Raw genomic sequence first — 72,089 nt, forward strand, 5'->3', positions numbered from 1 at the left:
CCCAGAAAGAGATAAAAGAGACTTAGAAAAGGTCAATATCTAAAATAAAGTCTCAGAATTTTCCAGAATTGAGGAAATATGCATTCACAGACACAGGAATGTGCCTGTGCCAAACAACACAGAACGACATGTGCCAAAAAATAAATAAATAAAAAGAAATTCCTATCTGAATACATTTTAGTGAAACTACAGAACACCAAAGACAAAGGGAAAACCTTAAAAGCAACAGGAAAAAATGATCCACAAATTACAGGTAGATTCTCCAGCACAATGAGGAAAGCCAGAAAACAGTGAAATAATATTTTCAAAGTGCTGACAAAAATAACTGCCAACTTATGTCCTCAGAACAATTGTCTTTCAAGCATAAAGGCAAAACAAAGACATTTTTGGCAAACAAAAGTTGAAATCAACATTTTAAATCAACTATATTCCCTGAAACTAACACAACATTTTAAATCAACTATACCCCTATAAAACTAAAATATTTTTAAAAATAATAAAAATAAACCTACTTATATCCTGAAACTTGCCCCCCCCAAAAAATTGAAATCATCAGTAAAAGATCTTTACTAAAGGAATATCCAAAGGTGATTATCAGGAAGATGGAAAATGATCCCAAGAAAGAAAATATGAGAGACACAAGACGAAAAGTAAAACTATTTGTATAAAATAGTAATAATTCAAATTTGATGTCTTAAAAGAAGACAGAAACACTAAAGATGAGTGAGAGAGTGATTAGAATTAAAATATATTAAGGATAGATGTATTCTTCAAGAGAGAGACTAAGGCACTGATTACTGACTTCTTTAAGCTTATTTCCAAATTTCAAGGGTGATCACTAAAACAACAAAATTACAATGAAAAACTTTCAAATAAATAGAGGAAAGAAAATGGAATGAAAAAACAAAATATTCCATCAACCCCCAAAAGGCAGGAAGATAATTGGAGGAAGCAAAGAAAATGTGAATCAAATAGAAGGAACAAAGTATGATGGTTAAAAAAAAAAAAAAAAGCCCAAATATATCAGTAATCACAGTAAGCATAATTGTATTACACTTGCCAGTTAAAAATAAAAGTATCAGACTGGATGAAAGGTAAAATCCAACTATATATTGTTTATAAGTAGTATACCAAAAACATACCTAAGGACATGAAATAGTGGAAAATAAAAGGACAGGAAAAACTAGCCATGCAAATACTAATCAAAATAGAGTTGGGTTAGCTATAATAATACAGATGAGATAGACTTTGAGACAAAAAACCATTCCTATGGATAGAGAATGCCCCAATATAACAACAAAAGTTTCAACTCCCCAGGAAGATATAACAATTCTAAAATTGCATATAATGAAAAAATAGTTTCAAATGATATAAGTCAAAAGTTGATAGAAGCATAGAGAGAAATGGACAAGTCCTTTCTCACAGTGGGAGATTTCAACACACCTCCTTCAATTATGAATAGGTCAAAGAGATTAAGAAAACAAAACACTAGTAGAAATATAGTGGCATTTTATTGTGCAATAATTTTATTTTTAAAAACCAGAAATATAAATAACTTCTACTCTGAAGATAAGGACTCAATCTAATCCCAGTAAAAAAGCAAAGGAGCCTTATGCTTTATTTAAGCTGAGAAGCCTCATGATTGTTGTATGTATAATTTCCAGTAGGCATTGTGAAAATTTTAAATTGTTTAGAGATCTTCTACATTACTAACTCAATTTCATCCACTAATCTAGTGAAACCCACACACTTTCAATGTATTAACATAGAAGATTTGAACAGCATAATTCATAAATTCAATTTAATTAACATATAGACAAATCTGTACCCAACAATTTAAGATTACACATTCTTCTGAAGAACTCATGGAATATTTATGAAAATTGACCAAGAGTAGGCCATAGAGCAATTCTCAGGAAATATCTAACAAATGGTATCTGACCACAACATAATTAAGTTTAAAATAATATTATATAAAAGTCAATTACATGTTTATGTAGGAAAATGTAATTACAAAAAAAAGGAACCTAGGAATACTAGCAGCAAATACTTATATGTTTTTATTATTTCCCAGACCTGTTCCTATATGTTTTGCATATTAATTCATTTACTATTTATAATAGCCCTTTGAAGTGAGCATAATTATATCCCCATTTTAAAGATGAAGAAACTAAGGCACACTGAGTTTACATAAGTTTGCATTACACAGCTGGCAAATGACAGAATTCAAATCCAGGCAGTCTGGTGCCAGATTCTAAACTCTACGGCTCTATTCTTCACTGCTTCTCAAAAGACATGCAAGATCTTTCTGGGTAAATCCATAAAGTTTTATTGAAAGATATTCAGACCTAATAAGTCAAAGTATATACCACATTTCTGATTAGAAAGACCCCCAATCATTAAGATATCAATTCGTCCTCAAAATTGTTCCCTAAATTCAATGCAATTTCAATCAAAATCTCAACAAGTTGTTTCTAGGAATTCAAAAAAGTGATGCTAAAATTCATGTGAAAAGAACCAAGAGTCAATAATGCTAAGACATTCCTAGAGAAGAAGAGTAAGATGAGATGACTTGCCCCACCAGATATAAAGACTTTCTGTATACTTTATTAATTAGGGTGGTATGGAGCTGGCATAGAAATAGATAAATTTGACCAAAGTGAACTTAATTTCTGCTAAAACTTGCTTCTACCACCTGGCTATAAAGAGCTTTCAACCTGTGGAACAATTGCTCCCTCAAATTAAGGAATGAATTTGGTAAATCACTTTTACTTTTATCCTCACAGGTGATCACAGACACTAATTTTGCAATTCTAATTAAGTCTATTGATATAATTAGTGTAGTCAGTTCTAATTTAGAAGAATATGGAACACCAAGACTCTTTTACAGAGGGGGCCATACAATTTTTTTTGGCCAAATCAGGACACCTTTGAGAACGAGAGGGAGCCCTATTTATAATTAAGTTATACCTGTCAAACCAGGATAGACACCCTACTTTCACTCTATTCTTTGCTCTTTTAACAACTAGTTTGTTCTATCAGTTACGCCAACTATTTCTAAGCCAACCGATACTTTTAAAAAATTATTGGTCATAGAGTGACTTAAGGATCATGACATATATCTTTTTACAACAAGCCCACCTTGACCAATAAACCAGCTTGACACTCACAGTTTGAGCAGTGGATAGGATACACAGTGATGTTTGAGACAATCATTCAGCAACCTCTTTACTGGTTTCCAGTCTGCTCCTGATTCAACCCAGTTTCCATTCACTTTTCCCTCATTTACAGTCCTACACCTGCTCAGTAGACTCAGCATTTGCATGTGGGCTCTCAATTCTGAAACTCTCAGTGCCCCTGTAGGCACTGGCCTCCAAACTTCCCACTGGCTGTCCCCACAATCCTCTACCCCAGAAAGGCAGCTCTACACTATTCCCCACCCACCCATCGCTGGAAGCCAGTCCCAGACCCAGGCCTCTCGTTGGACTGCCCCCTGACCTACCAGAACCCAGGGATGGGTTTCAGACACAACTTGGTCACAGACACTGCCAATCCGCAACACAAGGAACTCCCAAAGGGGGAAAAACATATGTATGTTGGTGGGGTTTCTGGGCAGGGGAGCAATGCTTGATGATCTGTTTTAGAGGTATATACGCATCCTTAAAAACATGTCCCTGGTTTCTCATTCTTGTTCACTGTTCAAATTAATAGCTAAACTGGAAATCTAATAAAATAAAGGAAATGTAGAAACTTTGAACTTCTGAGAGAGTAAATATGAAAAGTTACTTCCCTATTTATAAATAGGAAAACACTCTTTTTATGTTTAATATTTAGCTTAGCCATAGTTATTTTTACTAAGGAATTTCTCCAATGCTTTTTACTAGACTAAGGAAGAGAACTACTTTTCACCTAAACAAGAGAAAAATATCATTCAGCATTTACATGTTGGTGCCCAACCTTGGCTGTACAGTGCAATCACATAGGGAGTTTTGAAAACAAAAAAACAACAAAAAAAAACTGATGTGTGGATCCCATGCCTAGAGATTCTGATTCAAGTGATCTGGAATGTCAGAGGGCAGAGAGCAGAAGCAAGAAGAACTACAATCCTGCAGCCTGTGGAACAAAAACGACATTCACAGAAAGACAGACAAGATGAAAAGGCAGAGGGCTATGTACCAGATGAAGGAACAAGATAAAACCCCAGAAAAACAACTAAATGAAGTGGAGATAGGCAACCTTCCAGAAAAAGAATTCAGAATAATGATAGTGAAGATGATCCAGGGCCTCAGAAAAAGAATGGAGGCAAAGATCGAGAAGATGTAAGAAATGTTCAGCAAAGACCTAGAACAATTAAAGAACAAACAAACAGAGATGAACAATACAATAACTGAAATGAAAACTACACTAGAAGGAATCAATAGCAGAATAACTGAGGCAGAAGACTGGATAAGTGACCTGGAAGACAGAATGGTGGAATTCACTGCCACAGAGAAAATATTTGAAGAGATTATAGTCGAAAACTTCCCTAAAACGGGAAAGGAAATAGCCACACAAGTCCAGGAAGCGCAGAGAGTCCCATACAGGATAAACCCAAGGAGAAACATGCCGAAACACATAGTAATCAAATTGGCAAAAATTAAAGTCAAAGAAAAATTATTGAAAGCAGCAAGGGAAAAACGACAAATAACATACAAGGGAACTCCCATAAGGATAACAGCTCATTTCTCAGCAGAAACTCTACAAGCCAGAAAGGAGTGGCATGATATACTTAAAGTGATGAAAGGGAAGAACCTACAACCAAGATTACTCTACCCTGCAAGGATCTCATTCAGATTCGATGGAGAAATCAAAAGTTTTACAGACAAGCAAAAGCTAAGAGAATTCAGCACCACCAAACCAACTCTACAACAAATGCTAAAGGAACTTCTCTAAGTGGGAAACACAAGAGAAGAAAAGGACCTACAAAAACAAACCCAAAACAATTAGAAAATGGTCATAGGAACATACATATCGATAATTATCTTAAACGTGAATGGATTAAATGCTCCAACCAAAAGACACAGGCTTGCTGAATGGATACAAAAACAAGACCCATATATATGCTGTCTACAAGGGACCCACTTCAGACCTAGGGACACATACAGACTGAAAGTGAGGGGATGGAAAAAGATATTCCATGCAAATGGAAATCAAAGAAAGCTGGAGTAGCTAAACTCATATCAGATAAAATAGACTTTAAAATAAAGAATGTTACAAGAGACAAGGAAGGACACTACATAATGATCAAGGGATCAATCCAAGAAGAAGATATAACAATTATAAATATATATGCACCCAACGTAGGAGCATCTCAATACATAAGGCTAGTACTAACAGCTATAAAAGAGGAAATCGACAGTAACACAATAATAGTGGGGAATTTAACACCTCACTTACACCAATGGACAGATCATCCAAAATGACAATAAATAAGGAAACAGAAGCTTTAAATGACACAATACACCAGAGAGATTTAATTGATTTTATAGGACATTCCATCCAGAAACAGCAGATTACACTTTCTTCTCAAGTGCGCAGGGAACATTCTCCAGGATAGATCATATCCTGGGTCACAAATCAAGCCTCAGTATATTTAAGAAAACTGAAATCATATCAAGCATCTTTTCTGACCACAGTGCTACGAGATTAGAAATCAATTACAGGGGAAAAAACGTAAAAAACACAAACACACGGAGGCTAAACAATACGTTACTAAATAACCAAGAGATCATTGAAGAAATCAAAGAGGAAATCAAAAAATACCTAGAGAAAAATGACTATGAAAACACGACAATCCAAAACCTATGGGATGCAGCAAAAGCAGTTCTAAGAGGGAAGTTAATAGTTATACAAGCCTACCTCAAGAAACAAGAAAAATCTCAAATAAACAATCTAACCTTACACCTGAAGGAACTAGAGAAAGAAGAACAAACAAAGCCCAAAGTTAGTAGAAGGAAAGAAATCATAAAGATCAGAGCAGAAATAAATGAAATAGAAACAAAGAAAACAATAGCAAAGATCAATAAAACCAAAAGCTGGTTCTTTGAGAAGATAAACAAAATTGATAAACCATTAGCCACACTCATCAAGAAAAAGAGGGAGAGGACTCAAATTAATAAAATTAGAAATGAAAAAGGAGAAGTTACAACAGACACCGAGAAATACAAAGCATCCTAAGAAACTACTACAAGCAATGCTATGCCAATAAAATGGACAACCTGGAAGAAATGGACACATTCTTAGAAAAGCACAACCTCCCGAGACTGAACCAGGAAGAAATAGAAAATATGAACAGACCAATCACAAGTAATGAAATTGAAACTGTGATTAAAAATCTTCCAACAAACAAAAGTCCAGGACCAGATGGCTTCACAGGTGAATTCTATCAAACATTTAGAGAAGAGCTAATACCCATCCTTCTCAAACTCTTCTAAAAAATTGCAGAGGGAGCAACACTCCCAAACTCATTCTATGAGGCCACCATCACCCTGATACCAAAGCCAGACAAAGATACTACAAAAAAAAGAAAATTACAGACCAATATCACTGATGAATATAGATGCAAAAATCCTCAACAAAATACTAGCAAACAGAATCCAACAACACATTAAAAGGATCATACACCATGATCAAGTGGGATTTATCCCAGGGATGCAAGGATTCTTCAATATATGCAAACCAATCAATGTGTTACACCATATTAACAAATTGAAAAATAAAAACCATATGATCATCTCATTAGATGCAGAAAAAGATTTTGACAAAATTCAACACCCATTTATAATAAAAACTCTCCAGAAAGTGGGCATAGAGGGAACCTACCTCAACATAATGAAGGCCATATACGACAAACCCACAGCAAACATCATTCTAAATCGTGAAAAACTGAAAGCATTTCCTCTAAGATCAGGAACAAGACAAGGATGTCCACTCTCACCACTATTATTCAACATAGTTTTGGAAGCCCTAGCCATGGCAATCAGAGAAGAAAAAGAAATAAAAGGAATACAAATTGGAAAAGAAGAAATAAAACTGTCACTGTTTGCAGATGACATGATACTCTACATAGAGAATCCTAAAGATGCCACCAGAAAACTACTAGAGCTAATCAATGAATTTGGTAAAGTTGCAGGATACAAAATTAATGCACAGAAATCTCTTGCATTCCTATACACTAATGATGAAAAATCTGAAAGAGAAATTAAGGAAACACTCCCATTTACCACTGCAACAAAAAGAATAAAATACCTAGGAATAAACCTACCTAGGGAGACAAAAGACCTGTATGCAGAAGACTATAAGACACTTATGAAAGAAATTAAAGATGATACCAACAGATGGAGAGATATACCATGTTCTTGGATTGGAAGAACCAATATTGTGAAAATGACTATACTACCCAAAGCAATCTACAAAGTCAATGCAATCCCTATCAAATTACCAATGGCATTTTTTACAGAACTAGAGCAAAAAATCTTAAAATTTGTGGAGACACAAAAGACCCCGAATAGCCAAAGCAGTCTTGAGGGAAAAAAATGGAGCTGGAGGAATCAGACTCCCTGACTTCAGACTATACTACAAAGCTACAGTAATCAAGACAATATGGTACTGGCACAAAAACAGAAACATAGATCAATGGAACAAGATAGAAAGCCCAGAGATAAACCCACGCACCTATGGTCAACTAATCTATGACAAAGGAGGCAAGGATATACAATGGAGAAAAGACAGTCTCTTCAATAAGTGGTGCTGGGAAAACTGGACAGCTACATGTAAAAGAATGAAAACAGAAGACTCCCTAACACCATACACAAAAATAAATTCAAAGTGGATTAAAGACCTAAATGTAAGACCGGACACTATAAAACTCTTAGAGGAAAACATAGGAAGAACAGTCTTTGACATAAATCACAGCAAGATCTTTTTTGATCCACCTCCTAGAGTAATGGAAATAAAAACAAAAATAAACAAATCGGACCTAATGAAACTTCAAAGCTTTTGCACAGCAAAGGAAACCATAAACAAGACAAAAAGACAACCTTCAGAATGGGGGAAAATATTTGCAAACGAATCAGCAGACAAAGGATTAATCTCCAAAATGCATAAACAGCTCATGTAGCTCAATATTAAAAAAAACAAACAACCCAATCCATAAATGGGCAGAAGACCTAAATAGACATTTCTCCAAAGAAGACATACAGATGGCCTTGAAAAGCACATGAAAAGCTGCTCAACATCACTAATTATTAGAGAAATGCAAATCAAAATTACAATGAGGTATCACCTCACCCCCATTAGAATGGGCATCATCAGAAAATCTACAAACAACAAATGCTGGAGAGAGTGTGGAGAAAAGGGAACCCTCTTGCAGTGTTGGTGGGAATGTAAATTGATACAGCCACTATGGAGAACAGTATGGAGGTTCCTTAAAAAACTAAAAATAGAATTACTATAAGATCCAGCAATCCCACAATTGGGCATATACCCAGAGAAAACCATAATTCAAAAAGACACATGCACCCCAATGTTCATTGCAGCACTATTTATAATAGCCAGGTCATGGAAGCAACCTAAATGTCCATCGACAGATGAATGGATAAAGAAGATGTGGTACATATATACAATGGAATATTACTCAGCCATAATAAGGAACGAAATTGGGTCATTTGTTGAGATGTGGATTTCCTACTCTAGAGCCATTTCATTCCTACTTGAAAACACAGCCAAGACCTAATCTCTAGAATCAGTCTTGTTCTTAAAAGACACATTAAGAGTTTGCCCACTGTATCCATCAGCCTTGCCTCCTAGATCTGATAACTGGGCTCTCACCTTATGCCTATAGACTGAAGTACTGACATGTCCCCTACTGCAGTAAGGATGAGCATAAAGCATGCACAGTGGTATTGGAGTCTTGGGTTCAAATCCCTTCTCTGTCTTACTGTATCCTTGTGACTTTGGACAAGTCAGTTAACCCTGCCGAGTCTCAATTCCACATTTACAGAATATAAAAAATAAAACCTATATTGCAGGGCCATAGTTAGGAATGAACAAGGTAACAAATATAAAAAGCTAGCATAACACCCATCCCATAGAAGCTCAATAAAGAGTAGATGTCATATAGTTATTATTAATATTACTGTGATGATTATTATTACCTGGTATACCATTCCAGCGGAGTATATTGCTTTATTCTTTCAAAAATAACTTGAATGTTGACACTGAAACCCACTCTTTGAGCCTCAACCCCAAAGATGAACAGCCCAACCTCCTTGATGCCTGAGGCTTGCCTTCCAGAACTTCAGCCTGGTACCCACGGTCAGAACCTACTTCTGCTGCTTCTCCTGGAGACACTGAAGATTTTCTCAATGCAAAGTGTATGCCCATTCAGTTCCCTGCAAATCACCCACCTCAGGGCCGTTCCAGATCGCCGTGTGGTCCCAAGAAGTGTGCTCTCTCAGTTTCCACGTCTCCAATCCTCTCCTCTCTGGCCCATCTTGTTACATCCATGGCAACCCATGTTATGACTTCTGCCAAATAAAAAGCACAATGTTAACACATTGATTTGTGCATCATAAACTCAACACAATTGGTTTAAAAACTTGGGCCCGAGGGTGAGGCAAACCTTCCCAGTTTCCTGAAAGGGACCCTAGCCTAACCCTAAACCACAAATGTGGTGGGGCCCAAACCCTCATTTATTCCAATCATTGCATAAGCAACATAGATAAAAAGGCATAATTCCCTTGAAAGATTTTCAAGGTCCTCCTTTAAGTGTGTTTCCCTCACTACTGTGGTTCTAAACTATGGCCACGGCCTCAAGACCAAATTACAGCTTTTGGCAGATGGTTTTAGTCTGGTGGTTACAGCAATGAATGTGGAGTCAGGAATCTTGGAGTCTCAGCCAACTATTCCCTGGGTAACCACAAGCAAGTTAGCTGCCCTTGTCTCAGTTTTTCTGTCAGTTAAATGGGGTAACTTTTTCTTTCTTCCAACTACTTCAAAGGCAAAGGTTATGACAATTAATTACCCTATGGCCCACTAAACCTGGAACTTTCCGTGCAGTAACGAAGCTACTGTCAGCTTTTTCCTTCAAAGGCTAGTAATTTAATCCTAAAATACTGTATGTTTTGAGTGTCCAAGTGTTACACCTGGAGGTTCATTTGGAGGCATTTATATCTAGGGTTACTGAGCCATGTACCCCATTGCCCTAATACTGGCTGATGGAGGCAGAATCATGTTCTAAAACATTAAACCAAAAAGCCTGGATTTAGCTCAAGGGGACAGCATTGCTAAATCACACAGGTGGCTTTTTTTAACCTCAAGTGCCCTGGCTTCCCCATAGCATAAGCGTCTGATACTGTTTGAAAAATACTCTGTAGAATAGTTGGTATTCACAGGCAAACAAGGTCTGGTGAAAAGTTTCCCAACTCTGCTTCCTGCCCTTGTGTGACACAAACATACTTCTTTATTTGCCATGTTTCTATTACTTTTAGTTCTAAAGGGATCCTTTTTCCCATAATCCATATTTTAACGATATTTTAACACTGAGAAATTCTATTATCCCCTTGCATACAACCATTAACAGACCTCTGGCGGTGAGAACCTATCTACAGATACTACTTTTAGAGTGTCTTTGAGAGAGAAATAACTTTAAGCTTGAGTTTTTATGGTTGATAAAAGTGATAGCCATTGGGAAAGGAAAAAAATTATGTTATTTTTAAAAGAACTTAATTATTTACATTACTGATTTTTCTCTTTAATATTGTCTTGTATGCATGTCACTTCTGAATAAAAATGTAAACTTTGACAGTTTAGCAGAATATTGAAGTGTCACTACATAATGTAGATTATGAATACAGTTCATTCTGTTTTCTGGAATGGTTAGCTGACATGAAATAGAAAAAACTCATCACACTCATTCTCTCTTGGTGTTAATAAATAAAAATTAATTATAGTACTGGGAATTTGAGCCAATAATAGTCCAGAAATTTAAATAGTATGTTTCATTATTAATGTTTATATATATATATATATTTAAGACATGTATATGTTTTAAAAAGGACTCAAAAAAGTTCTATATTGCATATACATTAGGTATGGGAGATTAATTCACTTTGAACCCATATAGTGTAGTGGAAAGAGTATTCATTAATTAGAATTCCAGATTTCCAGGTTCTGGTTCAAGTCTGTATGACTTCAAAGTCTCTTCTTTGTTCTGCCACTAACTCTCCTTGTGACTTAGAGGGAATCCCTTTATATTTTTGGAATCTAGTTTCCTGACAGTTACGGGTTGAATTGTGTCTCCCCAACCAACCCACCCTACAAACATAAAAAGATATTTTGAAATCCTAACCCGCAGTACCTCAGAATGTGAACTTATTTGGAAATAGGGCCCTTGCAAATGAGATTAGTTAAGAAGTATAACTCCAGAAGTCATACTGGAGTAGGGTATGATCCAATATGACTGGTGTCCTTATTAGAAGACAGTCATTGAAAACAGACACACAGGGAGAACGTCATGCAACGACAAAGGCAGAGACTGGATTTATGTAGTTGCAAGCCAAGGAACACCAAACTGTGAGCAAACCATTAGAAGCTAGAAAGAGGAAAGGAAGTATTCCCCTACAGGTTTCAGAGAGAGCATGGCCTGCCCACACCTTGATTTGAGACTTCTAGTCTCCAGAACTGTGCGACAATAAATTTCTATTGTTTGAGCCACCCAGTTTGTGGTACTTTGTTATGGCAGCCTTAGCAAACGAAAATACAATCTTTAAATTGAGAAGACTGGATTCTGAAAGATTTATCCATAAATATATTTTTATTATTTGAAGTCAGAGGTCAACATACTTTTTTCTGTGAAGGGCCAGATAATAAATATTTTAGGCCTTGCAGGTCATGCAGTCTCTATAACAAGCACTCAACTCTGCTGATGGAAAGCTGTTGTAGACAATATGTAAATAAATGTGAGTGGCTGTGTTCCAATAAAACTTTATTTATAGTCACTGAAATTTGAATTTCATATAATTTTCCTAAGTCACAAAATATTATTCTTTAAAAAAAATTTTTCCATTTAAAAATGTACAAACCATTCTTAGCTCTCAGACCACACAAAAACAGACAGGGGACTAGATTTGGTCTGCAGGCTGCAGTTTGCTGAATCCCGTTCCAAGTTGTTGACATTAGTACAATGGACTTGGTAGAAAGCGTGATAGAAAAGCAATATGCAGCCTTTACCCAAGACACATAAGCTAAGCAGTGGATGACTTTCTGCAGATAATAATAATTGTATTCATGGAGCTATATCTCTCTATGTATAATAAAAACAGTTTTTATAAAACCACCTGAGAATCACATTTAAAAATAGAGTAGTAGGTTTTTTAAAAACTGCATTTCATTACTTTATCTCTTTACTTTAGTGGTCAAAGTTAAATAGAATAAATATTAAAAATGAAAACTATTATCATTTATTGAGCACTTACAGAGTGTCAAGCTCTCTGCTAAATGCTGTATACAATTATCTCATTAATCATACAATAACCCCACAAGTTACATAGTCCTATATCCCCTTTACAGATGAGGCTTAGAAAGATTAAGCAATGCACCTGAGGCCACATAGCTAGTACTTAACTGAGCCCAGAATAAATCAGGTGATTCTGACTCCAAGGTTCATAAATAAAGCCACTTTATATACTGTTGTTAATTTCTTATACTGTTTAATTTCAAATGTTCAATTTCCAAACAAATGTGGTAATTTGCTATAATTAATTGTATTATTATTATAATTAATAACAAAACCTACAATTTTTTAAATAATAAATAAAAATCAATTAATAATCAAATATACAATTCACCACAGAATGGATAGAACAGAAAGAACAAAAAAATGGAAGAAAATTATATTTTATTTTCCTCTTTAAGTTAGATCAAATATAACATTTGATTTCTTTGACTCAAATACTGGAATTACTAATGGGTCCAGCCTTAGTCTTAAACTATTTAGCTCTGGAGAAAAAATTGAAAACAATGTAAAACTGGATACTGTTTTATGATATACTCTTTTATTACCACCTCATCAAAGAGAAGGTGGAAAAAAACCCAAACCAACCTGTTGATAGCATATGTGATTAAGTTCCTCATTCAAGTATATTGACAGATGGCAGAAAAGAGACGAAAGGATAGAGATGCCAGGGAGATGGAGGATGTTGTAACCAAATACAAAATCATCTGGATCCTTTGTGACCTAGGTCCCTTTGCAACCTAGCGTTTGTGTTTAAGTTAAAACCTTTTGTTTCATCACCTGACAGATCACAGACCGAATTTCCAACCTGAAGTATTCTTTTGGCAAGCATGGGGCACCGAAGTATTCTTTGAGGAAATTATACACTTCATCTATATAAAGGTTAAGTCAATGAAATTATTAAGTGGTAGAACAGGATTTAAAAGCTTAACCTCCAAGAATGCCATCATGCCTGGCACACAGAGAGCTTACAATATGCCAAATATGAAACGTCCACAGAATGCAAACCCAGCAATCTGCTTTGTGTTACTTTCTAATAAATGTCAATGAGCAAAGTGTTTATAACTTGAAAAAGGAGGAGGTTGGGGGGGATCCAGTAGCTTGCCACATGGAAGTATATCTCCTTGTCGATTCCAGGAAAATGTCAAATCAGTACAACTGTTCCAAGACTCTTGGTCTTCACTTCTGCATTGATTAAACTGCACGTGCTATGTTTTTGGCAAAATGAGCTGCATTCATAATGGTTGATATCCAATGGTTCAATAAGAATAGCAGGCCTCACAGATTTCAGTGAATATAATATAGTCATTTTGCAGTTGTGCAAATTAAGACACATGGAATAAACAACTTGCTTCAAAACAAGTTAGAATTAGAAGTCAGCAATACGATTCAAGTCTAGCTTCAGTGTCTTCTATTTACCTTCTCTGGGATGGCTGGAGCTTAATTTTGGTTCCCTTGTTTCAATGGTGGCTATATAGAATCAGTTCTCACTTCCAAAGCTGAAATGAATGAATTATGGAACTCTCACTACATCTTATGACCAGCTTTTGCCCATTTAATTTGGCTCAACTGACATTATTAAGGACTTTACTATATCTAAAGGTGAAAAGGCTGAATACAGACAGACCCCACCCATGAGGACTTGAGATTTTAATGAAGGGAGGGGAAAAAACCCTCAAAGCAGATAATTTCAATTAAATGAAGCTAAAAAATAAGATAAAGGAATTGAGTGCAATGGGAAGCTGGAGGAGGGGCACTGAGCCCAACGTGGGAGTCCAAAAAAGGCTTCCAAGAGGGGATAGTGCCCTAAAATGAATCCTAAATGGTAATCAGGATTTAGCCAACTGAAGAAAGGAGGAAGGGCATCCCAGCTTGGGAAACTGCATGAGTAAAGCCAAGAGGCAGGAAACATCATAGAATATGCTGGGAAAACATGCTATGGGGATACAGAGCAGAATTAACCTGAAAATTGTAATTCATGCCTTCCTAAATGGAAAAAATTAACTAGCTGGACAATATTGTTAAAAGCTTTAAATTCACAGTGTGCACTGTAACTGGGAAACTTATTGTTACCATATGATGCCCATATCAGGAGGGAGAATTTGGTCCTAGAGCTATCTTCTATAAAAATGGATTTACTTTTAGAAAACCAAAATACTCCGTTTGTCTCCTGGTTGGTTACACAGCTCACACCGGTTCTCAGGTCAGCGCCCTCATTGAGTGAAAGCTTGCTGTGACTCCAGGTAAGACAAATAGAAACCCAATGGCTTCTCAAGTATAATTCCCTGAAAATTATTTACTGAATATCCTGCACACCAGCGTTTCTTCCCAGGGCTTCTAGGCAGTACTTTGCACTTCTATCCCAGAATCACTTGCTATAAGGAAAGAAAAATGGTGGACAGGAAACCAAGAATGGTACCCTCTCTGCCTCAAGGTCACAGTTGGGTGCCAAGTTATGGAATTTGTCAGGCAATTACTCAAAGGTTTGGAAGGGAAAACCTCCATTATTAAGAGAACCTCAGACCCACCTAGGTTTTAGCCTTGAGGGGAGACACTCAAGGTGGGAAAAGGCAGTTGTTCAAGAACCTCCAGCTTCCTCCCATTGAATTTTTGTCCCCCTCATTTCTATGCTTTGATGATGGGTACTACCACCCCCTGGGTGGTGCCTCTATGACTTGGGCACTAGAGCAGTACAGGGTACCTTTGGTTCTCCAACTACAACAGGATGAAGTTTCCGAAAACACTCAGTATGAAAGAACAACAACAACAGTAGAAGGACAATATCTAGTTAAGCTAAAAAAGTAATGGCTTTTTACTATCCAAAATTCATTTCTTAGGATAAACACTAACTCCAAAAGATAATACAACTTCATTAGCACCTTACACTCATTCCTTTCTCCTGTCCTCCGTCCTGTGCCTGAGAGATGCAATAACACTTTCTCTTCTACAGGGTCAGACATCTCGTCACCAAGGCCCTTTCTGGCCAAGACCAAGAAAACACTTTCAGTCTGCATTAGAGTTAGTAGTTAAATAGGCCCTGAGTCAGACTGCCTGGGTTTGAACACCAGCTCCATCACTTACCAGCTGTATGACCTTAAGAAAATTACTTAGCCTCTTTTTGTCTGTTTCCTCATCTGTAGAATGGAATAACAGTACTTACAATTAAATGAGAAAATGCATATGCTACATTTGTCACACATAGCATAAGATTAATAATTATTAGTAGTTATCTCTTTCCCATCTAGGACTCTAAAGTTTGGAAGCCATATTATTATATAAAAGACATGATGTTGCACTGAACTCTGGTAACTGAAACAATAAATGGTGTCGCTCTTCAACTGTGCATCTTCTACATAACTACAGTAGGTGGCATGATCTCTTACGACTCAATAGTACTGCAGTATACTAACCATAATCTTACCTCAAAACTTTCCTCCAGGTTGCTCTCTCTGCCTGGAATGTTCTAGCTCCTGACTCACTCCCACAGACTCTGAGGTGGATGTGACTCGTGCTCAACAATGCACAGCTCTCTACTCCTTCCTGAGCATACCAGCTCTTTGCATTTACGTAGGGCTGTGAACTCAGATCGGGTCAATGGTCTGTTAACAGTGGAGAAAAGCACTGCATAACCTCCCCCCTTTTGGTGAGGACGTGGCACCCGTGTGTCAAGATCGGAATCCATGTGATGGACCTGACTCACCAAGTGTATAGCTGTCTCACAGAACATACTTCATGTAAGCAAGAAATAAACTTTTAAGTGTTAAGCTATGATGATTTGCTCCCTTAGCTTAAGCCTGGCCCATCCTGAATAATACACACCACTTACATCCCACCCCCACACCAACCTTACGTCCCCCACCCTTGACTCCCACCTCCCCATCCACCTGTCTAATAGGTTACTTGTCAATCTTCAGATCATGACTTATCTGTTCCTCAGAGAAGCCTAATAGTCATCCTCTCTTAAGTAGGTACCACCCTTACTATTCTTAATATTGAGCCCTGTTTTTCTTTAATATTATTTCCCTCATAATTTGTAATTAATAATTACACATTTGTCCACTTGTTTTTTCCTTGTCTCCACCACTAGACTATAAGATACACAAGAAATCTATAAGAACATCTAGGTTGTACTTTCCAATAAAACAGAAAAATAAACTAAGGCTTAGAACATCATTAGGTCTTAGAACAGTGTTTGTATTTTTTAAATTTTTATTTACTTATTTATTGTATTTTTTTTAAAAATAAGTGAACATCTATCCATCAAAAGAAGTATATATAAAGTAGCAGGAAGTTTGTTGTTTCATAATATGGACAATGGCACTGGAAGACAGACAAATTCCACTGGACTACATGCTGGGCCAGAAATTTGTACAAGACTTGACTACAAAAAAGTTTTGTACACAGAAGAAACTCAAGGGCATGAAAACATTCACAGCTAAGAGGAAAATCAGCAGAGTGTCATGGGTAAGAACTGAAAACCAGAATCGCTGTTATGCTCTCTCCCATTCTAGTAACCCTGTCCAAAAGCACCAGGAGGGAGGAGCCGGGAAGGGTCACGTGGAAGGCTCTGGATCTTATAAGAGCCTAGTGACACAGCACCTCACCCCACCCCCAGCAGATCACATTGTTGATTATAACAAGCACTTCTTTGCTATCTCTGAGTATGGCAGAAAGAAAGGAAAGAAAGGGAAGAAAGGGTAGAAAGAGTAGGAAAAAAAGAAAGAACATGAAGAAAGGGAGAAAGAAAGAAAGGAGGGAGGGAGGAAGGGATGGAGAAAGGAAGGAAAAAAAGAGAAAGAGAAAGAAAAGAAAAGGTAAAAAATAAATGCATTTCTATCTGTAAGAAAGGAGATAATAGAAATTTGGGACCTTTCTTCTTTCTCAAAGAAAACTGTCTTCTGCCCTATGGGGCAGACTACAAAGAACCAAGAGGAATCATGAATTCACAACATTACTTTTTGAGTATTTCACTACACATTTTCACCTGAGATTCTTCTTTCCTGGGTTATTCATTTCTGCCATCACTTCCATACACAGAGAAAAGGACATGCACTACAACACTGGGTCAGGAAAATTAGTTACATTAAGTGCCTTTAGTTATTACACTTTTTATGTCACTGTCTTTACAGCAGTTTTGTACCAGAACTTGGACTAGATAATACCTTACCCAGGTAAAAATAGCAGATATTATTACCTAAGCCCTATACCATACATTTATCATTTTGTCGTTATCCAGCACCCAACTCTCTCCACATATACCCACCTTCCTAATAGCACACCAGCCTCCCCTTGGGGATAATTCAAATGGTGTGCAGTCTCAGGGGGAGGTCACTAAGTGCCACCTCTCACTGCCATTTCCCACTTCAGAAGTGGCAAGCCTGCTCCTTCACGAGCTCCCTGCTATACCCAGGGGCCAGGCAATCAAACACCACTCCAGGGATGGTAAATCCTGAGTGAGTGAAACGAAGGAAGAGGGTACAGGCAGAGGTCAAATCCATTGCAGCCCTCAGGACCCAAGGACCAGGAAGCTCCTGAGTTGAAACCTTGGTTAACTCCTGGTGCCAGAGATGCCCTAGCTCTTGTCACTTTCTCAGATTTCTGCAGCCCCCAATATCCTGCCAGTAAATTCTCCTTTGGCTTAAAATATTTGGGGTTAGTCTCTGTTGCACACAACCAAAAAGTCAAACCAGGGCTATTATGTATAGCTATGTAGGTAGTACTTTGTATAAGAGAACCCATCAAAAGAAACCAGGAAAGCTGAAATCCAGCCTGTGCTCCACTTGCCAAGGGGCTACATTCTACTGGAGGAGAGTGGCATTTTCCAATTTCCACAGAGGCACGGTATAGACAGGCAGTGGCCCTGCCCCTGACTGATACATCTATCTTTTTCAGTTATAAAACAGAGGCCTAGTGATTAAGTCATACTAGTAAACTGTGATTACAGTAATGCAATGATATCGCATTGGGCTATTCTGCTGCTTTTTTCTCTACCTACAGATTGAACCACCTATTTATTCCCGCAAGGAAAATTTGAAATGAGAAGTGTTCTTGCAGTAGTCCATCCTTCTATGATAGGGCCTACCATAGTCACAGGTACCTGTAACTTGCATACAAGTATTAAAAGGATTAGAATTTTAACTTTAAAAATATGTACAAATATCTAACATTCTGTGCTACAATATAGTTTTTAATAGTTAACCCTTTATATTCATCACCACTGGCAGAAAAACAACTCAAAGAACTCAAGAACTTTCTACATATCTTAATTTCCTATAAGCTAGATTTTCCCGATTTCATAGAGAGATCATGGAAAGGGAAAGATCTCAAATTATGCTGACCAAAGCTCCATTATAATCTCTTCAATTTTTCCATGACTTTTATTTCTCCCACATGTCTTTTTCTCCCAGTTTAGATCACAAACTTATCCGGAGGGTCTGTGAACTAGTATATATACATGCCTAGCATGTGAATGGCATTTACTGTTAAAAAGGAAATTAGAGAACCACCACTCCTTCCGTTAGGAATCTAACAGTTATGCTTCCTTTCCTTTACAAAGTTTCCTTTTACCATATTAAGTCCTCCAGTCTTCCTTTCATGTTACTTTAAGACATTGATGAAAATCTTTTGTTCCTATTTCCCCTCCCCATAAAAGAAAATTAGATTTGTTTTCAGGCTTTAATCCTGCTAAAATAAAGTGAATCAGCTCTGTTTTCATTACTGTCCAGTCATCTCATCAATCATTGAAGGGAATCACTAAAAGTAATCAGCGAGCAAGGTCAACAGCACTCAGCAGAGGGCTGGTGCGATGGTACTTTAACAGATGAAAATGAAGGCTGGGAAAAGGATGACAGTGCTTCACAGCCCTAAGAGGCCCAGTACCACTCCTTAGGAATCAGCCTTTAAATGGGAGAAGATAAGTTAGAGAAGGGAATTATCTTTATTGTGCAACAGGTCTCCTGATACCAAGCTTGTTAATATAACAAAGAGCTACAAGGTTTATTGCAGGGAGTGGGGGGGATTAGGGTTGTCATTTCTTGGTACAATGACTCAGGTTTTGGACTTGAGACAAAGAACCTAACTATTCATAGTTCCCATTCTTCTCTAATAGTTTGTGTTTCATGTCCAATAAAGAATTGCAGAAAGGTATCAGTGTAAGTGAGAGAAACCAACTTTAATTAACGTAAGCTTAAGGGAATTCAGTGAAAGAACACGAGAGTTATGAGAATCAAAGATGAGGCTGAAATGCTAGCCTTGAGAAGGATAGAATCTAAGATGCTCTGGCAAGGAGAGGATCTCCGAAATGGGAACTATTCAGTGGTCAAGACTGAATGAATTCTGACAGTTTCCCCATGTTTGTATCTCTCGGAGATAGAAGGTCCCAGGAAAAAGAGTTTAATTGGCCTAGAACTGGCCATATGCTTTCCACCCCTTTGGTTAGGGCTGGATGGATGAACTTGATTTTTGGCCCTCCAAAGGCGGGGTCGGGCGGGGGGGATGGTTGGAGTAGGGAGGTGGTGGTGTTAATTACCCATAAGGAAATCTGGGTGTTGTTATTAACACAAAGGGCAAGGTATCCTAGGTGGCCAAGATGAAACCAATGTCCAATATGGTATTAAAAATGGAAATTATTTTAGCCCTCAAGGCCAGGAGTCATCTGCTTAACTTACATTAACACCACATACTGCATAGAACACATGTAGATTTTTCATATGTTAAGTTAACAGCCTTGTTTCAGTAAGTAACAGTACCTGAGGCATGGTAGCTCCTCAATAAATATTTTTTTAATGGATTAACTTCTTTTGCAATGTTATTTGTTCTCATCCTTTCCTGTATGCCATTAATATTTCCCAATTTTAACAAATACTTCTTATTCAAGATTTGATGAAACAGAACCTCTAAAAGAGAAAGTTCAATGCAGTAGAAAGAATAATGGAATATAATCTTTTCTTGCTTCTGCCCAATGTGACCTTGGGGACTTGTCACAACCACTTTGGGTTTATATCTTCATCTGTAAAATGAAGTGATAGAGGTACATGCTCTTTAAGAATCTGTCCAATTCCATAAGCCTAACATCATAGTCACAAATATATAGATGACAGAAACTCAGCAAACTTAGAAAAAAATGCTTATAATTTTCACAGTATGAAGTGGCTCCACCCTGAATCTGGACAGAAAGTAAAACCTAACTTACTTGGTAGTATTTAGGAGAAATTGCCAATATTGTAGAAAATGTAGATCTCTGTTATCAAACGTTAAAAGAAAGGCAGTGGAATCAATTTTTCAAGTAAAATCTTACACTGAATCCCAATGTCTAAAACAAATAAAGGTCAAAAAACTACCACTGAAACAAAGAGGGATGTGTGGATCCCCATCCTCACACCTTCTCCCACAGGCTCCTGGGAACACCATTTGACATCACTCATCTAATTCCTGACTGAATATCCCTATATTTTTCTGTACCTTATGATAGTTCTAAAAACAAGATAACCAATTTCATTCAGACAGGAAAAATTAAGAAAAAAAATTTCCCATGGAAAAGGAAAAGTATATACGCTCTCTTCCAGTGGCTTTTAAAAAGACTTAGACAATTTGTTAGTCTATCAACAAGTAATTTTAATTTGAAAAATAAAATCAAACAGCAATTAATCCCCTACACTACTGACAACTAGTAATGTATAGACGAAGACTATTGTGTCAGAGTGAAAATACAGCTTCCAAAACATTTTACTACACTTATTTAACAAGCTAAATTGTAAAATATGAAAACTCTCCAATATATAAATAGCATTTAAAATTTTGCTTATAATTTTGATATATTTCAGCAAGACATCTTTCTCCTGTATAATTTTTTCCTACAGTCCTGCTTCAGAAGAAAGATACATATGTCTCCGAAGCCAACATAATTTAGCATCTGCCCTTTTTTTAATCACCAAAGGGGAAACTATTGACAAATATTAAATGATACAAACATAAATTGTCAACTTTGTGGTTAATGATAGTGACCTTCTTAGCCTTAACAAAGAAAAGCAATTTCTCTTCTCATAACATCAGTGTTTTGTCCATTCCTCTACTTAGAAATATCATAATCAACATCATTAAGATACTTCCTATTAACTTGGACCATAGGTTTCTACACAAAATGCCAACCATGAGCCTTTGAGTATGAGGTTTGCAAAATTCAAACATCCTTATTAAAGTCATCTTTATTTACTTATGAACACTAATGTAGATAAAAGCATATTATTTTACCTTAAGAGATTAATCTTGAAAATATAAACACGATTCATGTGATCAATTTATTGAGTAGTTACTGAACTTCAATGATGTCGTTATTTTGGTCAAAGCAAAAAGTTATGAAAATTTTTCTGCAGGACATTTTCCCTGCAGGTAACAATTAAAAGTATATTTCATTGTCATTGGTGATCCTAATGACCTCTTGTAGCAGGATACAAGTTTTGAATTGGTACAACCAATTAGATGACATGACTTAGTATATGGATTTGTGTCTGATAACCAAGAAGAAAGGCAAAAGTCATCTCTCATTATTAAAAGATATCTCTACTCTACTTCCTGGTCTATGCTGATTCTGCCAATGCTTCTTCTGATCTCCTAATCAATGGTTTCAAGATTTACTTTATAGTAAATATTTAAGACACATCAAGTATAGCCTAGGGATGTGCAGATGTTGTCAGTGCCCTGCCCTTATTCATTCATCACTTACCATTTCCAGGGAGGACAGCCTCACTTCCAACTGTCAGCAGCTGTGATTCTGCCTGAAGTTTTTCCCTGGCAGCCAGAAATGAACTCTCCATGCACATGGGCCAAACCATAAGTTACTGGAGAATTAACAATTTCCCTCTCTCAGACTCACCCTCAACCAATGACTGACTGGAGTTGGTAAATACCCTGGCCCACTAGCCCCTTGGTTCAAGTAACTGTGGTATGTTGTAAACGGCCTCCCAGAATTCCCAGGTAGAATTAAGGTTGTAACTTGCTTGATATACACTTTATTAGCTTCCCTCCATTTCTTGCCTCACTCTCCCAATTCCCCTGTGACCTCTGTAATAAACTACTCACATTCAAATCCTTATCTCTAGGTCTGCCTCCGAGAGAACCCAAACTAAGACAAGGAGGTATTAAGATGAATACAAAAGGGGTTCTACCTTTAAAGAATTCACAACCTAAAACAGGAGACCAATAATAAAACAAACTAACCAAAGAATAAAAACAATAACCAAGAGGAAAAATATACAGTATTACATTGTAAATAAAGGTATGCTGGCTCAGGTGCAGATAACAATCTAGATAGTTTTAAATTTTCTGTGTACAACTACAATGTTAGCAATGGTCCTTCCTATAACTCTAAATATTATCTTCATTGGGAAAAAACTATAAGACTATTTAATAGTTACCTTACTCTAAAATGTCATCCTACCTTATTGCCATTACTGATATTGTTCTAATAATTGCTGAATAATAAACGGTAGCCAAAGGGTAACAAAAAGGGCAGAAGTATAAACTTCATTTAATTCCATGACATCTGTGGAACAAAAGGAATAACAATATAGTGATTCAACCTGACAAGTGGATTCAAACCATATCTACCATAAAATGAAATTTATCCTGCATTAACCTTTTTGGCAGTCCATCAGCCTCCCAAGACAACTACAGCGAGAGTAAAACCAAGTCAATATTCTGGTCATCATTCACCACTACTTTCTGAAAACATACTTTTCTGAACATTAGCATTGCAACATTAATGGAAAAATCAAGTATTATTGAAGAGCATTTTTTTCCTGGTAACCTCTTATGGATCGACTAGGTGGATACCTTAGACTGAGTGACTAGGGAAGGCCTGACTTGTGAGGATGAAGAAGGCAAGCATTGCAGGGAACAACTGGTACAAAGGTCCCTGGGCATGTTCAAGCAACTACATGTAATCATTTTCTGCATAGGTGATCTTTTACTTATTCTTCAGATTTTATGCTGCTTTAAGAAGCCCTTGATGGCATTTAAGGGGTGACAGGATCTAAATTTTAACAAGATTCCTCTGTTTTTCCCACAAGACTATAGGGCAGAGAAAGTAGCAGCAGAGATCAGTTAGGAGATCATTGCAGAAAATCCTAGTCAACGATGGTGGTGGTTTAGACTAAGACATTAGTAAGAGGAAGTAGATAAGATTCTGGATATGCTAAGAAACCAAATACCCAACCTAAGATGTCTTAAATAACGAAATTCATAGGCTTATTTTCAGGAAGCCTAGTGCTAGAGCAGGTTCAATGATGACATCATAGAACCATGTTCTTCCAGATTTTCTAATCATTTTAACCCTCAAACTGGAATGGTTGTTAGACGACTGCCACTAGCAATTGAGACTAGGTGCTCCCTTATTCATATACAGAGAGAGAGCCTCACTTTATGTGCTATTTCAAGAGCCAGAATTCCTCTTTGCCATTTGACTCTAGCCCATTGTTTCATTGGCCCACACTTATTAAGCCTGTCCATCCCTCATTCATTCATTTGTATAGGAGATGAACTGGGAATGGGGTTGGCTCGCCTTGAGTCACATGGCCTATGTGAATGAAGGATGGATACCTGAGGGGGAAATATGAGTATTTGTTAGAAAAGAGGAAGGGGGAAATAGACGTTGAGGAGGCAGGCAACGATATTAAATACATGGGATATTCTTTGGGGATGGAGTTGACAGGGCTTGTCAAGGGATTGAATACTGGGAGAAGAGAGGATTCAAGAACAGTTCTAACAGTGCTGGCTTTAGCATTGGGAAAAAGGGGGCACCCACTGCGATGCAAAAGACTAGAGAAAAGATCAGGTTTGAGAAAGATTATCAAGGTTTCTGTTTTCAGCAAGTTGTCTTTAAGATACTCATTAGACACTGGAGAGGTGATGGAGTTGTTAGCTGATTATGAGTTTGGGGTTTCAGGGAGAGGCCAAGACTGAGAATAGAGAATCAAATCAGAGTTTGTTTGTTTTAAGCAACTGAGACCAGACGAGATTACTAAAGAGAGTATATGGATAGAGCAAGAAGTGGACCTAGGGCAGAGTCTGGACCCATACCAAGATTTAAAAGTGGAGTAAAACAGGAGCCATTAAGGTAGCTAGAAAACTCTAGTCCAACTCTTCAATGTCATATATGTGGGTGGATTGAGAGTAGTGCAAATTATTAGCTCACTGCCAAAGGGTGGCAGATGTTCCTTCTTTCAACTTAAGGTTAAGTGTGGGAGAAAAAAGATATGGATATCTTTAAAAAATACAGGGCACATCTTGACATGCCACAAAAAAAGCATTATTAATACACTATACAATCTTTCAAAAGAGAGTTGGCTCATTATCATAGTCATCTAAATTAAATATTCAGTGGGAACAGTATGAAGGGACATGGCATCCAATGGCCAACAATTTTAATCTAAGGCCTGATGAAAAATACTGACCATTATTACATCTACAATTTGAATTCAAAATGATTCAAATTGAATTAAGTCATTATGGAAAATTACAAAGGAAAAAACCTGGGTTCTAATCCACATCTGACAACTGTTGGCTATGCAACCTTGGACCCTTTCATTTCTTAACTTATTTTCTGTGAGACCCAGTTTTCTATTTCATGAGATGTTTACAATAGACAGGCCCTTCCTGCCTGCTTCACAGGTTCACTGTGAAGATCAAAAGTTGAAGAATATCTACTAACTGTAAAATCCCATAAAAATAATTTTCTTCAGCTGCCTGGCTAGTCTAACTTCCTACCAATGATGTGCTTCATCATCCTGATTTGATGCCAACTATCAATTTTCAGGTATTCAATCCTTAACAGAGAAAGCCACCTAAACTAAATTTTGAAAACTTATTAACAAAACACTGAAAAACTAGAGGTAACCCATTAAAACCTCTGCCCAATTCCTGTGAGGTTTCAGAATGGTACCTCACCAATTTAAATTCAAGTTATATGAAGTGGCCATCCCTCTGGGTACTAATCTGACATTGTCAAGGTGGTATGGGGTCTAACAATGCCCTTGTAAACCGCTTACCAGAATAGTGAGAAAATATACATCAGAATATTTCTTCAAATGCTACATTAGTATGGCTGCCTGTGCTTCATTATATGATTTAAAAAATAAGTTTTTTTTTTTTATAATTTTCAAAGTTCTTTCTTATTCTTTATTCCATCTGATCATCCAGTAGTTCCATCTAGTAGGCAAGGCAGATTCATGTTTGTCTTAATAGGAGAAAACTTACTTATGTTCAAAATCATTTCGAGGCATACCTTAAATTATATTTCAGGTGCCCAACTCCTATTTTGGTGTCAATACTACATCATGTTACATAACTTTTAGATTTTAAATTACTCCACAGTACCAATGATTCTACTTCTAAATAAGTAACACATTCAAGTTTGAAAATATTCCAAATTAAAACTGTATATATTAGCTCCATTCTAAGTCTTATAAGAATCCTTTACCAATCAAATTAAATCTCCCCCTTCACAAAAGTAGATGTGGAAACAGTAATCACTGTGCAGAAACTTAATTGTACTAAATGAATCTGTTCTGTAGTATCTGAGAATATGCACATGTTAACAAAGCATCTTGAGCCCACTTACCCAGTTTTGACAGAGACATCATTCTTAGAAGTGTGATCAAACCACTCTGGATTTTAACAACTAATAATACTTTATCAACTATTAATATTATTAATGGCTTAGGAACTAATTACAGCAATTTAAAATGATTAATATTTTAAAAACACAGGTTTTGAAGGGTCACCTTAGAAATGTCAGTAAATGTCTAAGCTTTCAAAATACAGATGAAATTAAGGTTAAATGTAACTTAAAAGGAATACCTTATAAATAAGACCAACATTTAGTCTACGTGGTTTAAGAAAAGTACTGAATTTGGAATCAGATGAATTCTGGCCTCAAATCATTTAACCTCTTGGAGCCTCAGTTAACATTAAAAAAAAAAAATTCATTAATAGGAAATTTTGCTGTCTATAATAAAGCTCTGGAAAAATCACAAATAGTATGAGAAAATTAATGATGAGAGTCAAAAGATCAAGACTTCTGAACCAAACCAATATTAGATCAAAACATTTATTTTTTGTGTTACAAAAACAAAAATAAATCCAAGGAGGTAATGAAATAAACATTTTTTAAGTGTCCCATCCTGGGTTCTCTGCTCTAGAATTTAGTAAACAGTTCAAGTTTAGGTTGCTTCAGCACTTCTGGATGCTATGATGTCTCCATCTTATAACCATGTTTCTCTAGTTCAGCTCTATAAAGAAACACAAAAGAACAACATCACTAGACATTCTTCATGATAATTTAAAGAAACAGATGATTTTTAGAAATAACACAATTAATAAATAATTGAGCTAATAAGCCTAAACATCAATTTAAAATACTACAAAATAGCTTTACTTTAGTTCCTAAAAAGAAATCTATATTAGAAGGAAACTGGATGTGAATCAACATAATGCTAATAAAATTTGGTTTTCCCATTAGTAAAGTTATGTTTTATATTCCTTATTTTTCTGATAAATCTATTTATGGAAGAAATGTGAGGGAATTATTGATATTTTCCAAATACTGTACAATTATTCTGTTCATAATAAATATTTAAACATAAATTTCAAGAATCATTAACCATATGGCTAAGAACACTAGACACTGCTATCAAACTTTCAGAGATTTTATAATTATAATACTGTTATTTACACATAAACAACAAACAGATCGCTTTTCATATTGACATATATACTGCCTTAAACAAAACAAAAATTATTAATCAAATTTAAGGGTGTGTGAGAATTATTCTGTATTAAATATATGTAGACTAAATATAATAAATAAGTTATAAAATATTAAACAAGACTTTACTTTCCTAACTTTAAATGTGGATAAAAATCTCAAAAATGTATACTGGCATAAATATAAACACTTTAAAAAGAAACTTCTTATAATTTTAAGTAATTTTTTCAACCTGAAATTTCAGTCATACTTTGAGAATGTCAACTGCAATTGTTGATCTGCCTTGTATAAACATTTGCACAAAAAGGTTTAGCCCTGTAATCAATATCAGTTATTTAAACTACCATTCCAAATATCACCAGCAACTTTTCTGCCACAATTCTGATTTTATAAAAGTTCACAATAAAATTATGTGAGGACCAACCTATGATAAAATTGTACAAATGTTAAGCATGATTACATCGTTACATCTAAGATAAAAAGACATTTGTTCTCAAGTATAATTTCGCTTAGACACTAACACACTATCCAATGTAAATGCGATGCAAAAAATACATGGTAAGAACAATGTATAATATTTATTACTCATTTCCCCAAACTCCTTCACTTCCTTAAAATTTTTAGATATTTATAATACAAATACTGACCTAAAGTCCATGAATAATATTAAGGCCAGAGCTTATTCATATGAATCATCTTTGTCTTCTGCTCAGGTGTAGAGGACAGTATGCGCTGGTGGTAAAACACTGGATTAGGAGTCAAGAGATCAGCACAAGTTTCTGACTCTACCGCCTCCTTTGCTAAATTTAACTAAAATGCTTCCTTTGTCCTCTCCTCCCCAGGAAATTAAAGATTATAATACCTGTCCTTCATATGTTTCCTATTTAAAATGGAGGTAATTTTAAACTTTCTTAAACAATACTTCTGCTGCCTTTAACAAAATCATTGTAGATTATTCATTTTCTCTTATTTTACAACAAAAAACCCCAAAATTCAACCTAAGATTTAGGTAATAAGTCACCAAATCCATCCGAGTTTGTGTCTCTGTTTGCCTTCATGACAGGAGGTGGTGACCAATTACATTTATAAATTGTTTACAAACACAAAGGAGAGTATGAGATATTTCTCAATTAGCTAAATTCTTAGAAAAGATGAAAAGTTCTTTGGTAGAATTTAGGACTTGTAAGAAACCAAAAGGAAAATAAATGAACACCACTAAGTACAAAACAATACAAAAACACTAATATCATGAGCCTGTTGAATGGAAAAATCCAACAGAGATGAAAAAGTAAAGAAATCCAGCACAATTGGAAAGATATCATAGGGCACACATAGTGAATATACACTATTTGAAACAAAAACAGCAGCATTCCTTTTACAACAAAACAAGAAGAAGACTAACAGCCACTAGTAGGTTTCAGAACTCTTATTATCCAAGAAACTACTCTGCTATGTGACACTGGCTATATCTGACATGGTAAACCAGGAATTATTGGCCTTTGGGAATTTTTATGTAAAATGTGATACAGGTCAAAAAAATCTCATAATCCTATTTCTACTGATACGTACATAAACAAATGTTTCAAAAGCAGTAAAAACAGAATGATCTTTAGTTATATGGAAACATTGCTGGCCTTCTTTGTACTTCTACTTGTTGAAGGTAAATTACACTGAAAGAGAAACATGGAAAGTTTAAGGCTAAGTCCTTGGCAAGGCCATACAGCTAAGTAAGAGGCAGACAGGGGCTGGAACTCAGTGAATCTGACTGACTCTAGAGTATAAACTGCCTCTCTAAATTTAGATGGAATTAGGACTCAATCATATGAGAAAACAATAAAACATGTTTTGGGAATTCCCTGGCGATCCAGTGGTTAGGACTCAGCACTTTCACTGCCCGGGTCCGGGTTCAATCCCTGGTAGGGGAACTAAGATCCCGAAAGCCGAGTGCGGCACGGCCAAAATAATGAAACAAGACATGTTCTTTACCATGGTTTATAATACCACATTAAGGGCCTCGATGCATTTTACAAAGACTGAAAAGAACATCTTTGCAGGAGACTTGTTAAGACAGTTTTTAAAAGCAAGAATATAAATGTTATCTGAGGTTGCCTTGTCCAATATGGTAATCAGATGTGGCTATTTACTAAAATTAAATAAAATTAAAAATTCAGTTTATCAGCTGTGCTGGCCACATTTCATGTGCTTAACAGCCACATGTGACTAGTGGCTTCTGTACTGGATAGTGCAGCTTATAGAACATTTCCATAACTACAGTAAGTTCTACTTGACAGCACTAATGATACATCAAAAACTTTGTTTAAAAAAGAAAAACTCACAACACAAATAGGGAAATAAAAAGAAAAATCTCATTCACTAATGGAGGTATCAAGATTTATACACTTACAAAAATCCACAAACCTAAAGGCAGAAACACAACATAGAACATAAGAGCACTATGGAGGTATATTATAAAACCAACAAGCCACAAAGAATATAAGGATAATGTTCTATTTCCAAAACCAATAAAAAGGCAAGACGCAGTAGTGACAAGAAATCCAATTATCAATACATTTACTACTAAAAGTCCCCTAATAAAACCAAAGTATTCAGTAATGTCTTGATTTAATTGTTAAGAGAAAAGTGCTATTTTCTGACTAATGAAAAACACCCTCACCCCAAAAGCCACTTGGGAGGAATTTGACTCTTCTGAATAGTGAAAGAAGAAAACTCATTTGGTCTCAACTTTAAAAATTTCAAGAAGATAACAAAAAGAAAAAACTGATACATGATTAAAATCAAACACAAAATAGGGATCAACAGAGTTGTAAGGTCTGAAAATAAGTATTCTAACAGCATATGTTTATAATGAGAAAGAAAAGAGGGGATGCATTAAAAAAAAAAAGGCAGCAAGGTTTTCTCTGATGTGGCAAAATAAATAAACCTAAAATAAATACAAAAAGAAAGTGGCAAAAACTTGTACACATAGAATTAATTTAATCCCAGAATGGAATGAGATCTGTAAAAAGAACAAAAAGGGCTTTTGAAAGCCAAATATGGCTAAAGAAGAATGAGAAGAGAGAGATCCAATGCTCAGAATAGATCTTAAAGAAAAAGCAAGATTACTGTTCAACAGCTACTGCTCTATCTTGTCCATAAAACTGCAAAAAGAAAAACAACATCATTAAGACAAAATTGAAAATTAAGACAGATGAGATAATTCCAAACTACATTAACGTAGTTTAAAGTTTCAAGGCCTGAATAATTACATCTCAGAGTACTGAAAGAAGGAAAAAAATGAGAGTCAGCAGTTTTGAGAAATCATGGAGAATTGTAAAAGAGCCAGAATAACCGTGAAAAGCAAACTGTACTATGTCCAAAAAGGGGAGAAATGAGATGGGTAAAAATGTTCTTAGTTTCCAGCAAAATACTAAAAAGTCTTTAGAATGTAGGGTTTCTGAGCCCATAAAAAAATGCAGTTTAGAACAAAAGCTACTGTATCACTACTAAAAATAAATTTTAAAAATTTAGTATAAATTATCTCACTACTTTTTTAGAAAAATGTACTAGAGACTAGGAAATTAAAAGATTGCAATAGAATTTCTATATCATGGTTTGAGCAAAGCAAGTGATAGTTTACACAGATATCTTTGTGGCCAAGACATATAATGTATGGGTTGAATCAAAACAAAATGAGGGAGGAAAGAACTGTCTACAAATGGTGCTGGTATAACTGGATATCCACATGCAAAAGAATGAAGTTGGACTCCTATTTCACACCACATATAAAAATTCATGCAAAATGGATCAAAGACCTAAATGTAATAGCTAAAATTCTGGAACTGTTAGAAGAAAACATAGGGATAAATTTTCATTACCATGAATTTGGCAATGAGTTCTTAAAAAGTAGATAAATTGGACTTTTGTGCAAAGAACACTATGAAGAAAGTGAAAAGACAACCTAACAGAATGGGACAAAATATCTAGATAATATGTCCCATAAGTGCCAGAATAAATAAGAACTCTTACAACTCAACAACAAAAAGACAAACTTTGAAAATGGGCAAAGGACTTGAACAGAGAGGTCTCCAAAAAAGATATACAAATGGACAACAAACACATGAAAAGAAGCTCATCAGTGTCATTAAAGAAATGCAAATCAAAACCACAATGAGATACCAGTTCATCCACTAGGATGGTTAAAATGAAAAAAAAAAAAAAAAAAAAGGTTTTGGTGAGGATGTGGAGAGGTTAGAAACTTCCTATATTGCTGGTAGTAATGTAAAATTATTCAGCTGCTGTGGAAAACAGTTTGGCAATTCCTCAAAAAGTCAAACAGAATTACAATATGGCCCAGCAATTCCACTAAATCCCACCAAAACTGAACAGATATTCAAACAAAAACGTGTAAATGAATGTTCACTGTAACACTGTTCACAACAGCCAAAAGCTGGAAACAACCCAAATGTCCATCATCCAATGAATGGATAAACAAACTGTGGCCTATGTATACAAGGAAACATTATTTAGCCATAAAAAGGAACCAAATACAGATACATGTTACAACATGGATGAAATTTAAAAACACTATACTAAGTTAAAGAAACTAGACATACAGATCATTTATGTGATACCATTTATATGAAATACCCAGAACAGGAAAATCCAGAGACAGAAAGCAGATCAGTAGTTGCCAGGGGCTGGAGAAGGAGAGGAATGCAGAGCGACTGCTTAATAGATATGGTGTTTCCTTTAGGGTGCTGAAAATGTTTTGCAATTAAATAGAGATGATGGTTGTATGACATTATTAATACACAAAATGCCACTAAATTGTACACTTTAAAATGATTAATTTTACATTATATAAATTTTACTTCAATCAATCGATAATCAATCAATCAATCATTTTAGGTACATTTGTACGTGAATATGAAAAAATACACTCCCAACACCTCAATCTCCATTCCAGTTTGGGAATCACCAATACACTGGGTCTGAGCACTCTATGATTCTAATTTCTGCTGAGTTGTTCAATATTGATAGAAAATTAACAGTGACAGAATTAAACCTACAAGGATTTTAAAAAATAGCAAATATGCTTCTATTTAACTACTTTTATAAAGAGACTAGAAAGAACAAAAATTCTATGCAATTACACAAAGTATTCATGTTTAGAAACACAGGAGATGAGGCAATATATCTTACTTTTCATAATTCGAAAATCTATTTCAAAGGCAATTGTCATATAAAGTTACATATTCCATGCTTACAATTAATACTAAGCTATATAAAAATTTGGCTTAAAACTTACCGTAACTGATTGGAGAAGTCATCCTCTACATTGTCATCATCCCAATTATCCTCCCAGACATGTGCATCTTCATCTTCATCTAAACCAGCCCAGTCTAAAAACAGAAACAGATGCCGTCTAAATATTTCTCATACATTATTTCCATAAATACAAAAACTTCAGAAAGCTTGCTACTGAACTCTCTCAATTCAAAACATCTAAAACCGTATCTATGAGAAATGGTAATCTTCCTCTTTAAATCTCAATTGATGCTATCTTGTTTTCTCAATTCTTGAATTTGCAGATCATCTAAAACAGTAGTTAATACAAAAAATTCTATTTGCTATGAAAATTTATTGTAACTTCAGGAGGATATTTACTTTGCTGATAATTTTTATAAGGTCTATTATACAATCTTTCAAAACACAGCACCAATAACAGAAAAGTAAGCTGAGTAGCAGGACGATACTGGCCTGGAATTCAAAGCTGCTAAACATAAAAAAAGATAACTCATACACAGATAACAAAAAGCAAACCAAATATTTTCTTAAACATGGTTGTAAAATTGTGTTAGAGAATGTCCTTATTCTTTAAGACACACATGCTGAAATATTTAAGAATCAAGTGTCATTTTGTTGACAGTTTACTTGTAAATGCTTCTGAAATATATTTTATATCATACATGTCTATCATACATATGATAGAAATAAAGTAAATATGACAAAATGTTAACAACTGATGAAACATGGGTGTTTGGTGCCTTCTTGTTTTTTGAGGTATAATTGACATATAACATTATATTAGTTTCAAGTATACAACATAATTTGATACTTGTATACACTGAGAAATGATCTCCACAATGAGTCTAGTTAATATCTGTCACCAACAGTTACAAATTTTTTTTTTGGATCAGAACTTTTAAGATCTACTCTCTTAGCCACTTTCAAACATGCAATAGAGTATGAATAACTATAGTCATCATGCTATACGTTACATTTCCATGACTTATTTTTGTAACTGCAAGTCTGTACCTTTTGATCCCTTCACCCATTACACTCCCCCCATTTGTCCTTTATTTAAAACTTCTATAGGGTTGAGTTTCAAAATTAAAATCTGAGACAAATAGTTTTAAAAAAACCAGTCTGGAAATCACCTCTGAAAGCTTTCCTGATTCCCTCTCTTCCTTTCCTTCAGAGATTAGGTCCCGTCTTTTGTGTATATCTCTATCACAGCACCTACATACTGTACAATCATATTTATCAGTTTATATGCCTATGTCCATTACTAGTATCTGAGCTCCTTAAGGGTAAAACTCTTTTATTTACCTTTGTATTCTTAAGCCACAACAATACCTGTTGTGCATATGCACGACAGCTGGTTGTGAAAGATGCAACAGAACTCTAAATCAGACCTTTGTGTATTTTGCTTGATCCCCTCCCCTCCAAAAACAGTAAGCATGAGTTACACATGCTCTTAAATGTGTCCTAGTAGCTTCATCTTAGTAATTACTTATTAGAAACATAGCTAAGAACATTTCGATCTTTAAAAAAAAAGAAGTTAATAAGAAAAGGTATGCTCTAGGCTTTTCTTATAAAGCACATACAGATTTAAAGGTATTCAACAATGGTTCATATGGGTATTATATTCATTACATTAGGTATCTAACAAAAAATTTTAAATGCCGTATGTCAACATCATGATTTAAGAATATAATAAAGTACCTCCATTTACCTGGTCCCCCCAAACCAGAAATTTGGGAGGCAGCTTAGCTATCCTTTCTCCTTCAACTCTCATAACCATTCATTATGTCCTTTCGATTTCAGCTCAAGAATCTACAGTTATAGTCTCTCCCTCCCTATTCTTGCTGTCACTATGTTAATTTAGGAGGGATTACTCCCTTCATGGACTATTATTGTGGTCTTTTTTCTGTCCCCTCCTCTCTAATCTTACAGTCTGTACCCTCTTCCACTGATGCCCAAAATGATCACCATTCCTGTAAGTAACTATGCAAAACATTCAGGTAGGAAGCACATTTTATTAAATTTGCAACTCTGATGTCTATAGCTGAGTATTGGGCACATAGTAGACACTCAAAAAAATGTTGGGTAAATGGAACTACGTTTCTCAAGTTCCCTTCCTCTGAGTGGTCAATCTCAAGAAAACAGAGGGCAGTGTGTGGTTTCAGTGAAGCCAAGAGTATATATTTCAAGATAGAAGAGAATAACAATATCTTGTATTATGAATGAGTCATGTAGAATTCTCAACTGTATTTACTCTAAGAATACTTTTGAGACCTGCGATCATCTGTTTGAATGCTCCCTGAAGAGAGATCATGTGGGAAATTTCTTTAAGATATTAGTGCCTGAAAAGATGAGAGTTTCTCTTAGGCAATTTATTTCAGATTGCTAGGAAGCTCAGTCAAATGTATACTCAACTTTAATCATTGGTATAGGGTAGTGAATGTATATTCATTAATAAAAACTTTCAGTAATCAAAAATACTGATTTTTATTGGTCTAAATGTTCTTATATCTCCCAGTATTATTATTCGCAAAAAGGAAATATTGTAATGATCTAAATTCAAATCCTATACTATTCTCTGAGGTCCTCAACAGTAGTAATACTTAACAATACTAAGTATTAATTACATCTCAAAATTAAGTTGACTGGGCTACAGATATCCTTACATGTTCTCCTTTCTTATAGAAGTACCTTTCAAACTGAAAATTTTTATTCTACTTATGAATCCACCTATAGTTTATAATGAGAGTAGATTAAGAAGTTAAAGTAAAGGAAATCACATTTAGGATTTCCTTCAGTCTACGGAAGAGCGATGAGAAAGCTAATGCAACCAAATTTTTAAAAATAGTATATCTGGGGACTTCCCTGGTGGTCCAGTGAGTAAGACTCCACATTCCCAATGCAGGGGGCACGGGTTCGATCCCTGGTCGGGGAACTAAGGTCCCGCATGCCATCCGGTGTGGCCAAATAAAAAAGAAATATAGTATATCTATTTCCAAAGCTAAAGATAAAAAACAACATTTCTGAACTTTTATAAACGAGCAAAGTGACTTAGTTAAGTCAAGAGTTAATTATTAGGTATAGGGATAAACAGTACTGTTATTCTCATATTGCCATTGCTATCAATAATAAATTGTTTAGTATGTACATTGTTGTATACAAATTTTCTTTTTGTTTTTCTAAGAGCAGAGAAATCTCAGAAAGAAGGGAACTACTTTAAGGCAAAATTAAAAGGGGCAGAATTGCAGCATTAAGTATACAAGAGAGGAACATTATGTAAAGATAGTACAAGTTGCAGGCTAAGATCAGATTTTAAATTAAAAAGGGGCTCAAACAGTAGATATATTTCCCTAATACTAAATCATCAAAAATCAACTACATGATTTTAATTTTTTTAATTAAAATTAAATAAAACACTTCAAATCATAGAAATTCAGCTTCTTGTACCCTGAACTTATTATAATGGAAAAATGCAATCCATTATCCCTTTTATAGCAAGTGAATCATGCTATTCCTCCCCATTCCCTCCAGTCTTCCTATAACCTACAGTTCTGAGCTATCTAATAATATTAATGGACAGCTTAGGAGTTTTTGTTTCTTGATTTGTTTTAATGACACTAAGCATTCCAGTATAAAATATTCACATAAAACTATTTTATTAAAACAATGCAGCAAAGTTTGTCTTTATACTTCAAGTTTTTATAAAATGGCTAAGACAGAAGATTATTTAAAATTACAGAATTTTGGAAACAGAGAAAGCCTTAGAGATCACTGTATAGCATACCCCTCTTTGTTTTGAAACCACCACCATTACCACTACCAAAAAAACAGAAAGTGAAGACTGTCTTACAAGAAAATATTTATTAACTTTTTTCTACCGTTATTTCACAACCTCAAATCCTAGACTTTAAATATACTTGGGTTGAGCCTAGAAATAAGAATTGTCAAACGAAATATTTGTTTCACTGATATTTTAAGGAATCTTTATAAAGATATCTAATAGAGCTTAATGTTCCACAAAATAATTTGAATACGTTACGACTGGATAATATGCTCTTGAGTAAAGAAGGTGACATAACTCAAGTCACAATTGAACTTTAAAGTTCTAAGACACGAAGCCTCACATCAGCCTGAACCACTTCTAACTAACCAGTTTCCTAAATTTTTAAGGAAATGATAAAATGTCAAAAGATTCAAGTTAGAAATATAAAAAACAAGAATATTTATTTCACATTTCTCTGCTAATCTTGTAAGCCTACACTTTCCAGAACAATAAAAATACAGGGCCCACAGGAACTTTTAATCTAATTGTGACTTGATTCAAAATGTTGATTTCAGGGAATTCCCTGGTAATCCAGTGGTTAGGGCCCTGTGCTTTCACTGCTGAGGTCCCAGGTTCAAACCCTGGCTGGGGAACTAGGATCCCACAAGCCACATGGTACGGCCAAAAAAAAAAAAAGTTTATTTCAATATTGTTATTACTGATGTCATTCAAATATCTTCAAGTTGACTTTAATTCTTTTAACTTTAAGAGACTAAAAAAACATACTTGTTAATTTGTACCCTACTGTCTCAGAGAATCTAGAACAAAAAACGTAACAGCTTCAATAACTTATTTTGTAGGAGGTCCAATCCTTAACTCCATAAAGGCTAGGGGGGGAAAAAACCAATCAAATTCTTTACATAATATGGGAAAAACGAGTTTGAACACGGTCTTTTTTTGTTTCTGTTTTTTTTTTGGTTTTGGCCTCGCAGCAGTATGCGGGAATTTTAGTTCCCCGACCAGGGATTGAACTGGTGCCCCCTGCAGTGGAAGCGTGGAGTCTTAACCACTGGACTGCCAGGGAAGTAAGTCCCTGAACAGTATCTTTTTAAAAATTTTAAAACTGGTACAGTTTTTAGTTTATCAAGTTGAATTCTGATGATCATTTAGCATAAGGATCAAGTATCTCTCCCTCTGGTAACAACCATCTCATGTTACTTTAATGGCAAGGAAAAGAGAAGGAAGAAGGTAGAAATAAAGTCCCAAGAAAGCGAAACTGGCTCATGAATGGAGGGAAAACAGTATTATGAGCAAGATTTTAAGTAGAGGACTTCCCTGGGACACGGGTTCGAGCCCTAGTCTAGGAAGATCCCACATGCCACGGAGCAACTAAGCCTGTGCGCCGCAACTACTGAGCCTGTGCTCTAGGGCCCACGAGCCACAACTATTGAGCCCACGTGCCACAGCTACTGAAGCCAGTGCGCCTAGAGCCTGTGCTCTGCAACAAGAGAAGACACCGCAATGAGAAACCCGCGCGCCGCAACGAAAAGTAGCCCATGCTTGCCGCAACTAGAGAAAGCCTGCACGCAGCAACGAAGACCCAACACAGCCAAAAATAAATAAATAAATTTATTAAAAAAAAAACAATTTTAGGTAGAACACACACACAAAAAGATTCATGACAGTAGCTCTGTATTTCTTTCGTATTATTATACAGTACTTCACAATTATGACACTACTGAGCATACAAAGACAAACCAGAATCTATAATCTATTTTAGGTGGAAACTTTAAAGATTTTCTTTATTAACTACGAATGTACTGAACTATATTATGTAAAAGTTTAAGTGATAGGGTATAACATCCCCAAATTTATTTCCAACACTTATAAGTCCTCCATATTATACATGTTACAATATATATAAACTACAATATATGTAAACTCAACTAAATGAAGGGGAACATAAAAAACATGTGACTGTTGTAATCTCTGGATTTGGCAGACTTCTCTTGCAAAACATCTCTGAACTGTGTTTTACTTTTCAATTATAACACTGCACTGTTAACCATGCAATTTTATTTAATCACTTACTTTTAAAGCATTAAACCCAGAAACAGCTTTTTTTAAAAGGGCAAAATAATAAAATCAAACAAGGATACCTGATTTATGTCTAATGTCTTCCTTCAATACGTAGATGACTATAAAGTACACCCTTTATCTTCAACACTAAATGCATTGCCAGGATTGTGATTAATCATTTAAATAACCACAGCTGTGTTTACTTCAGTGTGCAGGCCTCCAGATGTGTACTGGTAAAAAAAAATTACCATATTTTAAGAAGTCAAAATTGGAAATAACCAATAACAGATGCCTAATACATAAGTGTCTAGCAATTCTAAATTATCTGAGACTTTGGCCCCAAATTTGACTTTGTTCACATCTGCCAGTGAGAATTACATCTTTGACTAGCTTTAAATTTCACAAATCTGAGTTACCAAAGATCCCACATACTTCATCTAAGTATCACCTTGACATTTAAGTGTGAAAAATTGTTCTCTCTCAATGTTTTTAAAAGTACTTACTCTCCCCCACCCTCCAACATACCTTCTGAAATTTCTTCAAAGTATGAAGTATACCATTTTGGAGAAAAGTAAAGAGGAAATTCTATTTATACCAAATAGGGTTGCAAATGTTCTATTTTAAAGCGATTTTCAGGAGCATCAAACTCTCATTCATTCCTTAACAGTAAAGCTACTCTGAATATAAATAAACTAATCTCCAACAAAGTTGCTTCAAATAAAAAATGTGCATGTATATACAGAACATCACATGAAGAAAAATATAAAAGAAACAAAGGAAAGTTCAAAAAAGTTCTAAATTGTACATTCACCGCTATAGGTGAAACAGCAATAGCTGCAAATAGCATCATTACACTGATAAATATGATAATAAAGCCACACTAAATCTAGTCATTCTGAGATAAATTTACACATGTTCCTGCTTAAGCTGTATAAAACAGATTAAAATTTTTTATAAAATTTCATTTCTGTAGGTTATCATGATACAAAAACATCTATATACCCTAGAAATCTAATGTCTATTCAGTGGCTAAGAAATCACTACTAGCATAGCACCATTGTACTATACTTATATTTTCGCCAACAAGGACCAAAAATGTCAGTGGGGTACTTCAGAGCAAACAACCAAAAGCAAGTGTTAAACGATGTTGCTACCAAACTATTGGTGAACTTTCAGTTGTTTGTGGTTCTGAGTGTGAAACAGAGGTCCAAAATGACTTACATAACCATTTATAATTTTTCTTACATTTTAAAAAAAGGAAGTTCAAACACAATCCTTTTCATCAATAATTAAACATATGTATACACACACACGTGTGTGTGTGCATATATTATTTATATATATCAGAATGATTCCACTACAAACATGCTGACTTTGGTTCTCTTGGTTGATTAGTGCTTTTATTTCTAATTCTATAAAATTCCTCAAAGCCATTAGTTATTCTAATCTTTTCCAAGCACTCATGCCCTACACTCATACTGATTCTCTCTTTCTGATCCTCCACATTACTGAGGCAAGAGTATCCAATGTAGAACACTTTTCTGGTGGTGCAGTGGTTAAGAATCCGCCTGCCAATGCAGGCGACACAGGTTCGAGCCCTGGTCTGGGAAGATCTCACATTCCGCGGAGCAACTAAGCCCATGAGCCACAACTACTGAGCCTGCGCTCTAGAGCCCACGAGCCACAACTATGGAGCCCACGTGCCCCAACTACTGAAGCCAGTGCGCCTAGAGCCCGTGCTCCGCAACAACAGAAGCCACTGCAATGAGAAGCCCGCGCACTGCAATGAAATGTAGCCCACGATTGCCGCAACTAGAGAAAGGCCGCGCACAGCAACCAAGACCCAACGCAGCCAAAAATAAATAAATTAATTCTTAAAAAAAGAAAAAAAAAGAGTATCCAATGTGAACTCAACCATCGGTCTTCCATTAATTATGCAAGTGCAAAATCACAATCCCTGATTCCTTACTATCAAAATAGCTGCCAAAGCTCCCTTGTTATTCTTGCATCACTCTTCCCTAATAACAACCTATTTCAGGCCCTTAGTCCTCACCTAAGCTATTTCAACAATTTGCTAATTAGCTTCCCTGACTTTCTATCCTTTCAAATTCTGCTGGGTTTTTTTCCTAAACTGCCTATTGCCTAAAGGAAACATACACATATCAAACAAACAAACAAAAAACCCCCCACTTCTCATCTACCTAAGGATCAAGTCCAAAGTGGTCATTTGGCTTAAAGCTTTCCATGATTAGGCCCCAAACTACCTGTGTAATTACAACTACTATTTCACAGCCAAATAAAATACACATACACATTGATCTTCCACCTCCAAGCATCTACTCCTCTTCCCTTTTTCTGGAAACCCCTTTCCTACACTTCTACCTTTTGAAAGCTCTGTTCAAATGTTGCTGCCTCATGCGGTACACAACTGGAAATAATTTCCCCTTCTTTTCAGCTGCTGTTGCACTTTACTATCAGTGGTTTAATCCCCACACCACCACCACCCGCACCCCCCCCTTCCACTGGAAGGAAACCAAGTGAAATCTTACCCAGAAACCCAACAGAAAGATAGTCAAAAGCAAAGGTGTTCTGGTTTACTTGGGGGTGGGGAGAGAAAGGCTTAGAGTGCCCCCTCCTAGGATAAGCACTTGCAAAATACTAAAAAGCTCAAGTCTGGCATGAAAACTTACTGATCTCCATTGACGTTTATATCACTAAGTCCGAAGACAAATATCTACCTAAAGAGTCAAACTTGCCTCTGTGCAGCCTCTAGTTAACTTTGTCCTTGGTAAGTTATTTTGCTGAGCCCCAAGTATAAATCTGTCATAAGGCTGCTATGAGGATTACATAAGACAATGTACCTAAAGCACTTCGTACCGATAAATGGCAGCTAGAATCATTCTCGCTCTGCACCTTTCAGTGCCAGATGTATAGGAAGCACTCTACAAACATATATCGAATGAATAAATCATTTATGATGGGCTAATCACTCCAAGGAAACTTAAGGGGTGATGGAGGTAAAAAGAGAAACAGGTTGCAGAATAAAGATACCATTTCTACCAAGCATTACACCAATAACAGAGCACAAAACTGGAAAAAAGATATCTGGTAAATTTTTAATACTTCAGAAGAGTGTAAGTATAGTTTTTGAAACTTTTATTTTCCCCTCATTGTTTTCACTGTTCATATCTTTTAATGAGTTATGCTTAAAAACAACACTACTACATAACAATGAACACCATTTAAGTCACAATTGCTTAATGCTTCTTCATTCCATTGAACCAGTTAAATAACTAATCAAATAGTTTTTCAAAGTAGTTTTTACTGTTTAATATCCTGAGTCACACCTCTCACAACCCCCTGGCAAGCACTAGTATCTTGATTTGGGTGGGGGGGGGGGAGGTTCATTCCACTGTATCTCTATACCTCTTGTACATTTGTATGCATCCTTAAACAATATATACTATTGTGTTATGTATCTTTATATTTTATATGAATAATCAAACTATTTTTTAAAGTACTTTTGGAAAAACTTTTGACAATGTTTTTTAATTTATAAGTTTTTAATATTAAAAAAATAAACAAATAACCCACAAGCTCAACAAGCTTAATTTTGGATACATCTAAAAATTACAAAATATTTGTTGAAAATTGTTCAAATTAAATAAATACCAAACATCATGCAAAATCCAAATCCCTAAGTAGATAAGGAGGGAGGAAAAAAAAGGGACTAGTGTTCACAGAATACCAACTTTGTGCCAAACTCTACGCTACACGCTTTACACATATATCATTCTTATGGACTGAATGTCTGTGTCCCCCAATCCTGAAATTCATATGAGGAAGTCCTAACCACCCTCAATGTTATGGTATTTGGAGATGGGGCCTTTGGAAGGTAATTAGTGTTGCATGAAGTCATGAGGGTAGAGTCCTCATAATGAGATTAGTGTTGTTATAGGAAGGGAATCCAGAGAGCTCTCTTTCTCCACCTTGTGAGGACATGGTGAGAGGCAATAGTCTGCAAACCAGGAAGAGAACCCTCACCAGGTACTGAACAGGCTAACACCTTCATCTTGGACTTCCCAAACTACAAATCGTGAGAAAATAAATTTCTATTGTTTAAGCCACTCAGTCTATGGTATTTTGTTATGGCAGCTCAAACAGACTAATACAATCATACAATCCTTACATGACTCTAATTATTATCCACAAATTACATGAAGGAACTGAGGATTAAGAAGGTAACAATTAAAGGAAAAACGCAATGGTCAATCCTGCTCAAAGAAATCAATCCAAATCAAAATGATGCGATTCCATTTTCATCCCTCAGGTTTGTAATGACTAAAATGTTTAATATGGAGTGCAGGTAAAAGGTGAACTGTAGATGGAAATTTGTGTAACCCTTGTAAAAGGTAATTTGAGAATATGTCAAAATTCAAAATGCACCCGGTCCTGAATGAGGTGTCAAAGCCCAAGCAGAGCCAGGAAGGCATTCCTGTGGAGGGGCAGTGTTGTGTGGTTGGTGTGTCATAGCCAGGACAGAGTGAAGAAACCATCCAATGCTGGAGTAAGGAGAAGTGACAGTGGCCTAGCATAAAATGTTGAAGCCCAAGTGAGATAAGGAGGGGATCTGTGGGTGTAGGGGACAACAAACATTGGTTAGGGAGGAGGATGACCTAATAGACAATGACCCAATATTTACAATAATGGGAGCCAGGTTTCTCACTGCTGGGGAAGAAAGTTACAAATGTGGAAAGGGAAAAAACTAGAATGAGCCCTGTGGTGCTGAACTGTAAATTAGAGATTATCTATGTGAACTCATGGTTTTATACAAACACATACATAAATAGATGTAAAAGTGTATACATGTACATACATTTGTCTATTTCCTAGTTCCTTCCATTGAGAGCATCCCGAAAGCCATTAGCACAACTGGAGGTAAGATCTTACCTTCCAAATATCATTCTCCACTGAAAGCTATGCACCTTAAAGGAATGGCTGATTCCAGGACTGGAACAGGAAGAGTATAAGATTAGCTTGGAATACCTTCTTGTGTCAGAATGCTAGGAAACGCACAAAGAATGATGGTGACATGTCAAAAGGTCACAGAAGACAGCTTGATGGGACTCCCCATGTACAAATTGGGACAATCTGAATATCAAAATAAATAATAGCAACAAATTATAACCCATCGAATGAGAATTCATGAGTCTATATTGATATACATAAATGAATAAATTGAAAGTTTGATAATGAATGGAAAACTGTAGTTACACAGTTTCAAAGTCCCTCCTAGTAAAATATCTGTTAATTACAAAAGGAAAATCAGTAATCTAACAATGGAAAAGTCTCAAAGACACTACCTTAATAAAGTTACCATCATCAGCAATGGAATAAATGAGAATCATGTTTCACCTGACAGGATGCAATGGGAACACAGCATCACTACTATGATATTCCCGCCAAGGTGCAGAACCTAAATCGAATCATATATAAACGTGAGCCAAATCCAAGTTGAGAAACATTCTATAACTGGCCTGTAACCTTCAAAAGTGTCAAAATCACAAAAGTCAAAGACAAACAGAGACCTGCTCTAGACTGAAGAAGACTAGAGATATGACAACTGAATGTAATCCATGATTCTTAATCAAGACATTAAGACAACTGGAGAAACCTGAAAAGGACCTATGGATTAAATGATAGTAATATATCCGTGTGTTAATTTCCAATTTCGATGGTTGTACTGAGGTTATGTCTTTGTAGTAAATACACATTAAAATATCTAGGGGTGATGAACATCAGGCTGGCTCATGGAAAAAAAGGTTGTTTGTATTGTACTTTCAATTATTCTGTAAGTCTGTAATTATTTCAAAATAAAAATTATATTAAAAAATTAAAATGAACCTGCCAATTTGATCTGGCAATTTCCTAAGAATTTATCTTATAAATAAGAAAAACAAAGATGTAAGATGTAAGTATATTTGCTGCAACATATTCTGTAACAGAAAAAAAACAAAACATAAAAACAAGCAAACAAAAAACCTTAAACCACCTAGATATCAATACATATTTATAGATTATCTATTGTGCATACAATGGACTAGTAGAACACAACTATTAAAAAGCATGAGGTAGATGTTTATGTTAATGTGAACACACGTCTAAGATATATAATGTAAAAAGCAGAAAAACTGTATATGTAACATGGTCCTTTGTGAGGATATATACAAACACACACAAATAAATATATATATGTGTACATAAATTCAGTAAGGACACTGAAAGAACTGTTTAACAGTGATTATACTGGAGCATAAGAAATGTTTTGGGGGAAAATTGACAAGAAACAGTGCTTTCACTTTTTAATTTATACCTTTTTATAGGTTTAAATTTTAAATAAGCAGTTACTTGTAAAATTATCCTATCTATTTTGCTGCAAAAATATTTTAAAGATTTAAGTAACTAGTACAAGTCGACAAATTAAAAACTGATGCACAATGAGATATCATTACACCTATCAGAATGTCTAAAATTAAAATGACCATGTGTTGACAAAGACGTAGAGTAACTAGAACCCTCATACACTGCTGGTGGGAATGTAAAATGTATAACTACACTGGAAACAGCTTGGCAGTTTCTTAAAGTGAACATAAACCAACTGTACCACTCAGTCATTTCACTACAAGGTGCTAAACCAAGAGAAATGAAAGCATATGTTCACACAAAGACTTCTACATGAATATTCATAGCAGTTTTATTTGTAAGGGAAAAAAAAAAACGGGTAATTGGAAAAAAACAGGAAATGACCTAAATGTTCATCTGAAAGTGAAAGAATAAACAAATTGTGGTATATCCATGTAGTGGAATTCTTCTCAGCGAGAGAAAGGAACAAGCTATTGATAAATGCATCAACATGGATGAATCTCCAAATAATGATGCTGGGTGCAAGATGCCTGAGGGAAAAAAAAAAGATACTGTCTGATTCCATTTATATAAAATTCTGGAAAACGCAAATTAATCTATCATGTCAAAAGGAGATCAGTGATTTTCTAGGGATGGGAAGGGATGTAGAGAGGACTGACAGGGAGAGATTATTATATAGGGACACCAGTGAACTTTTGGGGGTGATGGATATGTTTGTTACCTTTTTGGTGGTAATGACTTCTCTGTTGTATTCATATTCTACAACATATAAAATTGTGAATTTTGAGGGAAAAAAAAAAGTTGATGGATGGTGGATTTTGAACCTAGGTCTGATCCTAGATTCATCATGCTTATTCTATCCTGGAGCTCAAAAATTTTCTTCTTGCATATGACTACCATGAATGGACATCGAATAGGCACTTTATCATTCATTATATTTATCGTTTTTCTTAAAAGATCTTAGTAACATGAATTCTTCATTTCTTGCTACCACCATGCAACTAATTTAAATATGTGACATTATTATTTATTTATGTGTCCACTATATTACATTTAATAACTGAAAACACCAAAGCCCCTTTGGTTCTAAGTAAACTGACTAGTACAGTATCTGACATAGTCAGCATTAATTGTATCTACCTTCTACATTTAAGATTCCAAGGAACTCTTTTGTTGAGGATTTAGTCCAGTTGGTATCCAATGTTCACATAAATATTTCTCAGTGGAATTTTTCACAGGACAATTCTTCCTTGTGCAGGACTGGTCTATGCATAGCAAGTATTTAAAATCCTTGACCTTTACTCACTATATGCTGGCAGTTATTTTACTTTCTCACTTGACAAGTGAATGCGATATCCAAAAATACTCCCTTGGTTAAAAACCAATATAAGATGTCCTACTTTGTTAGGCACAGGCGAGAGTACCTCAGTTATTCCAGAATGCTAGCAGCATTAGGGAACCACCAGCCTGCTTCAGATAACACAGCAGTTCCAGTGATTATAGAAAAATTATAAACTACTTAGTATAATAGTATTCTCTTGTAAACACCATTGCTTCTGAAGGCAAACTCAGGTCCATTTTAAATATTCTTTCCCTCAAAAAAAGGAAAGAAATCTCTCAATTCTGGCATAGGAAGAACAGAATAAAAGAAATTAAAGGCCCACTTGTTCTTCCCATTTTCACTCTCATCCACTTCTAGTTGTAAGAGAAATGAGATAAATGAAAATATTTTAATACCTTTTCAATATATGTCTGATTTGAAAAATTGTTTGAAGTTTCAAATAAATTATAGAGTATTTCAGTTTTAGGCCCCACCCTACTACTATTAACCTAGCTGTATGATCTTGAAAAGTTCTAGCTTCTCAAGACTTTTAAGTTGCTTTCCAGTTCTAAAATTTTAACCATGCCAAGCCTCCAAAATTATATTAAATCATTCCCAAAACGTTGAATGTCTTCCAATAAATCTGATACTCAATCAGTTTAAATAGTCAAGAAGTTGCAGAATTTACAAAGATCCTAAACATGATTTTCAACAGTTTCTACTTAATGACCAGATCACACACCCACCAATTAGAATCGTGAGGAACTGCCAATGTAACACAGATCCACAGTCCAAATGATAAAAAAGGAGCATTTGTTTCTTTGCACCTTCAGAAAATCACCCCACCTTACACCTCACACTGAAGAAGAGCTATTCAGAAGAAACAATGAAGTCTCCATGAAAACACATTATCTTAGTTTCCTTTTCAAAACAGAAATTCCCCTTCCTTATAATGACTGAATTGACATCTTACCAAACAAGTTCTTATCAGGAATGAGATGTAGCAACAACACCCTCAAAAAATATACAATTCTTTAGTCAAACCAGGGATACATAATTTCAGTAATGCTTTCATGTAACAGGCTCTTAACTGCAAGCTACCCTAGACAATGGACATCATCCACTTTCTGGAGCACAGAGACCCAATGGGCCACTGAAAGTAAGACCTCCTCTAGATTGAACAGATGATTACAGGCAATTTTAAGTTGTATCTACTGGGGAGTTTGTCAATGGCATATTTACCATAAAGACAACCACAAGAAAAAGAATCTCCAAAGAAGGCAAAGGACTTGGTAATTCAGGGCACTAATAACTGATCTGAAAACTCAAATACTGAAAGATTCAAAACAGGCCAGTTTCAAAGTACTGCTTCTCCAACTTTACCTGTCTGAATTAAAAACCAGAGAAGAAACACACAAAAACCTGAACAAGCAAAGGCATTTCAAATGTTACTGCTCATTCTAAACAGAAAATTTCCTGAATGAATGAGATTCTACATATTCAAACCTGAAGATGACAGATTTTCTGTAAGGTGACCAATAAATGGTGAGTTACTTATGCTAATAAACCAGTCTGTTGTGGGAGGCCTGTCTTCAGAAAAAATATTCTTTGCTTTTCCTTTTAACTTTAATGAGATTTTTTTTTTTTTACTATGTAACTGCCAACATTTTGAACAAATTGATGCTCCCAACATAAACTTAGTACAAGAATTACATATTCTGCAAAAGCTAATGAAATGGGGGGCTTCCCTGGTGGCGCAGTGGTTGAGAGTCTGCCTGCCAATGCAGGGGACACGGGTTCGAGCCCTGGTCTGGGAAGATCCCACATGCCGCGGAGCAACTGGGCCCATGAGCCACAATTACTGAGCCTGCGCGTCTGGAGCCTGTGCTCCGCAACAAGACAGGCCGCGATAGTGAGAGGCCCACGCACCGCCATGAAGAGTGGCCCCTGCTCGCCGCAACTAGAGAAAGTCCTCGCACAGAAACGAAGACCCATGCAGACATAAATAAATAAATAAATAAAATTAAAAAAAAAAAAAAAGCTGATGAAATGAAAGTTGCTGAAACATTGTGTGTATCATCAGGCCCAGTTATCTTTAGATCCTTTTTAAGCAGTCAATTCTCGACTACTTACTTTAAACACAGGTTCACTCATTCGACAAGCATTTACTGACCATCTACCATGTGCCAGGCACTTTGCTAAACGTTACGGATTCAGGTTAAAGTTTGCTTGGGTTGGGGACTCAGAAAGACCTATCAGATCCTGACGACCACTTAATGGCAAGCTTTTAAAATCTCTGAGCCTCAGTTTCATCAGAGATGTGATAATTAGACTAATGTAGATAAAGTGCCTAACATGGTATCTTGTATATGAGAAATGATAAATGCTAACTATATCAAATATGAAGTTTGTGTTAGAAGCAGATCCTGATCTCAATAAGCCAGTTTTTTACTACATAGCTCACTGTTGGAGGATTATGAAGCAACTTGCAAGTGAGATCAAGAAAACATGTCTGCACAGATAAATCCACTACCAAAACAAAAAACAATCCCCACAATACATAATGAACTAAAGGTTCATAATGAATTAAATGAATTTATTTCCAGAACTGAAAATAAATGTGCTTTGGGTTAGTTTACGAGTTTGTGTAGTATGTGCTCCAAGGTCTTCTTCCACTAAACAACCCAGTACACTATAAATAAAAATAACAAATGTTACAGCTTTGTGGTTTTATGCACAGTAGGATCATGAGGGAGTACAACTTAGGACCATTATGGTGAAGCAGTAACTATTTACTGTAACAGATTTGTAACCATTAACCACAATTCTCTTCCTACACCTTCAGAAAGGTCACCCAATAGTAACCTCCTTTTCTTAGAAGATATTTACCTTACGCATAGCAATTAGTTGATAAAACCAACAATTCTGAAACCCTGATTGGCAACAAGGATCTAACAAACAGAAGCAGTACAGCTACAGAGTTTAAGAGTGCTAGTGTCAACTGGGCCAGGTGTCCATCATTTCTAGCCAGTTACGTGACACTGGGCAAGTTTCTTAACTGTTCAAGCTTCAATTTCTTTATCTGAAAAATGTAAATACCAGTTCCTACTTACTAGGCTTGTGAAAATGAATTAAGTTAATAGAAGCAAAATACTCAGACAAGCAACCACCCAAACAATGTTAGCTATTTGCTGTTACCTACAATGAGAAAACTGAAGTTCCTCTTGGTAACCATGAAGCTAATAAAAATGTAGACGTTTTAGGGTCTTATAAATCCTTAAACTTATGTTAGTTCGAAGTTAAGTGATCAAAAATGAATGAGGAACAAGAGGAAGGCAATAACGGGTATTAAGCACTAACACCTGATCCTCCCATTCTACTTAACAGGCTTCATATGTTAAGTCCTAAATGTAAGCAGCATTGACCTAACTAGGAACAACAATTTAATTCTGGAAGGGTTCAAGGCAAAGGAAGACTGCTAAAACAAATAATAATAATAATAACGATAAAAATAAATAAAGGGAAAAGAGATTATGTAGACATGAACGAGGTGGCGGTAACCGGGCTGAAGAGGAAAAGGCCCCACCATCCCGGACACCGGGCTAGGGAACCAGGGTCCCCGTGGCTCCTCCCAGTGAGGAAGCAGAAGGCATTTAGCCTCACCGCTGAGGTGAGTCCCACCGTGACACCTCGACCCGAAGTCGGTCGTGGAGGGTCGCGCGTGCAGAGCCTTGAGAGCCAGCAGCGGGGGTCCAGACTTCCCGCGGGTGCCTCCCGGCCGAGAGCCCTTCCACCCGCGCCGCCTCCACTCGGAGGCCTTAGTCACTGTCCGCGCGGCCCAGAGGCCGCGGGCCAGCCGGTTACCTTCTGCAGGGAACTCCTCGAACTCGTCGTCCTCCTCCAGCAGACCCAAGTCTACCGGCTGTTTTTTCTCTGACATCGCGACCCTCCGCGGCCAAAACCTCTCAGTCCAGTAAGAAAGTTGGACCTCTCACTCGGCTTCACCACAGCCGCCACAGCCGTTACCGCCTCCAAGGCCGGCTCTATCATAGAGACGCGGGAGAAGAGCAACCGGATAGCGCGAGGGATGCTGGGATACTGGAGGTCCGCCCAGCGCTTCCTGCGGGTTTAGGAGCCCTTTAGAGTTAGCAAGGTGGATTACTTTGTGCGTATACCGTCTTACCCGGACTCTCTGACTTGACAAACTGAGAACAGGGTAGGTTTCCGTGACTGGAAAAGACTCATAATGTGTGGGAAAAAAAAACACCTTTACTTGGTTTAGGCTGAGGGATGAAGTATCGGCTAAAGTTCGTTAAAAGCCTGCCAAGTGCCAGGCCCTTAAATTAGATTAGCTCCACCCTTAAACCAATTCCCTAAACATGGTGTTAAATGTCTCCACATCACAGGAAATTCAGGTTCAGAAAGAAATAGCCTACGTCACTGAGGTAGTGCTAGACAACCCAAAAGCAGATTTGTTTGCCTGACTTTAATCTCCAAGCTTTTCCGTTGTTCAGTGTTCTTCTGTCTTGCGGTTAAGCTGTGGTAAATAACCTGTTAAACATTGTGCTGCGTGTGTGTGTGTAATAACTAGTTTACAGGTTATTATAATACTGTGTAAAACTCGATATATGTGACATTTTATGGTGTTCATAATAAGTCATTTTGAATATAGTTGTGAACTACATAAAACTTGATATGGTATATGTATATGTAGTATAATAGAGGAATAGTGTATAATATATAGATACATAATCGGGTATTGTAAATTTTGATACATATGTTTGTATATTTAAATCCCATTCCTTCATTCAGCAACATTAACTTATATCATGTACTAGGCACTGTGCTGAAAATCAAACATGTATAGACAAAGGCCTTCCTTCAAGGAGTTCATATTCCACTCAGAGACATGTAAACAGATAAATCACAATGAAACATCGTAATACATTTGAATCTCTATTTTAAAATAAAATTATCTGAGAAATGAACAGAGTGTATGGGCATACAGAGAATGGAGAACCTAAATAAGAGCACAAATTTGGACCAGAATTTGGGAACCTATAATTAGACGTAAATTTTTAAAAATAAGATGGTTCTTCTAGTACTATTTTGACTTGTATTAATTACTGAAAACATTAGCTGTCTTCAAATTAAGTTCAAAGTATGTGTAATTTGGCATGTTATATAAGTAAATACCAAATTAATGAAAGAAAAGATGAGGAAGATCTAAAATTGGAAGTAAATATAGACAGTGAGATCTCTTAGAGTTTCATACTATCTATTATGCCCTCTATTGTACATATTACATATGCCGCTGGCAACCCACACACCAAGGTAAAGTTTTGGGCAGTTTGGTTAGGCAGCAAAGAATAAAAAACAAATCACAGATCTGAGACAGCCATTTTGTGCAGCGATAAAAGATTTTCCCATGGACATATCTGAAGAGACAGAAACATTAATGACTACTAGGAGATGGATAAGGGGTGATTTGGGACTAACTGCTGATAGGTGGAAGGTTTCTTTGTGGAGTGATAAAAATCCTCTGGAACTGGATAGTGATGATGGTTGCAAAACATAGTGAATATACTAAAAGCCACTGAAGTGTACACTTCAGAATGGTTAATTTTATGTTACATGAAGTATGTATGTCTCAATTTTTGAAGTGCTATAAAATTTTTGACCAAGACGTCAAGAATTTCAAATTCTAGTTCCTGGGCCTATTATATAATCTGATATATGATGACATTTGTATTAATTCTTAGCAAAAGAACAAAATCAGTGGCAGTATAATGATTTTCCCCTAAAACTGAATATATTCAATTTAAAGGAATAATTTTAACATATTACTGACCCGGGGATTTTTGTAGAGACTAACACCTGTGGCCAGCAATTTGTTATGTAAGTGAATATTGAAACACCCGTGTTTGAGTAAATATCAACAACTTTTTTTGCACTTAATGTATTTATTTGAAACTTTGAACATGTCTTACTAAAGCATTCTAATATTTCGTTAGAGCGTGATAGGCAGTATAGCAGGCACCTCTGTGCAGGGGAACAGAACATCTATTACCAACATACTGTGTTTCACTGCACTTTCCCCTGGAAGAGCAGACTCTACACTTCCTGGCGGCATTTTTTTTTTTTTAGTCCTGTGGGTGTTATTTCCTCTAGAATATGTTCTTTTATTTTATTTGATAGTCAAAAAGGTGGATCTTTGCAGGGGACTCTTTTAGAAATGCCACAAGAAGGACCAGGTGCGGGACTACCACTACATTCACCAGAATGGTCAGTTACCCATTCTCTAGCTATTGCTAACAAAAATTGCTTGTAAGTCATTTTATTCTGTGCACTAAGGCTACAATAAGTTTTAAATGCTTTGAATAAACTGCAATTACCCAAATAGAAAACCACTTTTTTATACCATTTTCGAGTTTTCCAGAGGATATTGAAGTTTGCCAGATATTGATCGGATCGATTAACTCCTTTCATATATTTATTATACTCTAATATGCAAGTAGGCTTAGTTATCTGACGGCCAGTCCTCCTGTCTTCCTTTCCTGTAGATGCTATGGAGGCATCATGAATAGTTTTCACCATGCGGACTAGCCTCTTGTCTTTCCTTATGAGAAGAATCACTTCTCCCTTCCGTAAGAATGTCATTTCTCCCCTCTGTAGATTTTTAGATTTCTCCTTTAATTGGTTTGGTAGACCACAATTCTCTCTTATAGTCCCACAAACTCTGGTTTTATTTTTCAACAATATTTCAGATGTGGACACACTGTTGTAATGATTGGTAAATATGGTGCCATGAACCAAGATAAGGTTGTAGGACCGATAATACTGTTTCTTGCAGTTTCTTTCCTTCACCCATGTAAATCTCAAGGTTGCATATATATTTGCAGTTTCGCTAACCATCCTGACCAAAATTCCATATTTTTCAAGTTTTCCAGGATTATAGGTTTTGAATCTGAGTCATCTTCTCCACTTTATCATTGCCTCCTCAAGTGATAGCTCTTGTTTGGGTATATAGATAGATTGAAATTTTGGTAGAAAATAATCCAGAAGAGGTTTAACATTTGAAATTCTGTCTGTAGGAAGTGGAGTTTCTGAGTTATAGTTAAAGTGAAGCAATGTCATTATTTATTTGAACCTTCGCCTCATCATAATCTTTGGAAAGATAAGTGTTTAAAGTAAGGGATCAGTCGACCAATATTCTTTCCAGTGTCACTTTCTTATTTGTCCCATCAAAATTATTAATCCAAGAAACTTCTTCATGTCACTGTTGGTTACATCAGTCCATTTTAAAGCCTTATCATACTTTTTATATGATTTTTTATTCTGTTGGTGATACAAGTTTGTCTGAGAAGCGACCAACTCGAAAAAGGCATTACTAAAAATTAATTCTGTTATTTCACTAACACTTTGCGGGTTATTACATTCAGTAGTTACACCTGACACACCTGTAAGATCTTCTAATTTTCATGAAATGTTGTCTTCAATCCACTCTTCTGTAGAAGCAAAGGAGCATTCTCCAGCACTGTGAGTTTCATTTTCACTCGCCATATCAAAATCAATCACTAAGTTTTTTGTCTTTTTGTGTGTCTAATATTCACATCATCTGAATCAGAACTATATTCTGAAAAACTGTCATCTTCTGAGACACTAGTATATATGTTGCTCGGACAATCAGAGAAAGTATCTGCATAAAGTACACTGAAAAATTCTTCTTCACTCAAAATTTCATGATGCATCATTTTTGAAAACTTTACGGTAATGAACTTCTGTTTATAATATACACAAGGTTGGAACAAAAACCTAATGGAGCAAAATATGAATGATAATAACATAAGTTGTATAATGAACCCATGATCAATTTTAAGCTTTAACAACTTCACAGGGTGATGTTAATTGTATCACTCTCTAAAAACGTATTGATACGTGTCTGGTCAGTAACATTCGGGTAACAAAAGACGTATTAATACGTCTTTGGTCAATAAATTGTTAAAAAACAAACTTATGTTAAATCCCCAATTAAAAAAAAATTACTGATTCGTTAAATCCAGAATGCTGGAACCACTGAAATAACTTCTCATTTTAATCATCGTGACACATGGCACAATGAACAACTCATTTTAATGGTCATGGCACATGGAAAAACTTTGGAAAATGGTAGCTATTAAAGTGTAAGCAGCATTATTACTTAGTTAAATTAAGCACATAAGAATATGTATTTGATGGACCAACATATAAATCCAAACTCAATCCAAACCCCTACTAAACAGGGGTTTAGGCAAATCACTTAATTTCTCTGAAGTACATTTTAAATATCTCAGATCCTGCATACCAGCCCTCCTAAAAGTCTCTGAACGTGGGTTTTGTTTCTTAGATGGTATCTTGGTGATACTTTGCAAGGAAGTCAGGCCCTCCACAAGTTAATAATGATGATAATAATAACAACAATGATAATAATAATACAGTAATAATAGGTAACATGTATTTAGTGTTTACTTTGTATGAGGTACTGTGCCAAGCCCTTTCTGTGTATTTCCTTACAGAATCTTCCTCACAACAGCCCTATTAAGTGAGAACCAAAAAATCCATTTTATACTTAAGGGTACTGAGGCACAGAGAAGTTGTGATGTGGCCAGAGGCACAGTGCTAAGAAGTGGTGGAGCTATTAGATCCTAAGGGCTCTCTTAAAGGATAAGAAACAAACCATATCAATGTGTGAAGAGGCAGACAGTTGACACAGAATGCCTGGAATCATTTCTTTCTAACCCTACTAAACATACACACATGCAGGAAAATGGCAAAAACACATAAATGTAGATAGACATGCAGAGGGCAAAGCCGTAGAATGAAGAAGAAAACAACCTTAGGAGTGACTCAGCTCTCTGGAGGGGAAAACCTCTACAACTCTAGTGAGAAGCATTGTAGTTAAAACTATGCCTTTACCTACATATCAGGTCATATCTATAATTAGTTGATTACATTTGGCTTCACAGGAAATCAAGTTAGAAGCAGATTTTATAGTAGGTGATTCCGTTTGTCTCAAGCAAATGAAACCTAAAAGTTCCATTCGGGATCCACATGGTATAAGTTAAATCACAAATACCTGAATCCTTAAGTTTGCTGTGGAGTTGACCATTCAGTAACTAGGCAGAATGGATCAATAAGACTGACCTTTCTATATCTATCTTTGTCCAGGTGAGGGATTGTTAAATGGCTGATATCTGAAGGACCGATTTTAAAGGCACTTTCCTTTTGACTTTAGGAAGGAACAGCTAATTGGCCGGCCATGAAGAACTGAGGAAGCAGACCTACACCTCAAGTCTCTATGATGTCTTTTCAAGGTATGTAAAAAGCTTTGGCTCTACCTGAGTTCAAACTCAGGCTCTGCTACTTGCCAGTTGAGGGGTCCTAGAAAATTACTTGCAGACATGGTCTCTCCCTATTTAGAATTTACATCCTAGGTAGTAGCTTCTTTAGCTTCCATCAGTCCACCAGAGTAAAACTTCTAAATTTTTCTGGAGCAAATATTTGGGACTGACTATGTTTCCAAACTTTAATGTGAATTCAAATCTATGTTAATCTTGTTAAAATGCAGATTCTTATTCATTTGGCCTACCTAGGACCTGAGATTCTACTTTTTTAACAAGCTCCCGGGTGATATCAATGTTGCTGGTCTGGAGAACACATTTTAAGAATCGAGGGTTTCAGTGAAATGTAAGGGAAAATATCTGAGTTTCTGAAAATTCATCCAGCTAACAAAACTGTGTGACTAGTCCATAACTTGTTGTGGTTCTTTTAACATTGTAGGAGAGAAAAAACTTTCCCTCTGCTCTCCTAGGTTCAATAGCTGGGTCTATAAAATAAATTTATGACAGGCAGATTAACAGCATTAAAGGTAAACAAATTTAATAATAATTTTTATTATAACACGCCGGGGCATCACAGAAAAAAAAAAGTGAACACCCCAAAAAGCAGTGAGATCTGAGAGCTTATATACTGTCTTAATAGGGGAAGGTGGGAGACATAGGCAACCTAGGGGAGAGTAAATGATTTTTAAGAATGATAAATGGGCTCTTAGAAGAATAGATGGGAGATATGATGATGGTTTGTGACAAAGTTTATCTGGGTTTGGAGTTGACATCTAGTGTCTTCCCAGGTGATAAGAGTCAATCCTCGGAGGGGATTTATGACAATTGAATTCCTTTTGGAGGATTTGTCTTTAGGCAGGTGAAGGGAAGTTCAGAGAAAGCTCTTGCCATTTTTCATGTGTTCAGCTCACAATAATATAACAAAGCGGCATATTTTGGGATGGCATGTCCAGAACTCCTTCAACAGCCATACTAAATTCAAATGTTTGCTTCTCTGTGTTGGAACTTTTCCTCTGAAATGTTCTTGCTCCTTAATCATTAGGAGGCTTAGCTCTTCTTAGAGGGATGTATAACAACTCACATTCACATCTTCATTAATATTATGAGTACTGTATACTCAATGATTGGTTCTGGACTTTGAGAGGAATTACAATCCCAATAAAAGATTTCTTGAATCTTTTATCATGACAGAATGCTTGGACAAATAAAAATGTGAAAAATTGTAATTGTAAAATAACTAAAATCTCTAGATCTCATTGTAAAGCAATTAATAATGAATAGAGAAATGGTTACGTAAAATTCAAATGCTAATAATGATAAGTACTTAATCTACCATAAAGTAAAAGCCCAGCCAAAAAAAAGACCCATCTTGCACCAGAATACATGTTCAAAAATCAATATTTGCATGCCCAAGACTTGTTTGAGAAGGCAATTATGGTCTCACAAGTAAATCATAAGAATTTTTAAAATTTAGTAAATGCTGTATTTATGTGACAGACAAGAACCACTCTGAAGGAATCATTATGGTTTGGGAAATGATATGCAATTTCAAAATCATCTAAATCATTTCAATTGCCTGTATTTACATTTATATAATGGGTATTTATAATGGTGATTATTTTAGAACTTACCTTGTTTTCCTGGATCTCACATTGGTTTCTATGGGAACGAGAATGGCTCTAAAGAGGAGCATTTTAAGAACTCTTTTCACATTCAGTGACTGCTAACTGAACTGCAAATTCTGTTTGTCTGTTAAATGGTTTTTAACTCTTAAATTTTAACACAGAAATAAAAGTTGGGCATCTAGCTTCATAAATCATTTTAAATAATAAAAACTGTTTTTATGAAACATCTGGCACATTGAAACATTTGAAAACAAAATAACTAGCTTTAGGAGCTAATAATCTGTTCACGTTATTAAATTCATTAGTGATAGTGATTAATCCACATTAGCCATATGCTTGCTCTTGGAAAATTGTGTAAAGAAAACTTCATCTGATATATTGTTGTAATACATTTTCTCTGTTATTGATATGTATTATATGTGTGTATATATTTTTTCCTTATCTTTGTAAAAATCCCTTTAAAAAGCAGTGTAAAATGTTCTCTGTTTAAAGTTTCCCATTACCAATGCCTCACCCATCCTCTGCTATTATTTACCTGGGTACTGTGTTGTACTTTTACTATGCTCTTACACCAGCTGGAACTTATTTTTACTATTTTTTGAAACAAGGTCATAAGTCTTCGAATTTCAATTTTTCTTTTTCTTGGAATAGATTCTTAGATCATAAAAAGCTTGATGTCTAACTTATATATTACATTTGTGCAGTTTACTGTGTTTAATATTTCCCCACATTTCATGTTTTCCCATAAACTTTATTTTTTAAATTCCCTGGAGAAATGATAGTTCAGTATATTTTTATTTAAATCCCTCTCAAAGTAATTAAAAGCCACTAAAAATAAGAGAAGCTTATTTCAGAAGAGAGTGCTAAAACTAAATTTTTGTTATACACAAACTGTAAAAGATGCCGGTTGAAAGCACATGGCATCCCATAACCAGCTTATGTAATAGCTACTCTGGTTATTGCTGACATATAATCTGTGTCTTAAATCCAAAAAGTACAAGTTGATGGCAGAGTGCCAGACAGGGTGAAATAAGTGAGAGTGTTTTTTAATCTTTCCTGGATTGGTGGATTTCTGCCCGCTATCAGTGTGGCCTTGGTCAGGATTGCTAGAGACTAGTGAGAGTTCCAGAAGTGAAGCTACCAGCATGTGTGACCAAGAATCTATCATATAACTCACTGACCTGGTATAAACTCCAAGAAGTTGTTTTTTTCTTTCTTAAAAGTATTTTTCATTCAGATACAATTTTATGAAGTAAATTAAGGATTACTACGTGTTGAAAAAGTGAAGACAAATAAATGGGAAACATATAACTAGATGTTTTGGGGAAATGATTAATTGATTGGCTCTTCTATCAATATTTTTTTTCTTTTTTTGAGAGTAGATCTTTTTTTTAAATTAATTAATTAATTTTATTTATCTTTGGCTTCGTTGGGTCTTCGTTGCTGCACATGGGCTTTCTCTAGTTGCGATGAGCAGGGGCTACTCTTCATTGCAGTGCATGGGCTTCTTATTGTGGTGGCTTCTCATTGCGGAGCACAGGCTCTATGCGCACGGGCTTCAGTAGGTGTGCCACGCAGGCTCATTAGTTGTGGCTCGCAGGCTCTAGAGTGCAGGCTCAGTAGTTTTGGCGCATGGGCTTAGTTGCTCCGCGGCATGTGGGATCTTCCCGGACCAGGGCTCGAACCCGTGTCCCCTGCATTGGCAGGCTGGTTCTTAACCACTGCGCCACCAGGGAAGCCCTATCAATATTTTTTAAAAGTTGACTTTGAAGGGAAGCAGAAAACAAGCTGAAAAGTAAAAGCAAGTATTATGTTAATCATCAGAAGAGAAATATTTATCTTGGAAAGTATCTGAATCTGAAGGTAAGGAATATGATTGTCCATCAAGGCTACTCAAAATGAGGTCCAAGGACCAGTGCCCATCTGAGACAAGATAAATACAGAAAATGAGTGTAAATTTGAAAATCTTAGAGCAGTTGACATTACTACTTCACCCAACCCTGTGATTTTGTATTTTACAAAACTCAGTCCATGGCATTTGGCGATTTAAAAAATTTTCCCTTTACTACAATTAGTTTGAGATGCATTGATCTAGCATGAATTACTATAAACAAACAAACAAAAAGAATGCCATTTGAACTTCATAGTATTGAAAACAATTTAACCTGTGTGATTCTGTCTGGAAAAGAGCTGGGAAATGAAAGGTTTTTATCTCTGAAAGATTTCTTTCTAGCCCTATAACCATATATTTACTTTCATTAAGATTACAGTAAAGGAGGCTGAAGCGGACATTCTCTCCTTTTGCAGATATAAAATGAAAAGGGCAAAGGACTTAAATAAGATATCTGACATTACACAATTATCATCAAAATTTTAAACTCAAGTGAAGAGCATTGCACAGAACTTATTTAATATTCTGGTGAATAAAAATACCCTAGTTGATTATGACAGTGAATCAGATATATTTGCAATGTCACATGGTAGATGGCAGTGCTTTGTCTTCAGGTTTCAGAAGGAAAAGCATTATGTTACAGTGGTTCAATGGATGGTTAGTGAAAGTACACATACTAATAATCAAGATGAAGAGTTTGAAGGAATTCAATAAGCAAAAATAAAATTAAACAAAGAGAATATAGAAAGATTAAGGGAGGAACACATATATAGTTTGGCTAAGGAACAGACAGAGCAGAAATGTAAGTCCACACTTCTCTGAAAGGTATAAGATCCCCAAAGAGAAAGGGCTTGCTACCTTGGACTACCAATAGGGAAAATAAAATGAAAATATGAAAGGGAAAGTTTAGACAAACATTGAGAATTTTTGTTAATTGTTAAGAGTATTAGGTTAGTTGAGTGGGCGCCCAAAGGAATCTCTGAGGACATTTAAAACCTCATTGAACAAAGCCGTGGACATTGTATGGTGTAGAGCAAGACTTCAATGGCAAGGGGGATGGACTGGATGAACTGTGAGGTCTTTTCCAGCTCTAATTTCTACTATTCCATAGCTCTGGGAAGAATAGTTGCTAAATTGCTTGATAAACCCAGGAAAAAATAAAACTCAACATAAGAATAAAGCCCCAGACAAAACAGTGAAGTCAGCCAAAATTGAAACACGCCCTTCCAAAGAGACCAAAAAAAAAAAGAACCTAAATCTTGCATCATACCCCAAAGTGGGCAAATTCAGGCTTTGGCAACTTGCCCAGTGGAATAAGTTCCAGAGACAGGACCCTTCAGTGAGCAAGACCAACCAACAGGTTGGGAGAGTTCAACTTCTCAGACAGACTTGCAAAACCTCTCAGCTGATCTTAATACTAGATCAGGCTCAAAAATTGAAAAGGGAGGGCTTCCCTGGTGGTGCAGCGGTTAAGACTCCGCCTGCCAGTGCAGGGGACCTGGGTTCGAGCCCTGGGCCGGGAAGATACCACATGCCACGGAGCAACAAAGCCCGTGCACCACAACTACTGAGCCTGCGCTCTAGAGCCCATGAGCCCCAACTACTGAAGCCTGCGTGCCACAACTACTGAAGCCCGTGTGCCTAGAGCCTAAGCTCCGCAACAAGAGAAGCCACTGCAATGAGAAGCCTGTGTAACACAATGAAGAGTAGCCCCTGCTTCCCACAACTAGAGAAAGCCCGTGCACAGCAGCGAGGACCCAACACAGCCAAAAATAAATAAATAAATAAGTAAATTTATTTTAAAAAATTGAAAAGGGAAAGAAATTTATAAAAGTGCCTGGTCTATGAGTGAACTAATTCATTTATTCATCGTACAAGGTTATGAGTGCCTACTATAGGCCAGCCAATGCTCTAGGATAGGGTACATCAGTGAACAAAACAGACAAGATCTCTGCTCTTGTGGCTTTCACATTCTAGTGTGAGGAACGATAAACAACATAGGATGATATAAATTAAACTGTGGTAGATGCTAAGGAGGATAAAAAGCAGGGTAAGGAAAATGAGGGGCAGGGGTGGAATCCAGGAAGCTTACTGTATTTAATGTGCAATCGAGGTAGAACTCAGGGAGGAAACACGTCAGAGCAAGACTTGAAGGAAGTAAAAGGAGGTAGCCAAGTGGATATTGGGGGAAGAGCGTTGTAGTCCAAGAGAACCTAAAGCACACCTGGAAGGTTGGAGCACACTTTGTGTGTCTGAGTAGCAGGAAGGAGACCAGTGTGGCTGCAGGGGAGTGAGCTTAGGGAAGACTACTACAGTGAGGTCTGGGAGGCCCTCTAGGTTGTTATTAGGACCTCATCTCTTACCCTGAGTAAACTACACACGCTATCTTGCTTCAAGAATCCTAGGAACTCAGTGAAGAAACTAATTCATACCAGGTGTCAGCCTCCCTGGGAAACCACTCCACCCACACATCAGCCCTGTTTCTGCGTGCTCCTTCAGTCTATAAGTTTTAATAATGTCAGCATTATGCAGCATTGTGGGCCCTTAATGTATAAATATGTCCTAGAGTTTTACTAAGAATGAGGAATGCTCATCAATATTGGAACTCTAGATATTTGCTTCCATTTATTCTTAAACCAGCAATAGAAAAATCCAAACAAAATTTTATCTGTGACTTTTATATGATGTTTGTACATATATGAAATATGTATTCTGTCACAGAAAATAAACCCTAATATCAGCAATTCTATTATGGGCTCATGCTCTATGAAACTTGATCTTTACTAGGGGCTTGATAAATATTTAAAGGTAAGGAGGAGCTTAAAAATCAATTTGGAAGACAAAAATGGATCTGCTTATAAGAAATAAAGGCAATATTAAAGGAATTATTATGAATCAGCTATACATATACATATATTCCCATATCTCCTCCCTCTCCCAACCCTCTAGGTGGACACAAAGCACTGAGCTGATCTCCCTGTGCTATGCATCTGCTTTCCCATAACTATCTATTTGTGGTGTGTATATGTCCATGCCACTCTCTCACTTCATCCCAGCTTACCCTTCCCCTCCCCGTGTCCTCAAGTCCATTCTCTACGTCTGCGTCTTTATTCCTGTCCTGCACCTAGGTTCTTCAGAACCATTTTTTTTTTTAGATTCTATATACATGTGTTAGCATATGTTTTTCTCTTTCTGACTTACTTCACTCTGTATGACAGTCTCTAGGTCCATCCACCTCACTACAGATTACTCAGTTTCGTTTCTTTTTATGGCTGAGTAATATTCCATTGCATACACGTGCCACATCTTCTTTATCCATTCATCTGTCGATGGACACTTAGGTTGCTTCCATATCCTGACTATTGTAAATAGAGCTGCAATGAACATTGTGTTACATGACTCTTTTTGAATTATGGTTTTCTCACGGTATATGCCCAGTAGTGGAATTGCTGGGTCCTATGCTAGTTCTATTTTTAGTTTTTTTAGGAACCTCCATGCTGTTCTCCATAGTGGCTGTATCAGTTTACATTCCCACCAACAGTACAAGAGGGTTCCCTTTTCTCCACACCCTCTCCAGCATTTATTGTTTTTAGATTCTTTGATGATGGCCATTCTGACCGGAGTGAGGTGATACCTCATTGTAGTTTAATTTGCACTTCTCTAATGATTAGTGATGTTGAGCATCCTTTCATGTATTTGTTGGCAATCTGTATATCTTTGGAAAAATGTCTGTATAGGTCTTCTGCCCATTTTTGGATTGGGTTGTTTGTTTTTTTGATATTGAGCTGCATGAGCTGCTTGTAAATTTTGGAGATTAATCCTTTGTCATTTGCTTCGTTTGCAAATATTTTCTCCCACTCTGAGGGTTCTCTTTTCATCTTGTGTATGGTTTCCTTTGCTGTGCAAAAGCTTTTAAGTTTCATTAGGTCCCATATGTTTATTTTTGTTTGTATTTCCATTTCTCTAGAAGGTGGGTCAAAAAGGATCTTGCTGTGATTTATGTCATAGAGTGTTGTGCCTATGTTTTCCTCTAAGAGTTTGATAGTGTCTGGCCTTACATTTAGGTCTTGAATCCATTTTGAGTTTATTTTTGTGTACGGTGTTAGGGAGTATTCTAATTTCATTCTTTTACATGTAGCTGCCCAGTTTTCCCAGCACCACTTACTGAAGAGGGTGTCTTTTCTCCACTGTATATTGTTGCCTCCTTTATCAAAACTAAGGTGACCATATGTGCATGGGTTTATCTCTGGACTTTCTGTTGTATTCCATTGATCTATATTTCTGTTTTTGTGCCAGTACCATACTGTCTTGATTACTGTAGCTGTGTAGTATAGTCCGACGTCCGGGAGCATGATTCGTCCAGCTCCATTTTTCTTTCTCAAGATTGCTTTGGCTATTCAGGTCTTTCATATTTCCATACAAATTGAAATTTTTTGTTCTAGTTCTGTGAAAATGCCATTGGTAGTTTGATAGGGATTGCACTGAATCTGTAGATTGCTTTGGTTAGTATAGTCATTTTCACAATGTTGATTCTTCCAATCCAAGAACATGGTATATCTCTCCATCTGTTTGTATCATCTTTAATTTCTTTCATCAGTATCTTACAGTTTTCTTCATACAGGTGTTTTGTCTCCTTAGGTAGGTTTATTCCTAGTTATTTTATTCTTTTTGTTGCAGTGGTAAATGGGAGTGTTTCATTAATTTCTCTTTCAGATTTTTCATCATTAGTGAATAGAAATGCAAGAGATTTCTGTGCATTAATTTTGTATCCTGCTACTTTACCAAATTCATTGATTAGCTCTGGTAGTTTTCTGGTAACATCTTTGGGATGCTCTATGTATAGTATCATGTCATCTGCAAACAGTGGCAGTTTTACTTCTTCTTTTTCAATTTGGATTCCCTTTATTTTTTTTCATCTCTGATTGCTGTGGCTAAAACTTCCAAAACTATGTTGAATAATAGTGGTGAGAGTGCACAACCTTGTCTTGTTCCTGATCTTAGTGGAAATGGTTTCAGTTTTTCCCCATTGAGAATGATGTTGGCTGTGAGTTTGTCATATATGGCCTTTATTATGTTGAGGTAAATTCCCTCTATGCCTACTTTCTGGAGGGTCTTTATGATAAATGGGTGTTGAATTTTGTCGAAAGCTTTTTGTGCATCTATTGATATGATCATATGGTTTTTCTCCTTCAATTTGTTAATATGGTTTATCACACTGATTGATTTGCGTATATTGAAGAATCCTTGCATTCCTGGGATAAACCCCACCTGATCATGGTGTATGATCCTTTTAATGTGCTGTTGGATTCTGTTTGCTAGTATTTTGTTGAGGATTTTTGCATCTAAGTTCAGCAGTGCTATTGGTCTGTAGTTTTCTTTTTTTGTGACATCTTTCTCTGGTTTTGGTCTCAGGGTGATGGTGGCTTCGTAGAATGAGTTTGGGAGTGTTCCTCCCTCTGCTATATTTTGGAAGAGTTTGCGAAGGATAGGTGTTAGCTCTTCTCTAAATGTTTGATAGAATTCGCCTGTGAAGCCATCTGGTCCTGGGCTTTTGTTTGTTGGAAGATTTTTTTTTTTTTTTTATTGGAAGAATTTTAATCACACTTTCAGTTTCAGTGGTTGTGATTTGTCTGGTTATATTTTCTATTTCTTCCTCGTTCAGTCTTGGAAGGTGGTGCTTTTCTAAGAATTTATCCATTTCTTCCAGGTTGTCCACTTTATTGGCACATAGTTGCTTGTAGTAATCTCTCATGATCCTTTGTATTTCTGCAGTGTCAGCTGTTACTTCTACTTTTTCATTTCTAATTCTATTGATTTGAGTCTTCTCCCTTTTTTTCTTGATGAGTCTGGCTAAAGGTTTATCAGTTTTGTCTCTCTTCTCAAAGAACCAGCTTTTAGTTTTATTGATCTTTGCTGTCGTTTACTTAATTTTTTTCATTTATTTCTGATCTGATCTTTATGGTTTCTTTCTTTCTGCTAACTTTGGGGTTTTTTTGTTCTTCTTTCTCTAATTGCTTTAGGTGTAAGGTTAGGTTGTTTATTTGAGATGTTTCTTGTTTCTTGAGGTAGGATTGTATTGCTATAAACTTCCCTCTTAGAAATGCTTTTGCTGCATCCCATAGGTTTTGGGTCATTGTAATTTCATCATCATTTGTTTCTAGGTATTTTTTTCTTTCCTCTTTGATTTCTTCAGTGATCTCTTCGTTATTTATTAGTGTATTGTTTAGCCTCCATGTGTTTGTATTTTTTACTGTTTTTTTCCTGTAATTGATATCTAATCTCATGCGTTGTGGTCGGAAAAGGTACTTGATACGATTTCAATTTTCTTAAATTTACCAAGGCTTGATTTGTGACCCAAGATATGATCTATCCTGGAGAATGATCCATGAGCACTTGAGAAGAAAGTGTATTCTGTTGTTTTTGGACGGAATGTCCTAAAATATCAATTAAGTCCATCTTGTTTAATATATCATTTAAAGCTTGTGTTTCCTTATTTATTTTCATTCTGGATGATCTGTCCTTTGGTGAAAGTGGGGTGTTAAATTCCCCTACTATCATTGTGTTACTGTCGATTTCCCCTTTTATGGCTGTTAGCATTTGCCTTTTGTACTGAGGTGCTCCTATGTTGGGTGCGTAAATATTTATAATTGTTATATCTTCTTCTTGGATTGATCCCTTGATCATTATGTAGTATCCTTCTTTGTCTCTTGGAATAGTCTTTAGTTTAAAGTCTATTTTGTCTGATGTGAGAATTGCTACTCCAGCTTTCTTTTGATTTCGATTTCCATGGAATATCTTTTTGCATCCCCTCACTTTCAGTCTGTATGTGTCCCTAGGTCTGAAGTGGGTCTCTTGTAGACAGCATATATTCAGGTCTTGTTTTTGTATGCATTCAGCCAGTCTGTGTCTTTTGGTTGGAGCATTTAATCCATTTACATTTAAGGTAATTATCGATATGTATGCTCCCATTACCATTTTCTTAATTGTTTTAGGTTTTTTATTGTAGGTCTTTTCCTTCTCTTGTGTTTCCTTCCTAGAGAAGTTCCTTTAGCATTTTTTGTAAATGTGGTTTGGTGGTGCTGAATTCTCTTAGCTTTTGCTTGTCTGTAAAGTTTTTAATTCTCCGTTGAATCTGAATGAGATCCTTGTAGGGTAGAGTAATCTTGGTTGTAGGTTTTTCCCTTTCATCACTTTAAATATGTTCTGCTACTCCCTTCTGGGTTGCAGAGTTTCTGCTGAAAGATCAGCTGTTAACCTTATGGGGATTCCCTTGTATGTTATTTATTGCTTTTCCCTTGCTGCTTTTCATATTTTTTCTCTGTATTCAATTTTTGATAGTTTGATTAATATGTGTCTTGCCGTGTTTCTCCTTGGATTTATCCTGTATGGGATTCTCTGCGCTTCCTGGACTTGATTGACTATTTCCTTTTCCTTATTAGGGAAGTTTTCAACTATAATCTCTTCAAATATTTTCTCAGTCCCTTTGTTTTTCTCTTCTTCTTCTGGGACCCCTGTAATTCGAATGTTGGTGTGTTTAACGTTGTCCCAGAGGTCTCTGAGACTGTCCTCAATTCTTCTCATTCTTTTTTCTTTATTCTGCTCTATGGTAGTTATTTCGACTATTTTATCTTCCAGGTCACTTATCCATTCTTCTGCCTCAGTTATTCTGCTATTGATTCCTTCTGGAGAAGTTTTTAATTTCATTTATTGTGTTGTTTATCATTGTTAGTCTGCTCTTTAGTTCTTCTAAGTCGTTGTTAAACATTTCTTGTATTTTCTCCGTTCTATTTCCAAGATTTTGGATCATCTTTACTATCATTACTCTTAATTCTTTTTCAGGTAGACTGCCTATTTCCTCTTCATTTGTTTGGTCTGGTGGGTTTTTACCTTGCTCCTTCATCTGCTGTGTATTTCTCTGTCTTCTCATTTTGCTTAACTTACTGTGTTTTGGGTCTCCTTTTCACAGGCTGCAGGTTCATAGTTCCTGTTGTTTGTGGTGTCTGCCCCCATTGGCTAAGGTTGGTTCAGTGGATTGTGTCAGATTCCTGGTGGAGAGACTGGTGCCTGTGTTCTGGTGGATGAGCCTGGATCTTGCCTTTCTGGTGGGCAGGACCACGTCCGGTGGTGTGTTTTGGGGTGTCTGTGAACTTAGTATGATTTTAGGCAGCCTGTCTGCTAATGGGTGCGGTTGATTTCCTGTCTTGCTAGTTGTTTGGCATAGGGTGTCCAGCACTGGAGTTTGCTGGTTGTTGAGTGGAGCTGGGTCTTAGCATTGAGATGGAGATCTCTGGGAGAGCTTTCACTGTTTGATATTACATGGAGCTGAGCGGTCTCTGGTGGACCAATGTCCTGAACTCGGCTCTCCCACCTCAGAGGTTCAGGCCTGACACCCAGCCAGAGCACCAAGACCCTGTCAGCCACATGGCTCAGAAGAAAAGGGAGAATAAAAAAAGAAAGAAAGAAAAAAATAAAATAAAGTTATTAAAATAAAAAAATTATTAAAAATTAAAAAAATAAAACTGTAATAAAAAAAAAATAGAAAGAAGGGAGCAACCAAACCTAAAAACAATTCCACCAATGATAACAAAAACTAAAAACTAGACTAAAAAAAAAAAATATGGACAGACAGAACCCTAGGACAATTGGTAAAAGCAAAACTATATAGATAAAATCACACAAAGAAACATACACACTCACAAAAAGAGAAAAAAAAATTATATATATATAAAAAAAAGGAAGAGAGCAACCAAATCAATAAAGAAATCTATCAATGATAATAACTCTAAATACTAAACTAATATAAACATAAAGCCAGAAACAAATTAGATGCAGAAAGCAAACCCCATGTCTACAGTTGCTCCCAAAGTCCATCACCTCAATTTTGGGGTGATTCGTTGTCTATTCAGGTATTCCACAGATGCAGGTACTTCATGTTGACTGTGGAGATTTAATCCACTGCTCCTGAGGCTTCTGAGAGAGATTTCCCTTTCTCTTCTTTGTTCGCACAGCTCCTGGGGTTCAGCTTTGCATTTGTCCCCACCTCTGCGTGTAGGTCGCTTTAGGGCATCTGTTCCCTGCCCAAACAGGATGGGGTTAAAATAACAGCTGATTAAAGGGCTGTGGCTCACTCATACTGGGGGGAGGGAGGGTATGGAATGTGGGGCGAGCCTGCGGCGGCAGAGGCTGTCATGACTTTGTAGCAGCCTGAGGCGTGCCGTGTGTTCTCCTGGGGAAATTGTCCCTGGATCACGGGACCCTGGCAGTGGTGGGCTGCACAGCCTCCTGGGTGGGGAGGTGTGGATAGTGACCTGTGCTTGCATATAGGCTTCTTGGTGGCTGCAGCAGCAGCCTTAGCGTTTCATGCCCGTCTCTGGTGTCCTGCTGGTAGCCACGGCTTGCGCCCGTCTCTGGAGCTCGTTTAGGCCTTGCTCTGAATCCCCTCTCCTCGCACACCCCGAAGCAGTGGTCTCTTGACTCTTAGGCAGTTCCAGGCTTTTTCCCGGACTGCCTCCCGGCTAGTTGTGGAGTACTACCTCCCTTCAGGCTGTGTTCACGCAGTCAAGAGGGTGCATGTATTCTTTCAAACCATGTTTTTCTTTGCATATATGCCCAGGAGTGGGATTGCTGAATCATATGGTAGCTCTATTTGTAGTTCTGTAAGGAACCTCCATAGTATTCTCCATAGTGGCTGTACTAATTTACCTTCCCACCAACAGTGTAGGAGGGTTCCTTTTTTTCCACACCCTCTCCAGCATTTATTGTTTGTAGATTTTTTTGATGATGGCCATTCTGACTGGTGTGAGATGACATCTCATCATAGTTTTGATTTGCATTTCTCTAATAATTAGTGATATTGAGCATCGTTTCCTGTGCCTCTTGGCTCTCTGTATGTTTTCATTGGAGAAATGTCTGTTTAGGTCTTCTGCCCATTTTTTTGATTGGATTTTCTTTTTATATTTAGCCACATGAACTGTTTGTAAAGTTTGCAAACGTCATTTGCAAATATTTTCTTCCATTCTGTGGGTTGTCTTTTCATTTTGTCTATGGTTTCGTTTGCTGTGCAAGAGCTTTTGAGTTTAACTAGGTCCCATTTGTTTATTTTTGTCTTTATTTCCCTTTCTCTAGGAGGTGGGTCAAAAAGGATCTTGCTGTGATTTATGTCACAGAGCGTTCTGCCTATGTTTTCCTCTAAGGGTTTTATAGTGTGTGGTCTTACGTTTGGGTCTTTAATCCATTTTGAATTTATTTTTGTGTATGGTGTCAGGGAGTGTTCTAATTTCATTCTTTTACATGTAGCTATCCAGTTTTCCCAGAACCACTTATTGAAGAGACTGTCTTTTCTCCATTGTATATTCTTGCCTCCTTTGTCATAGATTAGGTGACCATAGGTGCATGGGTTTATCTCTAGGCTTTCTATCCTGTTCCATTGACCTATATTTCTCTTTTTGTCCCAGTACCATACTGCTTTGATGACTGTAGCTTTGTAATATAATCTGAAGGCAGGGAGCCTGATTCCTCCAGCTCCATTTTTCTTTTTCAGATTGTTTTGGCTATTTGGGTTCTTTTGTGTCTCCATACAGATTTTTAGATTTTTTTTTTCTAGCACTGAAAAATGCCATTGGTAATTTGATAGGAATTGCATTGAATCTGTAGATTGCCTTGGGTTGTATAGTCATTTTGACAATATTGATTCTTCCAGTCCAAGAACGTGGTATATCTTTTCATCTGTTTGTGTCATCTTCAATTTTTTTCATCAGTGTCTTGTAGTATTTGGAGTACAGGTCTTTTATTTCCTTAGGTAGTTTTATTGCTAGGTATTCTATTCTTTTTGATGTGATGGTATGTGGGATTGTTTCTTTAATTTCTCTTTCTGATCTTTCATTATTAGTGTATAAATGTGCAACAGATTTCTGTGTGTTAATTTTGTATCCTGCCACTTTACCAAATTCATTGATTAGCTCTAGTAGTTTTCTGGTAACCTCTTTAGGATTGTCTATGTGTAGTATCATGTCACCTGCAAACAGTGACAGTTTTACTTCTTCTTTTTCCAATTTGTATTCCTTTTATTTCTTTTTTCTTCTCTGATTGCCATGCCTAGGACTTCCAAAACTGTGTTGAATAATAGTGGTGAGAGTGGACATCCTTGTCTTGTTCCTGATCTCAGAGGGAGCATTTTAGCTTTTCACCATTGATTATGATGTTACCTGCAGATTTGTCATATATGGCCTTTATTATGTTGAGCTATGTTTCCTCTGTGCCCAGTTTCTGGCAGGTTTTATCATAAATAAGTATTGAATTTTGCTAAAAGCTTTTTCAAGTTGTCTTTTTTATTGTGATGTGTTCTTTATATATTCTGAGAAAAAGCCCCTTATCAGATATACATGATCTGCAATTTCTCCCATTCTGTGGATTGTCTTTTCACTTTCTTGATGATATCCATTGAAGCAAAAAGTTTTAAATCTTTTTTATTTGTATATTTTAACATAAAATCTGTGTATATTTAAGGTGCACAACGTGATGATTTGATATATATACACATTGTGACATGATTACCACAGTTAAACTAATTAACATATCATCTCACATAGTTACCATTAAAAAGTTTTTAATATTAATGAAATCCAATTTAGCTATTTTTCCTTTTATCACTTGTGCTTTTTAGTCACCTCTAAAAACCATTGCTTAATCCAAGGTCGTGAAGATTTACGTCTGTGATCCATTTTGAGTTAATTTTTGTATATGGAGTATAATAAGAGTCCAACTTCATTCTCTTTAAAAAATGTGGATATACAGTTATCCCAGCACCATTTGGTGATTCTAGGATCTTCTTAAAATTTAGGTAAAAATACTTCATAGGCTATATTAATTATAATATATTTATTAATATTAATTACAATACTGTTTTTTCCTCTCTGGGTGCTTTTCTACTAGTCTATCAAAGCTTTGTAAGCATTGTATTTAGAACAAAACAAACATCCTCTGAATTAAAACTTCACGTCAGTATTGACTGACTACAAGATAGGTTTGTTCAACTGTACTCCCTTACTTACTGTTACATATTAAAGTACTAAGATCCTCACCATTATGTCATCCTATATTAATTCTCCCATTCACACTTATAGGATGAGGAACAGAGCAGTGTTTGTCCTAGATGATGCTTCTTTGTGATTTTATAACACCATTTTGCTCATTTGTGCTTATGGTACCCATTCAACTGATGATATAAATACAAATTTGAAATGTGGTAAGTTACTCTCATATGCTATTAAAGTAATTGGATACACAAAACAGGCCAAAATAAGATGAATGCTAGAAAATAAATGAAAAAGAAAAAAAGGTGAGTTCTACTGTAGACTGACAGCAATGAATATAATGATACATAGATACTTCCTTTCTATAGGAAGTCAGTTAAATGGAATGTAAAACACATTATCCAAATGTTATTAAGAGGGTCGCAATGGGGGTGAAAATGTAGAATTCAAAAGGTGTGGGTTCATAAGGCATCTGGAAAAATGAAAATTGTGAAGTAAGAATTTTTTGGTATGTCCTTAAACTAAGTACTCCTGGACCACTGACAGGATTGTTTAGGCTCCTGGGCAGATACAACTCTGTCATGTCTCAACTGTAAGAGGAAGTTTCAGCTAGCTATCTCAGCTTCAAAACATTCTGTTTGCTTTGTTCCCTGGCTCCACAGTCATTAAACCCATGGTTGTCCTTAGTTCATGAGTTCTATATCTAGAGAAAAAATTAACTTTCTTAGTGTAAATATTTTGCATTATAAATTAATAAACTATTCTGGTGACTTTATGGAACATAAGCCACTGTTAGATGGAGTTCTGGATCTAAGGACTAAGTGAGGAAGAAGATCCTAGAGTAACTTTGAGTCCATGCAACATTGCTGAGTAGAGAGGTGACAATGAAATTACAAACCAAGCCACAGAGCCTTGTGCATTTGTTTCACAATCACATTCATATTTAATAAAATT

General features: G+C 36.2%; 1 protein-coding gene across 2 annotated transcripts; it reads right to left on the reverse strand.

Annotated features, from left to right (window-relative positions):
- Positions 1-9,446: 9,446 nt before the first annotated feature.
- SEM1 (SEM1 26S proteasome complex subunit) lies at positions 9,447-50,270 on the reverse strand. Of its 2 annotated transcripts, none has more exons than XM_036863092.1 (3): positions 50,072-50,270; positions 32,623-32,716; positions 9,447-9,566 (listed from the first exon to the last, which is right to left on the reverse strand). In XM_036863092.1, exons 1-3 carry the CDS (start codon positions 50,145-50,147, stop codon positions 9,494-9,496), a joined length of 243 nt encoding a protein of 80 aa, XP_036718987.1. In that variant the 5' UTR covers positions 50,148-50,270; the 3' UTR covers positions 9,447-9,493. The 2 variants fall into 2 exon arrangements, with proteins under 2 accessions (XP_036718987.1, XP_036718988.1); XM_036863093.1 differs by lacking the exon at positions 9,447-9,566 and adding an exon at positions 26,644-26,838 and having other exon boundaries at positions 50,072-50,262.
- Positions 50,271-72,089: the final 21,819 nt, after the last annotated feature.

Source organism: Balaenoptera musculus, chromosome 9, assembly GCF_009873245.2.
Source record: "Balaenoptera musculus isolate JJ_BM4_2016_0621 chromosome 9, mBalMus1.pri.v3, whole genome shotgun sequence".
In the NCBI taxonomy this organism is placed as follows: domain Eukaryota; kingdom Metazoa; phylum Chordata; class Mammalia; order Artiodactyla; family Balaenopteridae; genus Balaenoptera; species Balaenoptera musculus.

Excerpts from the sequence above, each read along its gene's own strand:
- SEM1 (XM_036863092.1), bottom strand. The coding sequence starts at position 50,147 with ATGTCAGAGAAAAAACAGCCGGTAGACTTGGGTCTGCTGGAGGAGGAC. Across the intron at positions 32,717-50,071 it reads CGAGGAGTTCCCTGCAGAAG|ACTGGGCTGGTTTAGATGAA; the intron begins GTAACCGGCTGG and ends TTCTGTTTTTAG. Across the intron at positions 9,567-32,622 it reads GACTTCTCCAATCAGTTACG|AAGTCATAACATGGGTTGCC; the intron begins GTAAGTTTTAAG and ends TTTATTTGGCAG.